The sequence below is a fragment of the Porites lutea genome, chromosome 11, assembly GCF_958299795.1.
Source record: "Porites lutea chromosome 11, jaPorLute2.1, whole genome shotgun sequence".
Classification (NCBI taxonomy): Eukaryota; Metazoa; Cnidaria; class Anthozoa; order Scleractinia; family Poritidae; genus Porites; species Porites lutea.
In genome coordinates this window covers 27,024,740-27,096,828 of record NC_133211.1, presented here as the reverse complement: position 1 = coordinate 27,096,828, position 72,089 = coordinate 27,024,740, and the positions used below count along the sequence as shown (strand labels likewise).

At 39.0% G+C, this 72,089-nt stretch overlaps 2 protein-coding genes across 3 annotated transcripts; one reads left to right on the top strand and one right to left on the bottom strand.

The window, feature by feature from the left end:
- Positions 1–38,365: 38,365 nt before the first annotated feature.
- LOC140952069 (Golgi SNAP receptor complex member 1-like) lies at positions 38,366–45,506 on the bottom strand. Of its 2 annotated transcripts, XM_073401483.1 has the most exons (9): positions 45,423–45,506; positions 45,202–45,307; positions 45,036–45,123; positions 42,864–43,001; positions 42,162–42,223; positions 41,729–41,794; positions 40,531–40,560; positions 39,424–39,506; positions 38,366–39,133 (listed from the first exon to the last, which is right to left on the bottom strand). In XM_073401483.1, exons 1-9 carry the CDS (start codon positions 45,475–45,477, stop codon positions 39,009–39,011), a joined length of 753 nt encoding a protein of 250 aa, XP_073257584.1. In that variant the 5' UTR covers positions 45,478–45,506; the 3' UTR covers positions 38,366–39,008. The 2 variants fall into 2 exon arrangements, with proteins under 2 accessions (XP_073257584.1, XP_073257585.1); XM_073401484.1 differs by lacking the exon at positions 45,202–45,307 and having other exon boundaries at positions 45,423–45,489.
- A 194-nt stretch (positions 45,507–45,700) lies between these two features.
- Positions 45,701–69,528, top strand: LOC140953389 (unconventional myosin-XIX-like). The gene is made up of 25 exons (XM_073402873.1): positions 45,701–45,706; positions 46,042–46,171; positions 46,927–46,980; positions 47,524–47,624; positions 48,384–48,497; positions 48,883–48,935; positions 49,723–49,866; positions 50,719–50,821; positions 51,215–51,272; positions 52,756–52,826; positions 52,944–53,040; positions 53,261–53,429; positions 53,886–53,959; positions 54,140–54,261; positions 56,816–56,926; positions 57,892–58,071; positions 58,806–58,916; positions 60,086–60,157; positions 60,610–60,717; positions 61,431–61,501; positions 61,605–61,920; positions 62,845–62,974; positions 63,142–63,686; positions 64,424–64,504; positions 69,415–69,528. The coding sequence occupies exons 1-25, from the start codon at positions 45,701–45,703 to the stop codon at positions 69,445–69,447; spliced, it is 3,054 nt and encodes a 1,017-aa protein (XP_073258974.1). The 3' UTR covers positions 69,448–69,528.
- Positions 69,529–72,089: the final 2,561 nt, after the last annotated feature.

Below are 72,089 nucleotides of genomic sequence, written 5' to 3'. Positions count from 1 at the left end.
TTTTGCAGAATACCAGTTGTATTAGAAAACCGCAGGTCATCTCGGGGGGGGGGGGGGGGGGGGCAGTGCGCACCCCCTGCACCCTCCCCCTAGATCCGCCCCTGATTTAGTTAAATTACGTTGTCTTAGGATACCGGCTTTACACACACTGCGCTTTTTCAGTCCGATAGGGTTTCGGCTATTTAAAGTGGGCACTGAATTTTTACACCCCTTTCAATACACTTCGCTGCTACATACAGGTAATATAGAGGTCAGCAAAAGACCAACTACTTTTTTGTAATACTGCAACTTTGATTTCACTTAAACCATCGGGCGCACAAGGTAAGGGAGTGGGTGCAGTCCCCGGAAGGCTTTTTGAATCAACAAACAAGACAATTCATCACTTATCCACACTTGGCGTCGGAACGGGAGCTCGTGCGCAATACCAGAACCACAAAAAGCTGGGGAACTGAATGACTTTTGAAAAAGTCATGCAATCCGCAAATGCAATGACTAAATTCAAGATTTTGTGGAGAACGTTAACGCGAGAGATAATTTTCTTTTCTCTATCAGAACTTTAACCTCCTCCTCTGCAATGCTAAATGCAGGTATAGCTCGGATACTCAGTGCAAATTTAACTAGACAATGTAGTTTTAATATAATCATGTGGATTTTTCTTTAGTGACCTTTTCGTTTGTATCGCCCTTAACTAGGTTTAAATGGCTAGACTTCCTTGTTATGACCTGTGGACAAAAAAAAAATTTGCAAATCTTCTTACAAACCTAATTTTCCTTCATTTTATTGATAATTTAATGTTAAATTTGGTGATTTGCTTTCACCCGCGACCCTCACCCGCACCCGTGTCCTTTACCCGCACTCACACCTGCGACCTCTACCCGCGACATTTAGACATACTCTACGCTTAGGCTACCCGTGTACATATAACGCGGTCATATCTCCTCTACTAAGTATCTTTATATCGAGTAAAAATTTGAAGCATATAGTTGATTAATTACTTTTGCTATTGTATAAAATATTACTGTAACTGCCTTAATGATACGTAATTGAAACATAACTACAAAACTTTTTAAAGCCGATTTTACCTGATGCATTCACCGTGCAGTTTGTCTTTCCATCTCCTATGTATCCATGGTTACAAGAACAATTAAACGAATCCAATGTATTTACACAGGGAAGCCAGACTAGAAAGGCAAACATGGAGTCCATCGTCACATTCATCGATATCTTTATTAAAGAAAAGATTTTTCACAGTTTGACGGATCTGAATCTCATTGTCAGTTTTCGTGATCGTGCATACAGAACGCTTCAAGAGAAGCTAAAATCAAACTCAACAGAGGAAAAACTATTAAACCCTATAACTTAAAGACATACGGTTTCAGGGCTTTTTCAGTCATTGCCCCTATACTCTGGAACGATTTGCCTGTTGACATTAGATCGATCGATGATGTAAATAAGTTTAAATCTAAATTGAAGACCTTCCTTTTTAAACGAGTTTACGAACTATCTTAGGTTTTTTATTTTGTATTTTTGTGACTATGTATATATGTATATATGTAATGATTTTAGGATTTTTATTTTTTATTCAGACCTTTTTGAAGTAATGTAAAGCGCTTAGAACTGAAAAGTATAAGCGCTATATAAATATTTTATTATTATTATTATTATTATTATTATTAAAAACTACATTAAATAATTCAACAAAGAAAACCTAAATCAAAAATTAATTGCGCCGATTTTTTTTTTTTTTTTTTCGATTCTCCGTAAGCTTAACTTTCCTTTTCATGATCGGGCCGACAAACGGTTCCTTGTAAATCATCAGCCTTTACATTTATACACCTCGATATCTGACAGTAACTTTTACAAATTTTCCTCCGGGGACAGAGCTAGGACAACAAATAATTTATTATTCAACATTTTCCCCTACCAATGACCACAATTCTGCAGTCCGCGCGGTACGTATTGTGCGGTGCATTCACGGCGAAATGTGCGCTAGACTTACAAGTTAAAAACGTTGCAACACCTAAAAACGTTTTTCAAAAAGGGGAACTTTGGCTAGTAAGTTAAGAGCCTGTCGATAGAATAAACAACAACTCTTTTATGTACACATTCAAATTTCGGCGAGGATGAAGATATCCCGGCGGGTGTAGCTAAAGCGTAAACAGACGCATACAACTTCCTTCAAGCAAAATTCCAAGCCAGAAAACCTAGCCTGCGAAAAATGCTGTTTCTCCCCGCCCTTCGCCGCTGGGGACTTTTCGCGCGAAACGTTCTCAGCGGCGAAGAGCGAGGGGAAACGGCTGTTTCCGCAGGCTACAGAAAGCCAGAAAGCACAACGCAAAATTCTTGACCGACATTAAAAACATAAATAAAATTCTATGACTGAACTTGTACAAAACAAAAGTTTTTTTATCAAGAAGGCAGGTATTTCCTTTGGTTTTGTTTCTTTTTTGGCCAGTTTCTCGTCTGGAAATATAGCGAATACTAGATGAACGTACCTCGAAGCAGAGCTTTGGCTCAAAGCTTTCTTTTTTGTGAGTTCAGAATGACCTGCATTTGTTATATTTCGTACTTTGCGCTTGCGCAGTTTCTTCGGACTAGCTTAGTGTTGCGCTTCACTGCTCGAATTTGCCTTCTAAATACGTGAAACCACGGTGCATTACAGCTCTCCGGTTGGCTTGACTAGCTTAATCACTCTGAATAGATAGAGCGTTACGTCCAGTGATCGCAAAAGTCAGGGTTCCATTCACAGTTAAGCCTGAATTTTTTCGCGGTCTTTTCAGTGTCAACAGCTTTGGTTGTTTATTCAACTGCGAGGATCATGTTCACTTTTACGTCCCCAGTTTCTGATGCACAACTAGACTTTGAGAAATGTCCTCTGTCTGATATCATATGGCGCAGTCTATAAAGCTTATTGTTGTTGTTTTTTTGTTTGTTTGTTTCGGAGGCGGTTTTTATTGGGAAACGCCGAGGTGCAGTTAGCGAAGTAATGAGAACATAATACAGCGGTTTGTGGAATAGGCAGCTGCCGGCCTATATAATACACTTTTTTCTAACAGGATGTCATGACAATAGAACATACGCTCACCAAATATAAAATGTACTGATTTCAATGGAAAAATTTATTTCCTCTTTCGGCGTTAGTATCATGCAATAGGAAAAGAGTGGGCTATGACATCAACGTTTTGCTTTCAGTTCATTGTTTGAACCGTGTCACATGAAAAGTTACAACGCTTTCAAAAAAATTTACGCTTTAAACACACCTACACACTTTAATCAACATCATATATACAACAAGCGTTTGTATGACCAGCCCCACCCGACATAAGCTTTTCTAATCGAGTCAGGTGGGAATAAAACTACTATAAAAGCGAAATTACAATTCTATTAAACGATTTATCTAAAACTATTATAAATATAAGTACACAAATAATGGCTATAAACACTCAAAAGGTAATAGCTTAAAACCAGCGGCCATCTTGCCAGTTCACCACTGTTTACAACTGAATTTGAATATTTCTTCCCGATGCATTTCAGAAATTATGCATGATAACCAGGATAACTCACTGATTGAAATAAACAAAAATTTTACGAAAACAGAACTAGAACCATGACAATGATTTTCTGGAAAGCGGAAACAAAATGCATGTCTTCACTCGATCATAGTTTTTTAGTGATTTTAGCAGAAAAAAGAGGCTAAAAAGAGAAAATGATGCCTCTCACAAATAGGGAGTCACAGGCACCCCAGGATCCCCCTAAATACCGTGCCACAGGAAGGCTAACATTCTCACAGACCTTACAGCTCCAAAAGGAGGTCTAAAATCTACCCTGGCTTTAAAGATACAAATACTAACTCAGTTTCTACTCAATAATTACAATAATTCATCACGGCGGTTTAGGCCATGAGGTTCAAGAGTCATGGCCTTATCTATCAAATGCGACTCCCTGGCCTTACGAACTCTTGAACTCTTGAACTCTTGAACTCTTGAACTCTTGAACTCTTGAACTCTTGAACCTCATGGCCTAAACCGCCGTGATGAATTATTGTAATCCATATCCTTAGTATTTTTCCTTTCCAGTTTTTATGTTGTACGTCATTTCCGCCTCTCCCTTTTATTGCGACATTCTCCATCTATATAATATTGTGATTGCTACATAAGTTCAGTAACATCTGTAAACCTGAAGAAGGCTGGTATGGCCAGCCGAAATATTGTTATAAAAAAACAATACAGGTTGTTTTAAATCAGCTTTGCTGCAGTCTTCGGACTTCTCGTTCTGGGTCGGTATTGCCTCGAATTGCACTTTGTATTGTATTGGGGGACAAATTTAGACCGTACCCCAGTTTTCTGTGTAACCTTGTAATGAAAGAAGCAATAGTGTCCCGAAAACAGTCGCATACTACGATTTAGTGACTGTTTGGTCGATATATGTACAGCAGGTCAGATTAGGTATATGCAGATCTTCTTCACTTTAGTCACTGCCGCAGTAGCGGAGATAACCTCCATGATATTGTGTGCTGTGAAGATAGTATACAATGTATTCACGGCAATTCCTCACTTGGATTTGGGTTTGCCACTCACAACATCCTGTAAGGTAACTAAAATAGACTTGTCTTGTGACAATACCATCAGTCACTTCAGGATGCGTACCATTTAACCAGCCGGGTGCAGCGGTGTTACATTGGTTTTTAGGTGGACATTTAGTAGTCATCATACTACCTGCGTCACCTTGGAAACGAAACCATCCTGGACCGAGATTCGTGTCATGTTTAGCAGGTTCAACCAGATGAAATGATGGTTTCCTGTCAGCATCGGTCAGAGATGTGAAGTTATAACAGTCTAAAAAGAATAATGAGTTTATTGATAAGAAACCTGAAGTCGTAATAAAAGTTAGCCATAAATATTTTTCTAACCACAATTTGCCATGCAGGGATTGTCAATATACATGTGTTGTTGACCAATTTCTTTTTTTGCGTTTTTGTGAACCGAGACAAATTCGAGGTCAATAACAACGCAAAAGAGAACGAGATTAATATCCAGGCAACTTGACCGAACAAGTTTGGTCAGTGAGAGAATTTTTTCTTGCGGGACGAACGCAGGAAATCCCGAGCAGGCAAGTTAGGCTCATCTTGCCCGCTCGGGGAGCCGATCAGAACGCAGAATTCGCTTCATCTTTCCCGCTTGTGGATTTAGCCATATAATATTGCTTGTTAGAATTTTGTGCCTTGTCTTGGTCTTGTTTCGTGGCTGATGGACCCAGTATTTCAGCCTTTTTTATGCCCATCCCGGAGAGCTGTAAAGTAAAGTATATCCAGAAGTCTATGAAGTCTATCGTTGATTAATTACTTTTGCTATTGTACAAAATATTAATGTAACTGCCTTAATGATACGTACTTTTCACATAACTAAAAAACTTTTTAAAGCCGATTTTACCTGGTGCCTTTGTACAGCGTGTTTTTCCATCTCCTATGTATCCATGGTTACAAGAACAATTAAACGAACCCAATGTATTTACACAGGAAGCCACACTAGGAAGGCAATCATGGACTCCATCTTGACATTCATCGATATCTGTAAGAAAATGATTTTTCACAGTTTGATCCTGTCAGATGCAAGACTAAAGGAAATCAACATGCCTGAAACCCATCTTCATGACCTCTCAATGTAAAGACGCAGCTGGCAAAAATATTTTAAAATGACAAATTCAAGAATCCACAACATCATAATTTAACCACTTGAAAGTAAAAAAACTGAACAAATGGCATTTTCACACGAGGTAAAAGTCGTGCAGGCCTACCGGCCGATCCATTCAAGGGGCACTGCAGTGACTATAAATTAACTCCAGGATTAGGGGAATAACATGTGAAAACTCAGAAGGTCAACAACCAGAAACCTATATCCATCTCCCAGTTCTGTTATCAGTTCTAGTATAGTGCTTATTAGGTGGACAAGTGGACAAAACCATAAAAATAACGCTTGATACTGTCCAAAATATAGAACATGTAGCCTTATACTCTGCACGCGGAAGGCGGTCATTTTGCAACAGACGATTGCTTCACAAAAATCCGGCGGCCCGTCTCCACATTAAACATGAAGAAGCTAGAATATCTCGACAATTTTTTTAAGACCGGAAAACATTTTTCACGAGAGATATTCCAAAGTGAAGATGGTAACAAAAAGCAGAATTCCCCAAAAATTGACACGTACATCAAAAGAAAAATCTCGCTTTCTCTAACATTTCAAATCCATTTTTCATCACCCTATGCAGAGGGTCTCAATGGGGTGGTGGCTTTTACGGTTATCGGCTAAAATTTTGGCTCTTTTACGGCTATCGGTTAAAAGTTAATAATTAATTTCTTTTGTTTCAAACAGTTAAATATTAATCAACGTGTATTTTTTGTATCTTTAAAGCAGATGAAATAAGCTATTCTTTTGAAAAATTTTAACATTTGATAGATCATACTTTTTATAAAGTATTCCACTTCTAATATTATTTTACGCATAGAAATGTCAATAGTCAATTTGAAAATATACTTTGTCAAAAAGCAAAAGCAGACACACGAACGCCCAACTCAAGGCAGGGGATCGACATTCATTTATAACAGAAATGACCGTTTTCACACTAGAGACAGATTATTCGTGTGAGAAGGGTTATTCGAGTCAGATAGGTAATACGTCTTAATTTGAAAATGAAATGATTTTAATTTTGAATGAACAATCCGCCTGACTTTATCCGTAAATCAGGGCAGTTGATAGCCAATCAGATTTAAGAATTTTGCTATAGTTATGATTACAACAGAAATGGCCGTTTTCACACTAGAGACGGAGGATTATTCGTGTGAGACGGGTTATCCTTTTGATGATTCGCGTCAGATAGGTAAATACGTCTTAATTTGAAAATGGAATAGTTTTAATTTTGAATGAACAATCCGCCTGACTTTAGGGAAAGTTCATTTAATATGACAAGGGGGGCGATGAAGATATTGAGGGGGGGCTCCGAAAATTTTTAGACACCCGAACGGGGGGCTCTGAAAAAATTGTTGCGCTAGGACGGGGGGCTCCGAAAATTTGTATACTTCAAAACCAACACATGACATCATCATACAGATCGGATGGTTTTCAACTCAACAATTTAATGACCTGTGCAACTCAGCGATATCACGTGGTTTACAGATATAACAAATGTAGTCTCAGTAATTATTACACTCTTGTTCATCCTAAAAATGCTTTAGAAAATTGTATCACAACTGTATCTCAAGTTTGTCATAGTATAAACCATTGAAGACAATAACGGTAAATATATTTAATACAGTCTAGCGATCTTTTTTCAGGGGAGCAAAGGAATTGAAGGAGGAGGGGTGGGGGGGGGGGGGGGGGGCTCTGAAATTTTTTCGACTACCAAGGAGGGGGCTCCTAAAAAATTGAACCGCTAGCCTGGGGGGCTGCTAAAATTTCAAGCTTCGAGTTTCAATATCTTCATCCCCCCCCCCTCCCCCCTTGTCATATTAAATGAACTTTCCCTTATCCTTCAATTTCGACGGACAGTTTGAAGACGGGATTATCCGTTTCAGGTAGCCTGTGTACAGCCACCCCCTCCCCTCAGAAAAAAAATCGGAGAAGGGGTGTCTGTCGGGAAGGCGGAAGGGGGTGACTGTACACAGGCTAGTCTCAGACGGATAATCCGTTTCTAGCTCTAGTGTGAAACGGCCAATAACAATATTCCAGTGTCCAGTGTTTTTAATGATAGCGAAGGACTGTACGGAACCACTGGGGGTCAGCCGTTGCCTTGTCCGTAGGCCTCATTATTTCGGGCGGCTAATGCGTTTCGGGTCACCTGGTCCGAGCGAGTTCGCCACCGAAATGCCTTGACCGAGACTGCGTGGGAAGACGCCGTACAGGGACTAGGCATGGCATGGCAATGTCTACCGCAGAGTCAGAGAAAAACAGGGAAATGTTGTTTATCGGCAACGTGTTTTACAAACAGTGAGATCTCTGCGTGATGTTTCACCAGTGTTTGTAGGGCAAGACCTTCTGAAAATCGCAAATATTAATCCCTAGCAAGAAGCCACACTTTCGCTATGGAAAAAAAATTAGTTCCCCGAGAGAACGGCGGAAATGGAAATGGGTGTTGGTCAACACCTAAAAGGCGCTTTACCTAACGTGCGTACGGAGTCACAATAGCCGGGAAATAAAAAACGTAACCATAAGTGAGTTTAGTACCTTCCTTAAAAGTAGCAAATCTAGGGAACAATTTCTTTTACGGTTAACTCTTTTTTACCCTATTTACGGCTAACGGTTAAAATTTTTCAATTTTTACGGCTATCGACTTAACTTTTGGCCGGTTTACACCTATCGGTTAACCCCATTGAGGCCCTCTGTACACGGGCTAGTCTCAGACGGACAATCCATTTCTAGCTCTAGTGTGAAAACGGCCAACAACAAAATGCCTGTGTCCAGTGTTTTTAATGATAGCGAAGGACTGTACAGAACGACTGTCTCCGTTGCCTTGTCTGTAGGCCTCATTATTCTGCGCGGCAAATGCGTTTCGGGTCACGTGTCCGAGCGAGTTTTTTTTCTCAGATACGCCACCGAAATACCCTGAGCGAGATTGCGTGGGAAGACGACATACAGGGACTAGGCATGGTAATGTCTACCGTAGCTTCAGAGAAAAACAACTTGGAATTGTTGTTTACCGGCAACGTGTTTTACAAACAGTGGCATCTCTGCGTGTTGTTTCACTAGTACTTCGAGGGCACGACCCCCTGAAAATCTCATATATTAATCCCCAGCAAGAAGCCAGATTTTCGCTGTGGAAAAAATTAGTTCACCGAGAGAGCGGTGGAAATGGAGCCTAGGTCTAGGTCAACACCTAAAAGGCGCTTGGTCTAACGTACGTACGGAGTTCAAGTACCCGGGAAATAAAAAACGCAACCATAAGTGAGTTTAGCACCTTCCTTAAAATTAACAAATCTAGGGAACAATTTATTTTGCGGTTAACTCTTTTTTACCCTATTTACGGCTAACGGTTAAAATTTTTCAATTTTTACGGCTATAGACTAAATTTTTGGCCGTTTTACGCCTATCGGTTAACCCCATTGAGACCCTCTATGCAAAAGCCTTCTAGGTTGTTGTGTTACAAAAAGAGGAGCAAAGACTGCTGGAAAACGCGAAACACAGCAGATTTCCACGCCAATTCGAATCCACTCGAGGATATTTCTAACCCGCCGTGCTGTGACGTCAGACTATTGTTTCGCACATTTCCAAAAGCTCTGGACGATTTAGGCAAGCCTAAAGGCAAAGCTTCCGTTTAAATAATCATGAATATCGAATAAAGTTCGATCACAATAGTAGGCTTGGAAAATAATTCTTGCCCAAACTACATTTACACCTCTTTTGCGAATTGTTGGTTAGGCCCTAAAAAGCTGCTTTTGAAATTCACGATACCCTTCAGGGTCCTTCAGAGGCAGGCATTTTACAGGTTACGATTTCTAGGGTCGATGTCTAGCCCCCGAAATGACCCCGACCCCGAAGTGATCCCCAACCCTGAAACGATCCCCAATTCGACCCCGAAATGATACCGACTTCGAAATGATCCCCATTTCTCTTCACACCGACTCCGAAATGATCCCCAATTAATTCCTGGAATGGCGGGAATGGTATTCCGCTACGGAATTATTACAAGTCCGTTGTAGCGTTTACGTTCTTGAATCGCATTTAACATTACATTACAGTTTGTGCGATGTTTAAGCGCTTTTCATTTTAAAATTTTAAAAAGTGTTAAACCACCATTTTAAAAATTCATTATATAAGGCATGCAGTTTTAGCATCGTCTTTACAATTTAACATCCTTGCAGTTTTCTCTATAACCTGGACTATAATGACCGAATTATATAAAAAAAATGTAATGTTTCTTGATGTTATCAGTTGCACTGGTATTGCTAAAAATACACTAGACTTTGTAAATAAATAATATTTTCGTTAAATCCAGTTCAAAGTGTAATCCCAAATTAATGTCATTAAAGAATGCGGGCAAGTGAAGATTATTAGTGAAACTTTAATTAATATTGTGCCTTTTGCTCAATCCTATCTAGGATACCATTCCATTCAAAGAATTAATTGGGGATCATTTCGGGGTCGACGTGAGGAGAAATGGAGACCATTTCGGTGTCGATTTGGGGATCATTTCGGAGGCTCTACAACGATCTTTCTATCTAAAGAGAAAACCTAAGTGAAAAATTAATTGCGCCGAATTTTTTTTTTTCGATTCTCCATAAGACTTCCGTAAGCTTAAGTTTGCTTTCCATAATCGGGCCGCCGAACCGTTACGTGTAAATCATCAGCCTTTACACATATACACCGCGATATCTGACAGTAACCTTTACAAATTTCCCCCTGGAGACAGAGCTAGGACAGCAAATGATTTATTATTTTTACATATTTCCCTACCAATGACCATAACTCTGCAGTCTGCGCGGTACGTATTGTGCAGTGCATTCACGACGGAATGTGCGCCGTAGACTAAAAACGTTTTCCAAAAAGGGAAACTTTGGCTAGCAAAGTTAAGAGTCTGTCGGTAGAATAAACGTCAACTCTTTTACTGTACAGATTTAAATTTCGGCGATGATGAAGATATCCCACCGGGTGTAACTAAAGCGTAAACAGACGCATACAACTTCATTCAAGCGAAATTCCAAGCCAGAAAGACAGAAAGCACAACAAAACTACAGTTTTTTAGTCAAGAGGGCAGATATTTTCTTTGTTTTTGTTCCTTGTTTGGCCAGTTTTGCGTTTGGAAACATGGTGGATACTAGATGAAAGTACCTTGAAGCAGAACTTCGCTCAAAGCCTTTTTTTTTGTGAGTTCACAATGGCCTGGTTTGTTTTAAGCATGTGTTATATCTTGTAGTTTGCTCTTGCGCAGTTGGTTCGGACTAGCTTAGTGTTGCGTTTTACTGCTCGAATTCGCCTCCTAAATACGTGAAACCACGGTGCATTACAGCTCTCCGGTTGGCTTGATTAGCTCAATCACTCTCAATGGATAGAGCATTACGTCCAGTCATCGCAAAAGTCTGCAGGGTTCGATTCCCAGTAAAGCCTAAATTTTTTCAGGGTCTTTTGTCAACAGCTTCGGTTGTTTATTCAACTGCGACGATCACGTTCGCTTTTATGTCTCTGTTACCACAGGGAGCCCACACAATCTGTTTGTGTAGCCGATTGTTATTTTATATATCGCTTTTACATATCGCTATAGGTGAGGCAAACGGTAAATCCAGAACATTTACTATAAAATAACAATCGGCTACACAAACAGATTGTGCGGGCTCCCTGTGCTGTTACTGACTCACAACTAGACTTTCAGAAATGTCCTCCGTCTTATATCATCATATATGGCGCAGCCTATAAAGCTTATTGTTGTTGTTTGTTTGTTTGTTTGGGTAGAAGTTTTTTTTGAGAAAAGCCGAGGTGCAGTTAACGAATTAATGAGCACATAATACGACGGTTTGCGGGACAGGCAGCTCCCGGCCTATATAAAGGCCGATACACACGAGGGGTTTTGCTCCCGGAGCATGCTCCAGGCTCATTTTGCACGTGTCATTACACACGAGGGAGCGTTTTCAAGTTCACTCAATTTGCCCCGGGAGTTTGCTCCCAAATATTCAACCGCTTAAATATCGTGGAGCATTTTGCGGGGTGGAAATTCTGCTCCCGAGGATGACTGTATACCCATGAAATCGTTGGTACAAAAGGAGGAGCTTTTCTCCCGGAGCGTGCCTCTGGAGCATGATCCGGGAGCAAAATCCCTCGTGTGTATAGGCCTTTTAATAGTTTCCTAACAGGAGGTCACCAAATATACTGATGTCCTGATTTTAATACAAAAAATTCCTCCTCTTTCGGCGTTAGAATCATGCAATAGGAAAAGTGTGGGCCGTGACATCAACGTTTTGCTTTCACTTCATTGTTTGAACTGAATCACATGAAAAGGTACAACGCTTTCAACAAAAATTTACGCTTTAAACACACCTACATACTTTATTAAACAACATATATACAGCAAGTGTTTGTATGACAAGCCTCACCCGACATAAGCTTTTCTAATCGAGTCAGGTGGGAGTAAAACTACCATAAAAGCGAGATTACAATTGCATCAAACGATTTATCTAAAACGATTATAAATATAAGTACACAAATAACAACTATACGGCATATGAAACACTTTTGAAGTGAAGAGAAAATACTCTCACGAACACTCAAAGGGAAATAGCTCAAAACCAGCGGCCATCTTGCCAGATCACCACTGTTTACAACTGAATTTGAATATTTCTTCTCGATGCATTTCAGAAATTATGCATGATAACTCACTGTGAGTGAAATAAACAAAGAATTTTACGAAAACAGAACTAGAACCATGACAACGATTTTCTGGAAAGTGAAAAAAAATGCATGTCTTCACTCGATCATAGTTTTTTAGTGATTATAGCAGAAAAAAGAGGCTAAAAAGAGATAAGGATACCTCTCACAAATAGGGAGTCACAGGCACCCCAGGATCCCTTTAAATACCGTGCCACAGGAATGCTAACATTCTCACAGACCTTACAGCTGCAAAAGGAGGTCTAAAATCCACCCTAGCTTTAAAGATACAAATACTAACTCAGTTTTTACTCAGTTACATTATCAGAATTTGTAAAAGAAATCAGGAAATAATTTCACGCGCGTGAAAGGCTGGGTCGGTATTGCCTCGAATTGCACTTTGAGATTGTATTGGGGGACAAATTTAGACCGTACCCCAGTTTTCTGTGTAACCTTTTAATGAAAGAAGCGATAGCGTCCTGAAAACAGTCGCATACTACGGTGTAGTGACTGTTTGGTTGATATATGTACAGCAGGTCAGATCAGGTATATGCAGATCTTCTTCACTTTAGTCAGTGCCGCAGTAGCGGAGAGAGCCTCCAGGATTTGGTGTACTGCGAAGATAGTATACAATGTATTCACTGCAATTCCTCACTTGGATTTGGGTTTGCCACTCACAACATCCTGCAATGTAACTAAAACAGACTTGTCTTGTGACAATACCATCGGCTACGTCAGGATGCGTACCATTTAACCAGCCGGTTGCATGGGTGTTACACTTCCTTATAGACGGACATGAAGTAGTCATCATATTACCTGCGTCGCCTTGGAAACGAAACCATCCTGGACCGAGATTCGTGTCTTTTTTAGCAGGTTCGACCACATGAAATGATGGTTTCCTGTCGGCATCGGTCAGAGATGTGAAGTTATAACATTCTAATAAATAAGTAATAAATTAAAATAATAAATTTATTGATTAGAAACCTGTACTCGTCATAAAAGTTAGCCCTAAATATTCTTCCACCCACAATTTGCGAATTTGTAGGGATTGTCAATACATATGCGTTATTGACCAAGTTCTTTATTGCACTTTTGTGAACTGAGACGAATTCGAAGTCAATAATAACGCAAAAGAGAACGAGATTAATATCCAGCCATCTTGACTGAACAAGCTTGGTCAATATAGATGATTGCTCTTGCGGGACGAACGCGGGAAATCCCGAGCAGGCAAGTTAGGCTCATCTTGCCCGCTCGGGTAGCCAATCAGAACGCAGAATTCGCTTCATCTTTCCCGCTTGCGGATTCAGCCATATAATATTGCTTGTTAGAATTTTGTGCCTTGTCTTGGTCTTGTTTCGTGGCTGATGGACCCAGTATTTCAGCCTTTTTTATGCCCATCCCGGAGAGCTGTAAAGTAAAGTATATCCAGAAGTCTATGAAGTCTATCGTTGATTAATTACTTTTGCTATTGTACAAAATATTAATGTAACTGCCTTAATGATACGTACTTTTCACATAACTAAAAAACTTTTTAAAGCCGATTTTACCTGGTGCCTTTGTACAGCGTGTTTTTCCATCTCCTATGTATCCATGGTTACAAGAACAATTAAACGAACCCAATGTATTTACACAGGAAGCCACACTAGGAAGGCAATCATGGACTCTACCTTGACATTCATCGATATCTGTAAGAAAATGATTTTTCACAGTTTGATCTGAATCTCATTGTCAGTTTCGTGATCTTGCATAGGGTTTGCATACAGAACGCTTCAAGAGAAGCTAAAATCAAACTCAACAGAGGAAAACACGAAATTAAATGATACAATTCTTTAAAGTGTATGTCACCATACAAAAAATTATTCATCTGTATCATAATCTAGTCATCTACTGTAGAAGGAAACTTTGGGAAACTGCTCACACCAGTCCCTCGCTCCTGGATCACGCTTCACAGAGGGAGCACACTGACAAAGGAACAGTGCATTTATCAATGAGTCAATGAGTCATTTTCATTCTACGCGTAAGTTAAAACCTTGCATAAAAGATTGTCCCTGTTAATAAAGCTTTATTTTATTTCATAATGTTTTATTTCCTGGTAAACCGCCATGGTGAAATCCTAGTAAACAGAGCTTGCCCAAAGCAACACTCCCAACAACATCAATAAGACTCGATTCGCAAAGGCGCTTGAAACATAAATGACATAATACCACTACTAACACCATTTGTCGTCATTCTTTATTCATCCATCAATTATTTATTGACGCAACACCAAGAAGAAGGAGTCGGGGTTCGATTCCCTGGCGATTTTGACGGGCTGGCTCCGTTTGTCGTATATCAAATCTAACACTAGCTAACAGTTTTTCCTGATTAACACCTCAGCCGGTCTGTTTCTACCAGCATTATCATCGTTCTTCTGCTGCAGTTGTAAGTAAGTCTATTGAATTATTCAAATTAGTATTAATACGGCTCACATTTACCCTTCTCGCAGTTTTCTTCAGTGTAGCCAGATGCGCAAACACATCCGTACCTTTGGTCGGTGTATTTAAAATTGCACTTTCCGTTGTTAAGACAAGGATGGGTGTCGCAGATATTCTGAGTGAAAAAAATATAAGCAAACTATACTCCTTTTCCTAACATTCACATGCACAGTTTTCTTAGATGATAAATGTTTTTACATCCAGTATTTATTACAGCACATTTTGTTTGTTAGGACTTGCTGTTTGTTGGTTTTACCGAGACAGGTGATATTGGCTTAAAATGGCTTATGTTTGTTCAAGCTTAAGGTGGCTCGATAGGGTTTTTCAGGGTCAATACCTCCCAAGTTTGCGTATAGACTACGTTGCTATTAACGAAGATTTGAAAAAATTATCAGCACAGCTGTATTAGATAAATTTGTTATGATTAGGGTTTCTATGACGTCGAAGTTGTCATAGCAACGAAATGACATTATTAGCTATTATACTTGCAGCCGTATTTTTCGGCACTGTGGCCTTTTTTACCAAAACTGTTCACGAGATCCTTTTCCTCCAATATAGCTACCTCGAAGTTCGTGAAGTTTGAGCAAAATCCATGAAAGCGTTTCCGAAATATTTTGAGATAAAATTTTCATGGCTAGACAGTGGCTCGATATATGATGCATTACAGGTATTAAATTCGTTTTACAAAAACATTTACCTACTTTGTCAAAATTGTGCCAAAAGATATGTTTTCAGTTTTGTTTTAATTAAAACTAGTTAAAGATGGTGTCTTGAGCAAATTTAGTGGTAGTGAGTTCCACAGTTAATTAAGGGGGCGCACACTGAAAAAGCATGTCGCAGGTTTACAGCATTGTAAGACTTTTTGTCTTTCCCAGCTTTTCTTAGACCAATGTGCGTTATTAAAAAGACTGTAAGAAAATGGTCCAGAGACATTAAACTAAAGCTGCAGTGAAATCTTATAGCATTGATTGGTTGGCCATGAATAGGGCTAGGATAGAAATGGGATAAAACTTGATTTTTTCTAAGATCTACGGTTACGAAGATGAAGATGAAGTCGAAAAAGTTTGGTTTTTTCATCAGTTCTTTAAACCTCTTAACATTGTAATATAGTATCCTCATCTCAAGTATTAAATATTATGGACATCAACAGTTATGTGTCGCAAAAAGAGATGAAAAACCTAGATTGGTTTTTTCTCCGCGCTATTGAAAATTTCATGTGATATCTTTCTCTCGCTACCCTAAAAGAGAATAATGAAATTCGTTGTTGCTTTTTTCTTTCTTCGTCTTCCAATAACCAAGGCAACTATTAATTTTCAGTTCCCTCTTGCCATCAAAGCAGAGTGGTCGAGCGGCGGTTAGAGCGATGGATTTGTGATCCGGAAGAGCCGAGTTCAATCTTCTCTCTTCTGCTCTTCTCTAACCACTAAGCGGATTTGTTCTCGAGTTCATCTCTCGGATACGCTTGTAAAAAGCTAACTGGTTTACCTGCGGCCAGTTGGGATCCTTAACCTTGTGGACCACAATAAAAACTACTCGTTTACCAGTAATTTTGTTGCCCTAATAAATTCATCTGTTTCATATAATTTAGTAAATGGCTAGGGTTAGTGAGTTTCATAAGCGACAAAATTTTACTATCGACCAATTCCTAAACGCCTCTATAAGAGGAACTTCAAAAAAGATTGTTTTTATTTTAATTTAAGATAAACGGAGTTTCACTCACCGGAATATGAAAGTGATGAAATTCCTTGCTGGTGATGAATTTGTCTGAGTTGTTATTCTTGTCCGATGCGAGTAGTTCACAGAGAAATTTTCCGTTGACGTCAGGGAAGGTAGCCATGTTGTAGGAGAAACATGAGGGGATTTTTAGACAGGTGAAGGCACATTCGCCTTCGTCTTGAATAAGATTCCGTCCAATACTGGTGATGTTCAGGTAGGAAAATTTATTGATCATGAAGTTAACATATAAAAATTCACCAATGGATCCCTCGCCGAAAGCTTTTCAGAGAAAATGGACAAATTGAGATTATTAGAAATATAGAACAAAAATATACCCAACTTAGAACAATGTGAAATAGAACACACAGTTCGTGTACCTTCAGAGTCATTTGGAAGGGTGGCAAATATCCCCATTAAGAACAAGTAGTTTCTCAGTACTACAGGGTAATTGTTCATCTTTTTTCGCCTCTTTTTCAGTCCTGTGCAATTCTCTTGTTGCCTGTGTTTAGATAAATAACTTCTTAACTAGTAAATTACTTAAGTGCGTTTCATGTGTAACCTTAAACTACGGCAACGGGACACAAAGCAATAATTAAACAATTTCCATTAATATCTAACTGACAATTCCGTGTGACAACCTGACTCTCGACAAAAAGCGAGCGGGTAATGCTTAATATTGTGATGAATTCAGCTCAATCATTTTACGTTCGTTTTCGAGAGCATAGCCTTTTATTGTTTTTGATATTTTCCACTGGTTAAAATGACTCTAGTAACTAAATGCTGGAGAAGACTCTGTTAAGTTGTTTATATTTTCTTCCTAACAAAAATAACCTCCTCCACTTATTAAATATTAACGAAATGCAGCTGAGAATGGGTCTGAAACTAGGTGGCCCTCAGTAGACTTAGACTTGTAAATTTTGCAAACTCTCTCAGGCTTTTCAGGGGTAATTACAACTCTACTTTGGGGATTTTTGCCAAACTGGTAGTGGACCAATTTGAATTAAATTACAACCTTTTCTATTAGAATGATGTTTTTCCAGCCCAGGCTGAATATTTTTCCGACGATTTTATGCTAAAAATTAGATATTCTTGTATTGTTTTTAAAGACGTCAAAGAAAATGCCAAAACTCTGCATCAGGCGTCAAATCCTGTCAGATGCAAAGACTACAGGAAATCAACATGCCTGAAACCCATCTTCATGACTTCTCAATGTAAAACCGCAGCTGGCAAAAATATTTTAAAATGACAAATTCAAGAATCTACAACAGCATAATTTAACCGCTTGAAAGTAAAAAATTGAACAAATGGCATTTTCACACGAAGTAAAAGTCGTGCAGGCCTACCGGCCGATCCATTCAAGGGGCACTGCAGTGACTATAAATTAACTCCGGGATTAGGGGAATAACATGTGAAAACTCAAAACGTCAACAACTAGAAACTTATATCGATCTCCCAGTTCTATTATCAGTTCAAGTATAGTGCTTATTCGGTGGACAAGTGGATAAAACCGTAAAAATAACGCTTGATACCGTCCAAAATATAGAACATGTAGCCTCTGCCTTCCTGTTTATACTCTGCACGCGGAAGGCGGTCATTTTGCAACAGACTATTGCTTCACAAAAATGCGGCGGCCCGTCTCCACATTAAACATTAAAAAGCTAGAATATCTCGACAATTTTTTTAAGACCGGAAAACATTTTTCGCGAGAGATATTCCAAAGTGAAGATGATAATAAAAAGCAGAATTCCCCGAAAATTGACACGTACATGAAAAATTTTAACCGTTAGCCGTAAATAGGGTAAAAAAGAGTTAACCGTAAAAGAAAGTGTTCCCTAGATTTGTTGTTTTAAGGAAGGTACTAACTCACTTATGGTTGCGTTTTTTATTTCCCGGTCGGGGGTGGAAGCTGAATAATGAATAATGAATAACGGGGCTTCGACGAAAATGAATAATGAATATTTGGAGTTAGAAAATCTGGAGTTATGAATAACGCTATATAGCCTTGGAATAATGAATAACTCATGGCTGTTAAGTGATCCCGTAAAAACGCATCAACTTTTCTGCCCGTCGTAAACATTGGTATCCGCGCGAAACGCGTGAAATCCTAAACGGCCAATCCGATACCACGTTATTGACAGCTTGCAAAGTTGCATGTCAATCACTTTAGATGTTTGACCTTTGGCTCCCCTTAGTGGTTCTGTGTCTACAGTTTACGCCCAACCGCCGCATTTTAGGTGTGGCTTTAGTTTCCTTAATCTCCATCCTAATTCGATTTTGAACAATGGAAAAAAAGAAGTCAGAGGAGAAGAGAAGTTGTCAACGACGGTTGGTCTATTTGAAGTTTTCTATTTGAGTTTTATTATAAGCTGTGCACCGAAACTACAAACGTCATTCACTCTAAGTCTTGACAAAATGTTTGTAACTCGCGTTCCTGGTCACCTAAAAAGCGACTCTTAGTGGAGTCTATCTTTATGTCGAGGGTCGAGGTTAACAATTTTTTAAAAAATTTTTTTTTCAAAAATGGAAAACAAATGGAAAACAAATAAGAAGAATTTAAAAAACAAATGGCGCGTGGACATCTCCATCCATGGTTCTACTTGATGGGTGGGGAGGGGGGGACAGAACACGTTACTTGATAACTGGTTTCTCAATATGAGTGACTGCCTAAGAACGTCTTCTGCTCTGTTGACGAGCCACTATATAGTAAAAAATGTCATAAAAAAAGTTTAAAAAACTGATTTAACTGATATATTACGCCGATTGCACTGTCGGAGCTATTCAGTACAAACCGTTTTTTAATCAGCATATTAGTATCACATCAAAGATTTTATACTCGATGATATTCAAACAATCAATTTCTTACCGTCTCGTCTTTATTATGATTCTGTCCAGATCGCGATCACCGAAAAGGCGTCATCAAGATTATTTTTCTTTCCAGACACGATAGAATGTAAACATGCGCGAGGGGCGAGCGACGAAGCCGCGAGGAATGAGGGCGGAACCCTATTCTGTCCTCCTTTTTTGTACCTTTTCGCTCGCCGCGCGTGTGTCTGCGGAAAAAAGGCGACCGCTCGCAGTCTACGTCAAGATAAACCGTCGTATACCACTCTTTTCAAAGTCACTATTTTGTGGATATGTTCGTTTTGAGATCACCACCGACGAAACTGGTCCGAGATCGTACAAACTTCCCTGAGACGAAGCTGACAGAATGCTGTTTTTAAGTCCTTCACGTTCTAGTAATTGCATAGACGGTCTATTGATCGAAAAGGATAACATTATTTTGACCTCGTGTAAAAATAAAGGAAAGGCCTGCTAAAGATAAGGTTGGATGTGTACTGAAAACGTTTGATAACCAAAGAATAGAATTGTAAAAACTTCGCTTAAATAAATTCCGTATACTGTTTACTCTCAAGGTTTCTACTTCCTTTGTGATAGAGTCAAAAGTTACTTAGTATCACAGTTGTAACTTCTTTACTTATATACATATAATTCACAGAAAGGGAATTTGAAAAGGAAAACTGACATAAAAACTATAAAATGAATAACGAATATCACTGAAAATTTTAAAATGAATAATGAATAATCTGGAGAAAAAAAAAGCAAAGAATAATGAATAATCGTGTTCCAATAATTCAGCTTCCACCCCCGATTCCCGGCTAGTGTGACTCCGTACGCACGTTACGGCGCAGCGCCTTTTAGGTGTTAACCAAGACCTAGGCTCCATTTCCGGCGCTCTCTTGGAGAACTAATTTTCTCCATAGCGAAAGCGTGGCTTCTTGCTGGGGATTAATATTTGCAACTTTCCGGAGGTCGTGCCCTTGAAACACTAGTGAAACAACACGCAGCGATGTCACTGTTTGTAAACCACGTTGCCGATAAACAACATTTCCCTGTTTCTCTGACGGTACGGTCGACATTGCCATGCCTAGTCCTTGTACGGCGTCTTCCGACGCGATCTCGGTGAGGGCATTTCGGTGGCGAACTCGCTCGGACCACGTGACCCGAAATGCATTAGCCGCGCGGAATATTGCGGCCTACGGACAAGGCAACGGCAGACAGTCGTTCCGTACAGTCCTTCGCTATCATTAAAAACACTGGACACGGGAATTTTGTTATTGGCCGTTTGCACACTAGAGCTAGAAATGGATCATCCGTCTGAGACTAGCCTGTGCGCAGTCGCCCCCTCCCCACAGACACCCCTTCTCCGATTTTTTCTGAGGGGAGAGGGCGGCTGTACACTTGCTATCTGGAACGGATAACCCCGTCTTCAAAAGTCAGGCGGATTGTTCATTCAAAATTAAAACTATCCCATTTTCAAATTAAGGCGTATTACCTATCTGACGCTGATCATCAAACGGATAACCCGTCTCACACGAATAATCGTTCTCTAAAAATACAGGTTAATTAATATTTAACTTTTTCGTTAACCGTAACTGAAAAAAATTATATGATAGCCGAAAAGAGCCAAAATTTTAGCCGATAACCGTAAAGCCACCACCCCATTGAGACCCTCGTACATCAAAAGAAAAATCTCGCTTTCTCTATTCCATTTCAAATCCATTGTTCATCACCCTATGCACAAGCCTTCTAGGTTGTTGGGTTACGAAAAGACGAGGAAAGACTTCTGGAAAAACGCGAAACACAACAGATTTCCACGCCAATTCGAATCTGCTCGAGGATATTTCTAACCCGCCATGCTGTGACGTCAGGTTATTGTTTCGCACATTTCCAAAATTGGAAAAGCTCTGGACGATTTAGGCAAGCCTAAAGGCAAAGCTTCCGTTTAAATAATCATGAATATCGAGTAAAAGTTCGATCAAAATAGTAGGCTTGGAAAATAGTTCTTGCCCAAACTACATTTACACCTCTTTTGTACTGGCTAGCCCCTAAAAGGCTGCTTTTGAAATTCACGATACCCTTCATGCCTGATCAGGGTCCTTCAGAGGCAGGCATTTTACAGGTTACGATTTCTAGGGTCGATGTCTAGCCCCCGTATATGACCCCGACCCCGAAGTGATCCCCAACCCTGAAACCATCCCCCATTCGACCCCGAAGTGATCCCTATTTCTCTTCAAGCCGACCCCGAAATGAACGCCAATTAATTCTTGGAATGGCGGGAATGGTACTCCCCTACGGAATTATTACAAGTTCGTTGTAGAGTTTACGTTCTTGAAACGCATTTAACATTGCTTTACAGTTTGTGCGATTTTGTTAGCGCTTTTGTCATGTAATGGCCTTTATGTCTACTTAGCATTTTCAACATCATTTTAAAATTTTAAAAAGTGTTAAACCACCATTTTAAAAATTCATTATATAAGACATGCAGTTTTAGCATCGTCTTTACAATTTAACATCCATGCAGTTTTCTCTATAACCTGGACTATAATCACCCAATTATAATAAAAAAATGTAATGTTTCTTGATGTTACCAGTTGCACTGGTATTACTAAAAATACACTAGACTTTGTAAATAAATAATATTTTCGTTTAATCCAGTTCAGTTTAATCAAGTGTAATCCCAAATTAATGTCATTAAAGAATGCGGGCAAGTGAAGATTATTAGCGAAACTTTATAATTAATGTTGTGCCTTTTGCTCAATCCTAATCTAGGATACCATTCCATTCAAAGAACTAATTGGGGATCATTTCGGGGTCGACGTGAGGAGAATTGGGGACCATTTCGAGATCGATTTGGGGATCATTTAAGGGTTGGGGATCATTTCGAAGGCTGTACATTGATCTTTCTATCGAAAGGGAAAACCTAAGTCAAAAATTAATTGCGCCGAATTTTTTTTTTCCGATGCTCCATAAGACTTTTTGCGATGACTGGACGTAATGCTCTATCCATTGAGAGTGATTGAGCTAATCAAGCCAACCGGAGAGCTGTAATGCACCGTGGTTTCACGTATTAAGAAGGCGAAGTCGAGCAGTAAAACGCAACACCGAGCTAGTCCGAATTGAACCAACTGCGCAAGAACAAAGTACAAGATACAACAAATGCTTTGAGCCTCTTGACTAAAAAACTGTAGTCAAGAGGGCAGATATTTTCTTTGTTTTTGTTCCTTGTTTGGCCAGTTTTGCGTTTGGAAATATGGTGGATATTAGATGAAAGTACCTTGAAGCAGAACTTCGCTCAAAGCCTTCTTTTTTGTGAGTTCACAATGGCCTGCATTTGTTTTAAGCATTTGTTGTATCTTGTACTTTGCTCTTGCGCAGTTGGTTCAATTCGGACTAGCTTGGTGTTGCGTTTTACTGCTCAACTTCGCCTTCTTAATACGTGAAACCACGGTGCATTACAGCTCTCCGGTTGGCTTGATTAGCTCAATCACTCTCAATGGATAGAGCATTACGTCCAGTCATCGCAAAAGTCTGTAGGGTTCGATTCCCAGTTAAGGTGATTCCCTAGTTTTGCACTGCGCATAACAAGATGGCCGCCTTAAAAAAGAGCATGTGAAGTAACATTATTAAAATGAAGTTGACTGAAGAGAAACGCTATTGGAATTTTTACTTGCTGTTGTTTCTTGCCGAGGTGAGACTCAATGTGTTGGGAATCTGCATAACGTAAGCAGTACGCGTGTTGCTGAGTTCGACCTCCTCTCGGAGAACCTCGATAGTAGATGTTTAACTTGTGCTTACTCACTTTGATTTTCATTTAAACACTTTCTTTATCACATTGTGTCCTAAATGTGATATCTCGACGTAAATTCTGTAAAAACGGATTTTTTAATACTTTCTTCCCCCCTGAGTTCACATACATCCTATTTTGAAACTCGCCCCAGTCCTCTCTCAAAAATCGGAGAAAATACGTTTGGTGCGCACTTTCTGCAGCTCTACCGCAAAAACGAGTACGGTGACCCCCTTTTTTTTATTTCATGATTTTAATAAGGACAGTGCTTCCTTTCGATGAGAAAAAAATTGGCACAAATCTATGTTCAGTTTTTTAGCAATTTTACTAAATTGTACGGATTGAGCCATCACGGGTCGAAAAGCGCGCGTCCAATTTAATTCTACTTTGGAGCGTAAAGTAAAAACAAGGGAATTAAAAGGCATTTTTCTGGTACGTAAGTGGATAAACAATACATTAAAGTCAAATTCTGTGTGATGTCACATGCATCATCGAAAAAATCTCTCCTTTTTGTCTAGTTTTGCGCTGCCAGCGGTTTTTGTAAAAGGGTCCTAAATAACCGTATTTGTCAGCATTGTGACGTCAAAACGAGCACGGTAACCCCCACTTTTTATTACTTTTTTATCATCTTCTTGACCAAGAGACTATAAAGGGGACAGAGAGGGCATCCCTCATATACACCCTATTCCATAGGTAATTCGTCTCGAGTTATTTTTAGAATCGGGATAAAGTTACCTCGCGCGAGGCGTGGATGTTTCGTGGAGGTTTCGCATGACCAAACGCCGTGCAAAACATGTCGGGCGAGAGGCAATGAAAGCGTAAAAAGATCGAGAGCATTCCTGAATATTGAAGCGAAATGAGTCGGCGCTCACATGGGAAAAAGGAATCGCTGGACTCTTTGACAACCCGTGAAATCAGTTTAACTCGAAGTTGTCGTAACCTCAGCGCTTTAATAAAATGAGAAATTTCGCCGGTCTATTGAAACCGGTCGTTTGTACAATTTAGGGAGTTTAAGATCCAACGACGCGGACGACAACTAGAACATCAAAAAAACAATAGGTTTAATTAGCAAAAAAACAACTTTGCACGTGCAACACACTTTTTTGTTCATTTCTTTCCCGTTTTTGCACGACTACGACGTGAAAATGCCTAATTTCGCGTTTTATGGAGGACGTAAATAAGCAACGACGAAATTTTATTTCTCTTTCTGAGCTTGAATGTGGTCCCTTGAAATTCAGCTTTAGGAGGGTCCGCCTACAGATGACAAAGTAGGTGGGTAGGAATAATCGCTATAAAGACTGAAAAAAATAAACATCAAACCAGAAATTGCTCTCTTCAAACTGGAAATTATAAATGATCCTGAGAGAATATTCAGTGTGTTAAGGATTTCCCTGCTCTACTGTTAGCTCTATACAAGAGAGGAAGGGCGATTCTTTTTTAATTTCGGTTTCGCTGACACAGCTTTTGCAGAAATCTCGCTGTAGTCGTTTTCGTCGACAAAAGGAATAGCAAAATCGCTCTCCGCGTCTTCCCCCATTTTGTTCTGCGTCATTTCGTGAAGAACGCGTGGCTCTCAGCGTTGGTCATCCACGCGGAACACATTCGCGCTATGTGAATGGCTGTTGTCTAATCCCCCTTGAGATCTGTGGTGTTAAAAATAACTCGAGACGAATTACCTATGGAATAGGGTGTATATGGGGGATGCCCTCTCTGTCCCCTTTATAGTCTCTTGTCTTGACTTGTTACATCAGTGCACCAAGTTTTAGCTAAAATCTATGTTAGGTTCTTTTACTATGGAATCACCTTAAGCCTAAATTTTTTCAGGGTCTTTTCAGTGTCAACAGCTTCGGTTGTTTATTCAACTGCGGGGATCATGTTCACTTTTATGTCCCTGTTACCACAGGGAGCCCACACAATCTCTTTGTGTAGCCGATTGTTATTTTATAGTAAATGTACTGGATTTACCGTTTGCTTCACCTATAGCGATATGTCGCTAATTATGTATATAATTCAATGATAAATAAACGTTGAATTACCTTACCTGTGGTATATAGTCGTCATTTTGCCTCAAAAGCGGCTTTTTGAGCGATTTTGAAGGAGTTTGAATTCGCCGTTGACTGTTCCGGAGGAGCTTTTCTCCCGGAGCGTGCCTCTGGAGCATGATCCGGGAGCAAAATCCCTCGTGTGTATAGGCCTTTTAATACACTTTTTCCTAACAGGAGGTCACCAAATATACTGATGTCCTGATTTTAATACAAAAAATTCCGCCTCTTTCGGCGTTAGAATCATGCAATAGGAAAAGTGTGGGCCGTGACATCAACGTTTTGCTTTCACTTCATTGTTTGAACTAAATCACATGAAAAGTTACAACGCTTTCAACAAAAATTTACGCTTTAAACACACCTACATACTTTATTAAACAACATATATACAGCAAGTGTTTGTATGACAAGCCTCACCCGACATAAGCTTTTCTAATCGAGTCAGGTGGGAGTAAAACTACCATAAAAGCGAAATTACAATTGCATCAAACGATTTATCTAAAACGATTATAAATATAAGTACACAAATAACAACTATACGGCATATGAAACACTTTTGAAGTGAAGAGAAAATACTCTCACGAACACTCAAAAGGAAATAGCTCAAAACCAGCGGCCATCTTGCCAGATCACCACTGTTTACAACTGAATTTGAATATTTCTTCTCGATGCATTTCAGAAATTATGCGTGATAACTCACTGTGATTGAAATAAACAAAGAATTTTACGAAAACAGAACTAGAACCATGACAATGATTTTCTGGAAAGTGAAAAAAAAATGCATGTCTTCACTCGATCATAGTTTTTTAGTGATTTTAGCAGAAAAAAGAGGCTAAAAAGAGATAAGGATACCTCTCACAAATAGGGAGTCACAGGCACCCCAGGATCCCACTAAATACCGTGCCACAGGAATGCTAACATTCTCACAGACCTTACAGCTGCAAAAGGAGGTCTAAAATCCACCCTAGCTTTAAAGATACAAATACTAACTCAGTTTCTACTCAGTTACATTATCAGAATTTGTAAAAGAAATCAGGAAATAATTTCACGTGCGTGAAAGGCTGGGTCGGTATTGCCTCGAATTGCACTTTGAGATTGTATTGGGGGACAAATTTAGACCGTACCCCAGTTTTCTGTGTAACCTTTTAATGAAAGAAGCGATCGCGCCCTGAAAACAGTCGCATACTACGGTGTAGTGACTGTTTGGTTGATATATGTACAATAGGTCAGATTAGGTATATGCAGATCTTCTTCACTTTAGTCAGTGCCGCAGTAGCGGAGAGAGCCTCCAGGATTTGGTGTACTGTGAAGATAGTATACAATGTATTCACTGCAATTCCTCACTTGGATTTGGGTTTGCCACTCACAACATCCTGCAATGTAACTAAAACAGACTTGTCTTGTGACAATACCATCGGCTACGTCAGGATGCGTACCATTTAACCAGCCGGTTGCATGGGTGTTACACTTCCTTATAGACGGACATGATGTAGTCATCCTATTACCTGCGTCGCCTTGGAAACGAAACCATCCTGGACCGAGATTCGTGTCTTTTTTAGCGGGTTCGACCACATGAAATGATGGTTTCCTGTCGGCATCGGTCAGAGATGTGAAGTTATAACATTCTAATAAATAAATAATAAATTAAAATAATAAATTTATTGATTAGAATTCTGTACTCGTCATAAAAGTTAGCCATAAATATTCTTCTACCCACAATTTGCGAATTTGTAGGGATTGTCAATACATATGCGTTATTGACCAAGTTCTTTATTGCACTTTTGTGAACTGAGACGAATTCGAAGTCAATAATAACGCAAAAGAGAACGAGATTAATATCCAGTCATCTTGACTGAACAAGCTTGGTCAATAAGATGATTGTTCTTGCGGGACGAACGCGGGAAATCCCGAGCAGGCAAGTTAGGCTCATCTTGCCCGCTCGGGTAGCCAATCAGAACGCAGAATTCGCTTCATCTTTCCCGCTTGCGGATTCAGCCATATAATATTGCTTGTTAGAATTTTGTGCCTTGTCTTAGTCTTGTTTCGTGGCTGATGGACCCAGTATTTCAGCCTTTTTTATTCCCATCCCGGAGAGTCCTTAGAGGCTTACCATGGTAGAAACTTTTGAAATTTTCAAAAAAAAACTATTTGTTTGTTCAGATGTCTGTTTAAAAACCAGGGGCACCCAACGAGGATATAGTTCAAAACCACTCAACCGTAGCATTAGTATTTTAGTATTTAAACGGTAGATATACGCATATTTTTATCCCCTAAAAACTTTTCATCTGTTCGGATTTCCTATATAGCTGAAAGTCTAGTGATCCGAAAATTATACGAATCAAAACTTACCTTTTCTAAAATTTGGCCTTTTTTAGGGTAAAAATCCGTTAAAAATGGGTAATTATACCATTTTGTAGATGTTCGAAAATCCTAGGAGAGGCAGGCAAGCAAGAAATTTTACAACAAGTGTTCCGAAAATTCTAGATCTCAAATCGTCTTCCGAACAGATATTTTCCGAAAATTGCCGTCGGGTGCCCCTGAAAAACGGAAAGAATTATTAACCGCCAGGCACAGAAAAACTGAAATATTGACCGTTGACCGTAAATATCCCCACCCCACTGAGACCCTCATATCACGGTTCAACAGCCCTACATTTTACATGTTTTAAGTATGTTAATGAACAATAACAGGAGCCGATTACCCAAAGTCCCAATATGTGATATAACATTGAGACACCCTTTCCCGTTTTCTGACAATAAATCTGAATAGTAAGTTATCACAATAGTGATATATATTGATACTTGAAGAACGCGGCAAATACTAACAGACAACTGTCTCAAACTGAGCCAGGGATAAAGTCATTGCACCTAGTCATCCGAGTCATTGACGAGAGCCTTCAAATCAAAGATAGGAACAAATCCAGAACCCATAACAGATAGAAATTTATGGATCCACATTTTGCCATATTGTTGTGTGCAAACAGTCGGTTATTCTGAAACAATAGCTATCAAGACGCACATAAATTCCAAACAGGTATTAAACACATTATTCGAAAGTGGTCAGATACATTAAGTATTAGTTCGTCACGATCGTCCTTGTAAACACAATTGTGATCATGTTCATACCCAAATGATCAAAATGTTATATGAGAGTTTCTACCAGAAATAAACCTTTCTTCGAATAAATGAACTAAAACGGGTAAAAGTTATAAATAAAGTATAAATATTGTTACATGGGGTTGTTGTGTTTCTTTCTCCGAAGTTACTTTACTTTTGCTATTGTACAAAATATTAATGTAACTGCCTTAATGATACGTACTTTTAACATAACTAAAAAACTTTTTAAAGCCGATTTTACCTGGTGCCTTTGTACAGCGTGTTTTTCCATCTCTTATGTATCCATGGTTACAAGAACAATTAAACGAACCCAATGTATTTACACAGGAAGCCACACTAGGAAGGCAATCATGGACTCTACCTTGACATTCATCGATATCTGTAAGAAAATGATTTTTCACAGTTTGATCTGAATCTCATCGTCAGTTTCGTGATCTTGCATAGGGTTTGCATACAGAACGCTTCAAGAGAAGCTAAAATCAAACTCAATAGAGGAAAACACGAAATTAAATGATACAATTCTTTAAAGTGTATGTCACCATACAAAAAATTATTCATCTGTATCATAATCTAGTCATCTACTGTAGAAGGAAACTTTGGGAAACTGCTCACACCAGTCCCTTGCTCCTGGATCACGCTTCACAGAGGGAGCACATTGACAAAGGAATAGTGCATTTATCAATGAGTCAATGAGTCATTTTCATTCTACGCATAAGTTAAAACCTTGCATAAAAGATTGTCCCTTTTAATAAAGCTTCATTTTATTTCAAAATGTTTTATTTCCTGGTAAACCGCCATGGTGAAATCCTAGTAAACAGTAACACTCCCAACAACATCAATAAGACTCGATTCGCAAAGGCGCTTGAAACATAAATGACATAATACCACTACTAACACCATATGTCGTCATTCTTTATTCATCCATCAATTATTTATTGACGCAACACCAAGAAGAAGGAGTCGGGGTTCGATTCCCTGGCGATTTTGACGGGCTGGCTCCGTTTGTCGTATATCAAATCTAACACTAGCTAACAGTTTTTTCTGATTAACACCTCAGTCTGTTTCTTACAGCATTATCATCGTTCTTCTGCTGCAGTTGTAAGCAATTCTATTGAATTATTGAAAGTAGGCTCACATTTACCTTTCTCGCAGTTTTCTCCAGTGTAGCCAGATGCGCAAACACATCCGTACCTCTTGTCGGTGTATTTAAAATAGCACTTTCCGTTGTTAAGACAAGGATGGGTGTCGCAGATATTCTGAGTGAAAAAAATATAAGCAAACTATACTCCTTTTCCTAACATTCACATGCACAGTTTTCTTAGACGATAAATGTTTTTACATCCAGTATTTAGTACAGTACATTTTGTTTGTTAGGACTTGCTGTTTGTTGGTTTTACCGAGACAGGTGATATTGGCTTAAAATGGCTTATGTTTGTTCAAGCTTAAGGTGGCTCGATAGGGTTTTTCAGGGTCAATACCTCCCAAGTTTGCGTATAGACTACGTTGCTATTAACGAAGATTTGAAAAAATTATCAGCACAGCTGTATTAGATAAATTTGTTATGATCAGGGTTTCTATGACGTCGGAGTTGTCATAGCAACGAAATGACATCATTAGCTATTATACTTGCAGCCGTATTTTTCGGCACTGGGGCCTTTTTTACCAAAACTGTTCACGAGATCCTTTTCCTCTAATATAGCTACCTCGAAGTTCGTGAAGTTTGAGCAAAATCCGTGAAAGCGTTTTCGAAATATTTTGAGATAAAATTTTCATGGCTAGACAGTGGCTCGATATATGATGCATTACAGGTATTAAATTCGTTTTACAAAAACATTCACCTACTTTCTCAAAATTGTGCCAAAAGATATGTTTTCAGTTTTTTTTTTAATTAAAACTGGTTAAAGATGGTGTCTTGAGCAAATTTAGTGGTAGTGAGTTCCACAGTTAATTAAGGGGGCGCATACTGAAAAAGCATGTCGCAGGTTTACAGCATTGTAAGACTTTTTGCCTTTCCCAGTTTTTCTTAGCACCAATGTGCGTTATTAAAAAGACCATAAGAAAATGGTCCAGAAACAATAAACTAAAGCTGCAGTGAAATTTTAAAGCACTGAGTGGTTGGCCATGAATAGGGCTGGGATAGAAATGGGATAAAACTTGATTTTCTCTAAGATCTACGGTTACGAAGATGGAGATGAAGTCGAAAAAGTTTGGTTTTTTTAATCAGTTCTTTAAACCTCTTAACATTGTAATATAGTATTCTCATCTCGAGCGAATATTATGGACATCAACAGTTATGTGTCGCAAAAAGAGATGAAAAACCTAGATTGGTTTGTTCTCCTCGCTATTAAAAATTTCATGTGATATCTTTCTCTCGCTACCCTAAAAGAGAATAATGAAATTCGTTGTTGCTTTTTTCTTCCCTTGTGTTCCAATAACCAAGGCAACTATTAATTTTCAGTTCCCTCTTGCCATCAAAGCAGAGTGGCCGAGTGGCGGTTAGAGCGCTGGAATTGTGATCCGGAGGGGCCCAGTTCAATCTTCTCTCTCTTCTCTGACCGCTAAGCGGATTTGTTCTCGAGTTCATCTCCTTGGATGCGCTTGTAAAAAGCCAACTGGGGTCTCCGGCCAGTTGGGATCCTTAACCTTGCGGACCTCAATAAAAACTACTCGTTTACTAGTGATTGTGTTACCCTTAAAAAGTCAATTTTTTTATATAATTTAGTATATGGCTAGGGTTAGTGAGTTTCATAAGCGACAAAATTTTACTATCGACCAATTCCTAAACGCTTCTATAAGAGGAACTTTAAAAAGATTGTTTTTATTTTAGCGTAAGATAAACGGAGTTTCACTCACCGGAATATGAAAGTGATGAAATTCCTTGCTGGTGATGAATTTTTCTGAGTTGTTATACTTGTCCGATGGCAGTAATTCGCAGAGAAGTTTTCCGTTGACGTCAGGGAAGGTAGCCATGTTGTAGGAGAAACATGAGGGGATGTTTAGACAGGCGAAGGCACATTCGCCTTCGTCTTGAATAAGATTCCGTCCAGTACTGGTGATGTTCAGGTAGGAGAATTCATTCATCATGAAGTTAACATATAAGAATTTACCAATGGATCCCTCGCCGAAAGCTTTTTTAGAGAAAATGGACAAATTGAGACTATAAGAAATATAAGACAAAAATATACCCGACTTAGAACAATGTGAAAAAGAACTCAGAGTTCGTGTACCTTCAGAGTCATTTGGAAGGGTTGAAAATATCCCCATTAAGAACAAGTAGTTTCTCAATACTGCAGGGTAATTGTTCATCTTTTTTCGCCTCTTTTTCTTCCGGTGCAATTCTCTTGTTTGTCTGTGTTTAAATAAATAACTTCTTAACTAGTACATTACTTAAGTGCGTTTTATGTGTAACCTTAAACAATGGCAACGGGACACAAACGGATAAAAAAAAATTCCCAGTAATATCTATCTAACAATTCATTGTGACAAACCTGACTCTCCAAAAATTGACGAGCGGTTACAGTGATGAATTCAGCTCGATCAATTTACGTTTGTTTTCGAGCTGAGAGCATAGCCGTTTATTTTCATATTTTCCATTGGTTAAAATGACTCTAGTAACTAAATGCTGGATAAGACTCTGTTAAGTTGTTTATAGTTTAATTTCTTCTTAACAAAAATAACCTCGTCAGTTCTTTGTCCAATGTATTATTTACTATTTAAGTATTAACGCCGAGAATGCAGCTGAGAATAGATTTGAAATATATAGGTGGCCCTCAGTAGAGTTGTAAATTTTGTAAACTGCCTCAGGGCTTTTAAGGGATAATTTACAACTCTGGTTGGGAGACCTTTGCCAGACGGCTTATGGCGCAGTTTGCAATCATGAAGTGATGAGTAATGAATAACCCTTAATGTGAATGTGAATTTGAGATAGAAAGGCACCACACTGAGGACTACGTCCCGTACTGTTAACTTACGAACATTGAGTGGGTTCTTTAACGACGTGGGTCACATAATTTTTATATGAGCAAGACAGGTGGTAAGATGGGGGATATATTTTATCGTCCTTTTCCTAAAAGACTAGAACGTCGAGCCCTTTGCAGATGTCATAACAAAGGCCGCACTTTCTCCTCAGTATTCAGTAAAGACCCTGAGAGTCGGTTATTTAAACAAAGTCTAACTTAGACCAGCGCGGTTTTAAGGCTCTCAGTAGGCCTCCTCCTCCTCCTTCGGTTGTACAGGGTGTTTATTTTAAGTAGGGGTTGTAGATGAATGGTTTTCTAGTCCGGCTAAGCCCTCTTGACGCTGTGAATAGCAAACGATGTTTAGGTGTGCGTTGGCCAAATCTTAAAGGGCCTAAAAGGCAGTTTGTTAAACAACGTCTAAACCCTGTTTTAATAACCGGCTTTGAGTGTTTAATTGTCCATGCTTCCAATTCATCAACGTTTGTACCACTTGGGCTGCGCCCTGAGGAGTCTGGCAAATTATCAACTTGTTTAGTTATGTACACGTTTTCCAAATTTAAGTGTTTGACACGTAGTCAATCGATTCAATTGGCCACATGGAAATATTTCTGAGTCTGAACTGGACTATAAAACTAAAAAAAATAAGGAGTTATTATCAAAGTATGTATTCGTTTACTAAATTTAGTTAAAATGACACTTATTGTCTGAATCATAAAATGCGGATGAAACAAAGCCTTTACAATTTTCTTGTATGAATAATTGCGAGGCAAATGACTAGACTAACCAGGCCTTACCCCGACCTACGTTTGGTCAATCACCTGAGATACTATCTATGATTAAACTTTGTACTGAAAAATCCCAAAACGTTTGCTAGAGTGCTACGAAAATTGCGAAAATAACAAAATTTTGCAGGGCCTTTAACATGCAAATCAGAGGCCAAGGAAGGCCCCCGAAGAAACAGCCAAAATTACGAAAATTGCGAAAGTAACGACAAAAAGATCGAAGGCATATTCTCCCATGTTTCTCCGTCTTTGCAATCAAAATTTACACGGCGTACTTCACTTATAGAACGTTGCATACCAGCAATGTTGCTTCGAGGATGTGTTCTTCAGTGGCGGATCCTGGGGATTCAGACCTTCAGATAAGGGGAAGGGGGGGAGGGGTCGTCTCCTAAAAATTTTTTGGGGCCCTTCGGTCTAAAAATAGGGAGGCCCCGGGCCCCCTGGGCCCCTCCCCTGGATCCGCCACTGTTATTATGTACAGAGTATTCGCATAAAGATCTGACGAAAAAACACGAAATTTGTGAATTTTACAGTTTTCGTTAAAATTGTAAAATCCGCAGCGCCGCTTTGAAAAGGATAAAAATTTGGTTGAATTGTCCTAAAGCCATGACCAAAAATCGTGAATATTGTAAGTTTTGCAGTTTTCGCAAGGCCATCACGAAAAATCGTTCATTTTGTAAATTTCGTTGCAGAGTTCAGTCCTGCCGACATAAGAGAATTACCTTGAATAATTGGGGAATTTAAAATTGGCGGGGCTTTACTTCTTTAAGGCATTTAGTGCTGTTTGTAAAGAGTAGGCTACGTAGTCCGCGATGTGGGGATCTTTCTCGAATTCGCACTGGATTCACTTTAGGGGCATTCATAATTCATTACTTCACGATTGTAAACTGCGCCTGAGGAGTGTGGCAGAAGTCCCACTAACAGATAGTGCAAATTATCTGTGATTAGTCCCGGAGGGCAGGGAGGGGCTGAGGAAAACGCGGAGAACAACGCGAAACGTCCCCAGCGGCGAAGAGCAAGGAGAAACGAATGTTTTCGCAGGCTAGGGCAGGGGAGGCTTGCGGGGTGGATAATAGGATATTTACAATAAAGAATTTACAACTCTCATCATCATCTTCATCAAATGAGATAACATTAAGCTTGTGGGGTCGTGTTATGCACAAGATAGTTAAAATTATATATGGTATGAAACTACAATTCTCCTTAAAAGCAATATTGCATGAGGAATTATGCAAGGTAATTTGACACTGCCAACTGTTTTAACTGTAGGTCATTAATGTTAAATGAAAGGGACAAATGGACGAAGTTGTTTTCGTCAAGAAGTAGCGTTTGAAAGAATTGTGAAACATTTAGTTAATAGGGTAATTTTAATCGCTTGAAAATATGAAAAAATAATGTTACTCTCTACAACGAACGTATATTAAGTGAGCATCAGAATTTCTCACGGTACGCTCTTGCTTCTCTCCTTTTGTGGTTACTCATAAACATTGCGATGGCCTGTTCGTCATTGCGATCTGCAACAAATCTATACATAGTCGGAAGCACAGCTTTTTAGCAGTTTCTCTAGTTCAGCAAATTTTAAGGTACCCATGTTAAATTTCCTAATTATGATATTCAATTTGAGCAAACGTAAGGACGGGGCAATGCCAAGTTGGTCTGCTCATTTGCATCTCATGATCAATTATTCATACAAAAAAATTGTGGAAGTTTTCGTTCCATCCACATTTAATCTTCAGGAAAAAGTGTCATAAACGAATATATACCTCATCAATCACTTTTGCAGCGCGATTTTGATAATAATAATAATAATAATAATAATAATAATAATAATAATAATAATAATAACGTCTTTCATAATAATAATAATAATAATAATAACGTCTTTATTAAAAAGCATCCGATAAAATAACATATCTGATGCTACTGTAAAAATATATATTGATAGAAAAAAAAATTACAATGATTAAGACGAATAAAAAAGATTAAATTGATTAAAAATACATTTGGGGTATTTACACAGCTAGATTATATTTAAAAATTAATCTATTAAAAAAGCTATCTTTGAAACGTTCAGTGTTAATGCTGGGCCTGACAATGGATTTCCTTCGAAGGTTTGCAATACAGTCTTTGTACCTTGGGAGCAAGCTTTTTAATGGATGGTCATCGCGTTTGAGGTTATAAAAAAGGCGTCTGTCGCTTTTCTCCAAAAGTTCATATATGTTGTAATTGACCGACGTATAACGCCTCTTATAGCATCTTTTTAAAAACCTTTGTATAACAGTAAGTTCGGAAACACTTGCAGCATAAACTGAAAGACCGTATAATAACTTAGGGATCACAATTGAATTAAAGAGGTGGTCTATTTCATCTTGTGTATATCCTTCTTTACGTAGGCTTCTGATGACAAATAAACACTTGTTGGCTTCATGGAGCTTGGCCTTGACATGCAAGCCAAACTTACAATTACCTTGAATTGTGACGCCTAATAAAGAAATGTTATTATATTGTTTGATATTGTGAGACATTGGGTAGACTGTTGAATTGCCTCTCTTACGCATAATTAGCTCCTTACATTTACTAGTGTTACAATGCATGTCATTTGCAACAGTCCAATCCATAAACTTGGACAAGGCAATGTCAGATATATCCGGGGAATCTTTAGTAATCGTGACTAAGACGGTTGAATCGTCTGCATATTTAAACAAGGATATATCTTTGTACCCATCTATCTCTAGGTCATTCAAAAATATGTTGAAAAGATATGGGCCACTGACACTTCCCTGTGTTGTTCCCTTGTTAACAATTTTCCAGTGGCATGCAAATTATTAAAAATCACCCTTTGTTTTCTACCTTCGAGAAAGTTGGCATACCAGTTAACAATGAATGAATCAAGTGGACTATGTTTCAGCTTTTCAACTAGAAGATTGTGTTTAACGTTATCAAAGGCTTTAGAGAAATCCATCGTGAACATTCTCACCGCTAAGGTGTCCCGTTTATCCAATGCCGCAAGAAATGTATGTTGCATTTTCAACAGAGCGTTAACACAACTTCCACCTGAACGGTACGCAAATTGAGAATTATTCAGATATTCCTCCAGGCACCTCTTGTTAAAAATGTTATACACTGTTCTTTCAAACGTTCCGGCAATAACTGGAGTAACATTGATTCCTCTAAAGTCCGCATATTCGACTGGTGTCTCGACTTTTGGGAGTGGATTGATGTTAGCCTCCTTCCAACGACTTGGCCAGATCTGCGAGCAAGAGATAAGTTCCATAAATTCTCAATCACTGGGGTAAATATCTCAGCATAATCTTTCCATATCCAGAAAGGAATCCCATCAGGTCCGGTGGCAGTACGCTTTATTCGCGATAAGGCAAGAAACACTTGAAATGTAGATAGTTGTGGAGCAGGGGTGTTCACATCAATCTCGGCAGGAACTGGTTTAGAATATTCCCTATCAAAGCAAATGTCGCCGAAATAATCATTTAAACCAATGATGAAATCTTTATCTGGATCGGAGCTGCACTTGTCTCTACGCATGGACAGTCGATCAACTTTCCTCCACCAGGCTCGCGATCCAAGTTTCCCAGACGCTAAAGCTCGGCGATTTTCAGCTATTAGTCGTCCTATCTTCTCCGTCAGTTCAGTTAGGTCTCTCCCGCCGCCTTTTCGAGATCTTGTTTTTTTCTTCTTCAGGAGCGATTTCACTAAGGGACTCATCCACGGAGGGTCTCTAGAAGACATTCGAATCGATTTTCTTGGAAAACATTCGTTCATTAATTTCTCTAAAGTAGAGTGAAGCGAGTTCACCGCGGTATCGAGGTCAAAGTTATCATTAACGTGATTCCAGTCTTGTTCGAGGAGCTTACGGTGAAACATGATTTTGCGATGCTCTCGGTAATCACGCATTGTGCAACTAATTCTCAAGGGCTTTAGTTTCACACCTGCTAGTAAAATTACACCTTCATGGTCTATTTTCATTTGGGCCACAATAGGATAACACCTAGAAAAGAGAGCTTCATTGTTAGTCAAGCAATTGTCCAAAACAGAATTGCCTCGAGTTGGAAAGTCAACCAGCGCTTTTAAACCAGATAAATTCGAAAGCTTTTCCAAGTCAAGCCGGTTGAGGTCTCCTCCACATAGCACTAGTCCACTCGGATGACACTCGAGAAACTGATCTACAATGTCCGTGATATATTCAATTAAGTCGTCTTCCTGGTATTTAGATCTTGGTGGATGATAAATACCACACATCAACATAAACATAAACATCAGGGATATCAGTAGCCTCCCCGCAGACGTCCTTTGGGGTTCGTTTGTCACGCATTGGGGGAGAAATGAATGCGTGACAAGCGAACCCCAAAGGACGTCTGCGGGGAGGCTAGAATATCAGGAATTTAATAGTGGTTTTGCAACATTGCTGCAAAACGAGTTGAATAGCGATGTTGCTCGTTTTACCATCCACGTTCCAACCTATCTCGAAACAGAAAAAAGGTTGCAAGGTTTTCGAGGGTGGTAAAACGGGTAACATCGCTATTCAACTCGTTTTGCAGCAATGTTATCGTTATTGCTCTGGGGACGGTTGCTCGAAGCCTGGTTAGCGCTAACCGTTGGTTAAGAGGTTTCCATGGTATTTAACGCTGGTTAGCACTAACCATGCTTCGAGCAACCCGGGCCAGGGCAACAATTCATCACAACTGATATATTCTGATGCTCAATTAATTATATTATACTCTCTGCAACGAACATATATTAAAAGTTAATTGTAAAAGTTAATAAACCCCTGCTAGAAAAGAAACTACAACGCACAGTACATATCCTGACGATCTTGAGAAAAAATAGGGGACTGCGAACAGTCAGGGTAATGTCTCCCGCACTCCTTAAACCGTTGCCTCTTATTACTTGAAGAGAGGTGGTCACTAATGGAGATTCGACTGTAGTTAAGCAGTGGACAGGGAGAATGCGTATATTATGGTGTCATCGGCTTACACATGTGGTATACTGAAGACACCCAGGGTGATCATTATTGATGATTAAACACAACAATGGGCCAAAAATTGACGCCTGCGGAACTCCACAACTGATCAACTGGAGTTTAGATACACAGGTCCCTTCTACTCACTGTTGACCATTTGATAGGTACGTGAAAACCAGTCACGCATTGAACCCTTCAGACAGTAGAGCTGAAGCTTTTTCAATTAAATCACAATGTAGAACAGTATGAAGGGCTTTTCGCGAGATCAAGAAGCACAATCAAATTAGTCGCGCCTTTGTCAATGTTAAAATACCAGCTATGTGCAAGAGCCATAGATCTTTCTACTTTATTTACATATTTATACCTCCAATACAATAGCATTTAGTTTTCATTTTATTCCGTGAGACTACCATAGATTAAATTTATAATTCAAAACTTGTCCATTTATCCATTGGTGATCTAGACTCTAAAAATGAAAATGCTGCTCAAAATTTGTGGAGAAGTTGAACAACAGCAGATTGACAGAAAATAGCTAGTCAAAGGCCCGCCGATTCGAAATCTAGACAGCATGGGATGTTCCTTTACATATTTTTCTCTGGGGGAAAAATCGCCACAGCCAAAAGGTACAATTATGAAATAGTAGCATTTGCGAGAAACGTTTTGTGTCGTGAAATCACAATTCTACTTATTAAAATATTTTGTTTGCATAATAATAAATAAGCAAGCGCCACAGTACGTATGACACACTCGATGCAAAGTCACTCGGTGTATTTCTATCTCCACATTTCTGCCAGAAGAAACAATCGCCCTGTTGTTCAAATCGCCGTCACTGAGGTCAGGTGTAAATTCAGACCGAGCACAACCTCCATACAGCAGATCTGTTTATTGTCAGTATAGTTATTGGTCAACAACATGGCGTCTTCAACTATCCCAACAAGGAATCAGTGGTTTAGGATTTACTTGAAACCGCTGTTTCTATCCAAGAGCATATATGAGCATCAGTATCAAGCAGATAGAAATCACACTGGCTAAGATGATTGAGTCCCGACGCTTTCTGACGTTTATGCGTTGAATCAAACTATTAAGTGCCGAGAAACGATCTATAAAGTGCATTAAGGAACCATGAAAATAATAAAAATATAGCAATTTAATTCCATAAATTTTACACAACACGCCACAAAATCAATTTGGATTTAGCACTGCCCCCAAGGAACACATGAGTATGCTGATCATAAAATTACTGAGCACTATAGACGGATTTTTGCTAATGTAAGCATTCCTATTGTCTCAATCTGCTAATTAAAGATGACCTGCTCATTTCTCACAAAGCATATCCAGTAGAGGAGTTTCTAGCTTCAGATTTACACACGCTGATTATCAAAAAGGATACTAGTCACTGAACCAAGTCGACTGCTCACACCATACAGGACACCTCGCTGACTTTGAAGATTTTCTTTAGTGGCCAGTGCAACTCTACAGTTGAAAAAGAAAAGATGTAACTCTTACACCTCCAAGTGGTCAAATTTAAGAAATTTTCCAGATTTGGCTCTTAGAATGTTGATGATTATGTACCATTGGCGCTTGCCTATCCTATTTTTCTCGCCGATAAAGCTCTAAAGCGTGCAGTTATGTATGCACATTGTTATAGGGAGCTTTTGAGCGTTGCACATTATTCGGAAGTGAGCCATTTTTCCTTCTCATAATATGCTTTAGCACTACCACATTTGTCTTAGAGAGTTTAAGCTTCATCAGGTTTGAGTTGAGAATTTCTCAAAATAGAAAATGACCAGATAAAAACGGCTCAAAACAATTCTTATTGATGAAAAAATGCGTGAAACTACTAATTTGGGTGTAGAAATAATAAACAGTAAACGGCAGATAAAGAGGAAACTTGGTCACGTGGTACAAAAATTCGTGTTTGACGTAAACGTGATGCTTAACCTCTTTATTACTACGTTTCTTTACTCTTAAAGAAACGATTTGCGCGAACGTTTGGGCGAGACAACTGCCCAACAATGCAAAAAGTCTACCCACTTCCTTTTGACATAGGTCACTCGAAAATGACTTTGCTCAAGCTCACTAAAAAAGCATGATTAAAAAACAAAAATTTTGTTCAAGCTCTTACCGATCAACGGCATCATCCAATTTTATTTTTGAAAAAAGGCCTCATTTGTACAATACATATTTTTTATTTTACTTTTCATTTGGAGAATTAACAATATTTCAAGTTTTAAAAGGAAAGCCGCTGCCCACTTTCTTGGAAACACTTCTTAAATCAATCGACTAAATCGAATTACATTTTCCGTAACTGTATAACCCATGTAAACATTTATTGTATATATTTTTATCTTTGTTTATTTCGGCAGAATAGCCCCGCATAGAGGAGTCGTAATAACGTGTATGTATGTATGTGTGTAATACATGATGTAGCAGAGTTCTAATCTGACTGCTTACAAATCCACATAAATAACACCACTGAACATCAATGCAAACTTACCCAATTACATCATCTGCCAGCCGATCAGAGCTAAATGGGATAGAAATGAGTTAGAAGGACAGGCCATGAAAATTTTTATAGAGTGCTATAACTTTCAGTTTGACAGAGGCAATCTTTTATCAATGTTGTGGTTCAATTTTACCTTTGGGTTAAATTCTATTACCCCCTGTTTTGGGGTATGGTAATGTTTGAAAATTAGTATGAAACAATGGAAAATAATACAGTAGAACCCAGTTAAATAATACAGACACCAAGAAGACAAGCCACAGTGTCAGTAATGTATTATCCAAATGCCATGGACACATGTCTTAATTTCTTATCTGTAACTTAAACAAGTTCATCTTAAAAAACCCTCCAGTCATTAAATCATTAGTTTTATCATATTCTCAGACTAAAACTACATTTCAAGCATTTGTCTTGAAATACAACAATAGTATCCATGACTTTGTACTAAGGCTTTTAGTTTGCCAGCCAGGTGGACTGAATTTCATACAGAACGTTTGAAAGGTCAATCACTATTTCTGCTATGTTTTAACTGGTAAGATATTCCGTCACAGAACGTGGGTAGATAATCAGTGCCCGTAAAGCGAGGTTGACAATATATGAGAGTATGTGACTCACTACAGAAAAAGTGTCTGTGGTCCATATTAACTGGTGTCCGTAAAATCAAACCACAGCATTAACATGACCACCTTTAGGGGTGAGTCGCTCTTTTAGCCTGGTTTCCATGTACATGAAATCCCCAGCTAATCACCCAAATCGTCTCAATCATTCCAGTCATCACTAACAAAATAATTGGAACAAGTGAAGCGATGGATACTACATATATCCAGACAATTATGATTATGAAACCAATTCTTTCTAGTTAATCTCCACCAGGACTGAAGTATTTCAGTCTGGTGATTAGCGAGATGATCCTACATCTTATTCTCTTACACTCTGCTGCAACTGTTACTCCATGTATTCTTTAGTTCTACTTATAATAAAGTTCAGATATAACGTGTACTCTGATTGGTTGAAAAAGCATGCTTTATGAGAGAATAAGCCACTTAGGAAGCAGCTGAAGCACTAAAGGAGTTGGGAGAAACACTCGACTACATGTATGTCTCCTGTTTCCCCCTACACTTCTTTCTTTCCTGCGAGCTTTACAACAGAACAGAGCACAGTCAAGGCTTCTTTAATGTACAACAAAACTCACTTTCTTATATGTTCATTTTCCTTGAGATAAAGATCTGTTCTTCTGTTCATCCCAGTCTTATATGCACTAAAGTTAGAAAAAGGTGTAAGATGATGTCTGCAAACTCTAACACAGCAGTAATTTATTTTAGTACACAATACTGTGCCTCACAACTAAAATAATTACACCAAAAGTTTTGTTTTTTTCCCTTGGCATTACCCTGCGAGCAGAGGTTTCTCTTGCATGGCTTTTAGTGTTTATGAAGTCCTTTGCATCGCTTGTCAGTCACATGCAAGGTGTATATAACAAACCAACTACGCAACTGACTAGCAACACAAAGAACTTTATAAACACTAAAAGAAATGCAAGACAGAAACCTCTGCTCGCATGGTAATTGGGATTTCCTACTGAATAACATTTCATGAATAACAAGAAGCTTAAAAAACTTGCTTACTTTATATCTCTATGAACAGATCCTAGAAGGTCTTCTCTATCTCTGAATGCTTGGATATTTGCCTAGAATCAAGATAACCATATGTTTTGAAAAGATTTTTGTATAAATTCAGGTTTGTTGCTAAGGTCTGGGGGCGAGGGATTTCCCCCACACCCCCACCTTCTAAAAAATTATCAAATCCTACTAAAATCCTGCTGGTATGTAGAAAAATTATGAAATTAATAACATTTAACTTTTAAAACCTTAGCCTAACACCACGTAAGTTCAGGTCTGAATCCTTGATAGACCACGATTGAGATCAAGATCACAAATTAATCTTCTTCTTAGATCGATTTCCACAAGTCAAAAAATTTTACTTTAGCCACAGCATAAGGTGGCAACACATGTTCAGTTGACCTCATTGCTCAATAATTATAGTGGCAAGAAGTTAAGAGTTTCAATGTAAACATGCTTCCTGTACATTGTACAGACTGTGTAGGCTTACAAAACATGCTTTTTTAATTGGTCCGAGTCCTCCACCATTGTATACTTATTCAAGGAACAACCACACATTTAAAACCTATGTCTTGGAAAACAAAGCAGTACTGTATTTAAGCAGCGCTAGAGTGTGTTCTGTGATGGTTGTGTTAAAATTTCCACTAGTGCTCTGCTTTAAAGTATAAAGTTGAGCATTAGCCAAAATTTTAACAACCAATATGCCACCTTTGTCTTTGAGAACTCATGTGAGTAACCCTGAAGTATGTCCCTGTGTCTTTGAAGCATATGAAGCTGAGTACCATTAGGTTGACCTAAACTGAACCCCGCAGTGTATTCAGCCATTGCATCATTTACTTCTGTCAACTACAAAAAAAGCAAACAAGAAACATTGTACATAACATATTACAAGAGACACACCAAACCATCTTTAGAACTTTTCTATTAATAAATAACTTTTGATGTATGTACAAATTATAAAGATGCATAATTATTTAATTAAGCTTACTTATAAATACAGTGGAACTTCTTCTAAGTGGACACTCCCGGGGCGCAAAAAAATGTCCATAACTAATGCTGGCCTCTTACGAAATGGCCAATTCTATCTCTATTGGCCTAAGTGGCCAATAGAGATGTAAGGGTTAAATGGTCACTTACAGGAGCTTACCCAGCTACAAATAAACATTAAAAATGAAAAAAAAAAATTGTTAGTGTTTGACTATACCGTTGTTCTGACAATGTTGTAAATATTCAGTCACAAGTATAACATTCAAGTGGTGTTTTGAAGTGTAACAAGACATAGATGTGAAAAAAAAACACTCTAAGAATCAGAGGTGAATGAGATTTCATTTTAGGAGTCCGCTTATGGATGCTTAAATACACAGCTACAAATCTAATTCGTACATGTAACTGACAGTGTCCACAGCAGCTAATGGGAATGTAAAAAATACAGAGTTTGTATGAGTTGAAAAGGGGTATGGAGAAGGTGGCTGTAAGTAAAGCTGTCCACTTGCGGGAGGGTCTGTTAAGAGAGCTATCACTGTAAATTTGTGTATACCCAGTTCTCTAAGCCAAGGTGGTGTTGTACTCCTCTAAACCTCCTATTGGAAGATTTTTGTTTCTAAAACCTTTCCTTCCCTGTAAAATTCTGATTTATATTCATACTTCCATTGGAGAACTTGTCCTTTAGGAGAATACCAATATTTCCTTTGACTTGCTAAGTAATGTCTAGGGACAGTCTAGATGTGTTTGTGCAGTGGGAGACATGGACAGAGAGGAAATATTGACAATCTTCTAAAACCTTTTTTTTGGTCTTGGCTACTTTCTTTTCCTATCTAACCATTTACAAAATTGGGACAAGATGGTCCTACAATGAGCGTCCATTTTCATTTTGTCTAGATAGCAGAAAATTCCTTAATTTTGTGTTAAAGTAAAGCCTAGTTTCCATATAAACGCTACAATCCCTACAATCACTGTGATCCTGACAATCGCTGAGAGAAAAAAGCTCAGCGATTATAGGGATCAAATTGAAACACAATCTCCAGCAATTGTAGTGATTGCAGCGAAAACGATAGAACTTTTTCTATCTCAGAGATCATCATCACCATGATCACTGCAAACGCTACGGTCACTTGAAAGTGGTTTCCACATGATCGCTTCAATGAACTTATTTTTTCAGCGATCACAGCTATCGTAACAATCGTAGCCATCATATGGAAACCAGGCCTAAAGGCCATCCATCAATTCATTACACGTTTTAAGTGAAGCATAAAGCATAGCAATGGTTGTGCTACAGGCCAAATTTGATTTCAGTTTGATTTTGATTTAGCCTAGGTTGATTCTCAATTTGTCTCCTAGCTCTAGAAGACAAGGGAAATTGAGAATCAACCTGTGTTAAAAAAATATAACCTGAAATCAAATTTTACCTGTGACAGTTGAATGACAAGGTAAAAAGAGCTGACAGTAATCTTACAGCTATTTCACAGGTATCTTACAAAAAATAAGTGAGCATAGGGAGGATCAAAGGAAAGTACATCATCATAAAACTTAAAAGGGAAAGACAGACCTCTTCACTATCTTCAAAATAGCTGTTAATCTTAAAAGCCATGGTAAGAATGTAACATATTGTGCACCAAACGAAAAAGGACAAGTCTTTTCACGTTCACGTGCGTTGCTCCCAAATGGCAATGCCGGGGAACCGAATTGTGCCTGACAGTGTCAACAATAAGCAACGTCGTCATCTCCGAGCCTAATATATTACTACATCTGAATAAATTGTACATTTTAACTTTTTATATGCAAATGTAAGGTAATGTTATTCTAAATAAATATTAAGCGAGAGATCTGCGAATGGCCAATAAATCGTTTCCTGAAGAAAATAAAATTTCGATCAGTACTGACCTTGGATAAAAGTTGCTCAATTTCTAGTCCCATGGTATCGAAAAGTCGTTCACTTGAAGAACTGTTAAGTAGCGGCGACGTATCGGAACTGCAATTTATTAACATAAACGCTTGGAGAAACAACTAATGAAACACGCAACTCAATTAATAGCAACCTTACAAGCACCTTTCTCTGAAGCCATTATGATGGCTGTAGGACGTCCCCAATTTGCTAAAGGACACCAGTTTTAGATCAATCTCATTTTCAAGTTGTCTTGCTTTCTTCCTCAATTCTAAACATGACAGAAATAAACCAGAAATTGAAGACAGACGCTTATATCGTAGGAATAACTTGACGGATCTCATAGGTAAAGAGGAATATGGAATAAAACAGGAAAAAACACCAACCTTCCCATTTTAACGGAGTCATCGAGGAAGCCATGTTTTCTGCATCATCGCTCATAACTGCAGCTCGTACTGCATTGTGGGAGGTGATACGTAAACACTTTTGCTGTTACCCGCTGGTCGTATTTTCCTTGACACCGCGGTGAAGAATTCTTAGCCAATCAAAACCCAGCATTGTTCACGGTTCGAAATTTGAATGTGAAGAAAAAATCCTGAAATCTATAAATCAGCTGTGTTTACCTCGTCTACTTTGCTATTTACTGACCAGCGATTCGCAAAAAATGGGGGTGAGTATCAACATACATGTAATGAAAACAGTTCCAAACCAAAGATTGTGTAATTACAATACACTTTCCATTAACGCAAAATTGTCGTCGACTAAGTCAAGCTACCAGCTGTTTTAATTCTTATTCGAAACTATGCACGCCTTAAACATGGATTGATCATTGCTTGCAACATTGAGGACCAAGCTTAAATTTTTCCTGTTAAAATTATTAACGATCCTTAACCAATCCATTGTCAACAGCTTCGAGCTATATCGAGGCAAATGTTTATAAATAAGCAGTACACAGTTTATGGTAAATTTCATTTTATGGCTTACAAACTGATTCCATTTGTTTAGGTTTTAGAAAATGTAAGTGCAGGCACACAGTCACAAAGGAAGAAGGAAATTTTATTTGGTGACAAGGGAATTCTTAATCTTGAAAGCTCTGATGATCTGACATCGCTTAGTCCTCTGAATGAAGAAACAGGTTTGATCCTTCTGTCGTCTACATGTATTAAAAAGTAATAATTATACCTTCAAATTGAAGAGCCACTCAATCGACAAGAAGGTTTTGTTTAAAATGAAAAGGGGTTTGGAATCCCAGGATACAAAACTTTTATTAGTTAAGCATACATAAGCTTTAAGTTCGGTTCCAGAACTGGATTCGAAACCTCGTAGGATTGAGCAATGCTTTCTTTGCTAAAAGCCTAATACATTTTGATTATTTCCTCCAGCTATCAGGCTGAGACAAAAATAAGACAATCCAGCTTGTCCAAAGGGCATGATTTTTTTCATTTAGTTCCAGTTTTTTAACCAAAACTCTGAGTAATTAGCCCAAAATTAAGGGAAAACTAAAGAAAAAGGTTATCAAACTTCACTCATTGCATTTAAAAATGAACTTGCTTGCCCAAATGGGGACCAGGTTTTCTACAAGCCATATCTGCTAACAACACTGCACGTGATGTCTAGCCAGGTCAGTGTCTCTAGTTTAGGAGTTTTTCAAGTTCTGTGGATCAGAAAGGGTCTCTATTGCACTTCTTGTACTCTCCACAAGCAATTCTTTGATTTTTACATTAAATTAAATTTTTTGATACAACTCATTGTTTTCTAGTAAGTACCATTTATCACTGTCTACATGTAGCTCAACAAGCAGTTATGTGTCTCCAGTGATTACTATCAATAACTGTTCACACTCTAATGTGATATCTTCTATGATCTGACACGCCCATATCATACTTGCAGTGCTTAATACAGTTGAAGCTCGTTATCAAGTGGGGGCATTCTATTCTTGGGCAGGTACAAAGTGCATTTTTTACTTGACTCCTCAATTTTTCATATCTGCTAGAAAAGTGTCAAATTTATAGTTTTGCACTCTGTTATAATCTAATAAGTTACTGCATCCTATAAGAAAAACTATCATGACAATAACAACTGTACATGAATATCAAAAAAAACTGACTGTAGACAGCCAGAATGATATTGTGTGGTCACTGGTTTTGGTCATATCATTACAAAAGTTTTCAAATAAATCATACTATTAGGGAGAAATAGAGTTTAAGTACTGTTTAAAAATAAGCAGGAAGGTATTTTCAGGTTTAAAAAGGGGTTATTTTGGTCTAAAATATTGGACATAAAGTTTAGCCGTGTCTTTATCAGATATAAAGACACTAGTTAAACATTTATTTCTTTTGTTGTTGTTGTTTTTTTTTTTTAATTATTAATGAGTTTTGGATTGTACACATAGCCATCCCCCTCCTTTTTAATAGTTTTTATACTGCGTGTTAGAACCAAGAAGTAATTAATAAGCATAATGATTGAATCTTTATTTTTGCTGATTAGGTGTACCTCTCATTGCTCTCAATCCATTTAAAGATGTGGAAGAACTTTATGATGAAAAGATCATGATACAATACAAGGGAGTTAGTCCAGCTGAAATAAAGGTTTGAGCAGTCAACTAGATGATCATTGGATAAATGAATTATTAGCGCCAAATTAAAAGTAGCCTTTTTTAAAAGTAATAACATTATCATGACAAGCAAAGTTAGCTGCAAAGACAATGCTCCTCACACTAGCATCGCCTTTGGTGTGCAGCTCTTGCAATTTCCCCCAAATAGATCAGTTCTTGCTCACAGGCTATTTTGAATTCATAATTGAGCAGTTTTCCTTTCATAATCCCACTAGCCTGTGCCAGGTTCTATGCGTTGTACGGTAGGGATGTCAAAACAACACAGTCAAGCAAAAAGAAGAGGCCGGTGATCTGGGGAAGGGGATGGTGGTGGGAAACAAAGAGCCTCTTCTCTCCCCACCCCACCTCACATTTTTTGCATTAGATTTCCTGATTGCTGCAAATTTCTTCCTTTGAGCATGGAACAGGCTGTAGTCCCACCAAAGATTTAATTTGATCAAGAAAATTCTGGGGCATTTTTATCATTTTAAAATTGTTAAATGATGAAAAATGAGGTGGGAATATAAAAATGGTAAAATTGAGCATTTGTGGGTGATTTAAAGTAGGTAAGTTTGAATTGGAAAGTTTATATACAAAGACAGGATAGTCCACCAAGGTCAGTACCCATGTAGAATAACTCCATCTTTCTTTCTTTTTTCACTATCTTTTTTTTCATTTGCCTTCATGACAAATACATCAAGCATCATGAAATGATATTTTTCATTTGTTTTTACTTTTATCCATATCAATTAAGGAGCTTCCGCCTCATATATTTGGTGTTGGACAGAAAGCGTTTTGTGAAATCAAAAGAGATCTGGAAACCAGGAACCAATCCATTGTTGTCAGTGGTGAAAGTGGTGCTGGTAAGGTCAGTTTAGGGATCAGGGAGGGAGGGAAGGTGGAGTTTGTCTCCTTCATCCTTCTTTCATTTATTGTCAAATCGAATGGGAAATAAAACAGCCCACACTACTGTTCGAAAAGAGTCGGGAAAGTTTTCCCGGTGGTGTACTGATCTACCTTTCACGCATCATTCATATCATGGGCTATGGATGGGTTACAGTGAGCTCATATATGGACTGATAGCGGCTGCCAGTGCAGTGGCGCCTTTGATGCTGCCGTCCGAGCTTACTGTTTACATGTTAATATATTATATAATGTAAAGACGGCACGTCTCGTTGTCCTCTAATTCACGACATTCCATTCCGTTCCAACTTGTTCAAGAATATTGATTGTTTTTTTTTTTTTCCGAATAGACGTGGACGACTCGTAGTTTAATGCGTTTCATTACAGACGTGGCAGATACCAGGTATGAAGTCTTCGGCGTTGACTTACAGTAAATTGTTGGAATTTTTTCAATTCTTCTGAAATTTCATACATCAGCATGCACGATTACGATAAATTACTTACATACATTACTGCCAGTTTAATTGCAAGCCTTCTCTAATTTATCGGCTTTTAAAAAGACTCAGCACTTGCGGGGAGTTCCGGCTGGCATCAGCAACGTCATGGTTGCCCTCATTGATCACTGGAATTGGCTGTCCTGTGCCAGAGAAGACAACCTAGAGATCCGTCGAGTACTCCATGTAAATGCGAAAACTGGATGGTTTATTCTGAACAAATAAAAATCCATCTGTTCATCCCAGACAGATTTTGAAGACAATAATCCGTCTCGTGCTACGTTATTTTGGAGTCATTCACCGCACAATTTTTAAAACTGCTATAAGCTAAAAAATCTGGGGGTACTGAATTGCAGACGTCCCTATAACAAGAAGAACCAAGAGCGTAGCACATACGTGGCGTGAACGTGGCGTATGTGCGTACAGCTAAAATCTGGAAAAGAATTTTTTTATTTTCTTTTTCTGAAATCATTCACTCCTTCAAAATCTCAACGGTTGTGCCCCTGTAGCCTGTTATTAAAACTATATATCTGCAATGAAAAAAAAGTTGTTCATCGAATCATTTATTCAGCACTATTTATAACTAAATCTGAAAAGTATTTCAGACAAGTTGGCTGCCAAAGTCCAACTTCGTCGTGATTATAGGTATCTCTAGCTTAAATGTAATATTACGATTAACTGTAATTGTTATGATAGGATCGAGGAAACTACAAACGTTAGCAGGATTGAGCAAAGGATACTTGATTCCAGTCCAGTTTTGGAGGCTTTCGGAAATGCTCAGACTACAAGAAACAAAAACAGCAGTCGGTTTGGAAAATATATTCAACTTCAGTTTGATCGGTGAGTCAGCAAAGCCTGAAGATTAGTATTCTGGGAAGTATGTTCCCCGAATTCCATCGGAAACTCAGAAAAGTCATTGACATATTGTTCTTTCATATCACGCTTCTCACCAAGTTTGGTTCTTTCAGTTGTTTAGGGAAAGTTCATTTAATATGACAAGGGGGGGGGGATGAAGATATTGAAACTCGAAGCTTGAAATTTTAGCAGCCCCCCTCGCTAGCAGTTCAATTTTTTAGGAGCCCCCTCCTTGGTAGTCGAAAAAATTTCAGAGCCCCCCCCCCCCCCCCCCTCCTCCTTCAATTCCTTTGCTCCCCTGAAAAAAGATCGCTAGACTGTATTAAATATATTTACCGTTATTGTCTTCAATGGTTTATACTATGACAAACTTGAGATACAGTTGTGATACAATTTTCTAAAGCATTTTTGGGATGAACAAGAGTGTAATAATTACTGATACTACATTTGTTATATCTGTAAACCACGTGATATAGCTGAGTTGCACAGGTCATTAAATTGTTGAGTTGAAAACCATCCGATCTGTATGATGATGTCATGTGTTGGTTTTGAAATATACAAATTTTTGGAGCCCCCCCTCCTAGCGCAACAATTTTTTCAGAGCCCCCCCTTCGGCTGTCTAAAAATTTTCGGAGCCCCCCCTCAATATCTTCATCCCCCCCCCCTTGTCATATTAAATGAACTTTCCCTTAGCTTTGTTATCAGAAGAATTTTATTTATTAATATTATCATGATTTCTTTTTAACGAGATTTAGTTCTTTTCTTAATGCATAGATCAAATTACTCACTGAAATAACTCGCTGCTAAATTTTTTAAGCATTGTAAATTAACTTCCAGGAGCCACAGAATCATTGGCGCTACAGTAAGCACATATCTGTTGGAGAAGACGAGAGTCGTACATCAGGCCCAAGGAGAAGGAAGATTCCACATATTTGACCAGGTGCAAACTTACTGTATTTTTACAGACAAGAGAAAGCAGGTTTTCTCGCGCCAGCCTTGTGATATATCGTTGCGCCCAAAACCTCTCATACAAAGCGCCCAGCCTGGGTTACTTTCATTTAATTATATAAACACCAATGAAATACCAGTTAAGCTTTCGCGCGAAAACATGTTATCTCCACACGTGAAAAGATCCCCGCTGCTAATGGCTACATAATAAATCGCGCTTTTCATAGCCCTTAAATATTTTTTCAAAACTCGAAGAGAGATTTCCTATCTCCCCGCGGCCATATAATATCCTCTATTTCATTATATGAAATCAGCAAATAAAAATTTGACCTTCAACATTATATATAACTTCCTAAAGCCTTCCTATGAATGAACCTTGTTTCAGATTACTTCAAGTAAACATCAAGAAGCGACCTTGAAAAACAGAGAATCTTCATTTGTTGGTAATTAAATCAGTCTTTCGTTTTCACTTTACATAGTAAATGATTACTGAAATCAAAGTCCTATTTTGATTTTTTTAAGAGCAGCAGAGAGGTCTCAAACGTCGTAACAAATTCCGAACGGGGACCTTAAGATCCGACGGCGACGTCCAGTCTGCCCAGTTCCTAGGCAGAAGGCCTGGGCTGAAGACGCCGTACAGGGACTAGGCAAGGCGACAGCGACAAGAACGTCAAAAAAGCAAAGCAAAACAGCAACATTGCACGTGCGCCACACCTTTTTTGTATTGCACGACTACGACGTGAAAATGCCTAATTTTGCGTTTCATGGAGGACGTAAACAAGCCACGACGAAATTTTCTTTCTCTTCCTAAACTCACCCTCGGTGTAGAAACCTGTGAAACTCACGAGTGAAGTAAAACAATGAATACAAAGAAGCCACTGAGAAGACAACGCAATAGAGCCAAGGAAAATAATAGCCGGAAAGCAAAGGAAAACTTCACAGGTTTGTAGGAATTCAGCCACTGAAGAGTTCGCCTAGATTTGACAAAGTCAGTGAGTTGGAATAATCGTGATGAAGACTGAAAAAAAAAAAACGAATTCACTTTTTAAGCGACGTTTTGTCTGCTGTCGCCGTCCTCTCATCTTAGGGTCCCTAATTTTGAGAACAGAAGGAACTCCTTATCGGTCTTCGGTTTTTGTATTGTTGTGACTGAAAACTCCCTGTTCCTTCTCACCCCGATACGAGCGTGTAATAACCCAGGCGTAGTTAATCGATAGAAATCGATATCGGAAATCAATCGAGTTAATCCGCCGATTGTTATCGATTGATATCGGAATCGAAGTCACAGAAAAAATAATTTATCATTTATTATCTATTAACAACAATCGATAGTCATCCATAACAGGCAATAATCTTGAAGAGTATATGGTTCAGATATTCTGAACAGACCGGCTTCAGCTTAACACATTTGATTTCAGCCTGTTGCTCTTTCATCACCTAATTTGCAGGCGGTAATGATGCACGAAGTCGGTGCCTTTCCTTTTTCGCTTGGAATTTAAAACAGGGGTTCAGTCAATAAGCACCGACGGCCGACGAAACGCGTCGGCTACTTTGCTCATAGAGGTCGGCTACCTTTTGCTAAAAAGAAGAAGCAACTAGTTTGAATATTAAACGTTGAAAACAAAATAATTTAGCATAAAATCTGAATGAAAACGTAATTATGATGTGTTTTCATAAAGGCTCACTGGTTTCATGTGAACGCTATATTCACAAGTTTCTTTATAGGTTTACGCAGAATATGTCCACGTGCAAAAGCAGGTAATTTAGTGTTCATGATTTGTTCACCGCTTGCAGGGATTGATTGTGTGACTGATAAATTTGAAAGCTTCATTTTCTTGAAACCCCTGGAATTGAGTGGCTGGCAATGTTCAATGTAAAAACGCCTGAATTTTCAATTTATCCTTTCGCCCACATCTTATTTTTTAGCCCTCCAGGAGACAAAACAAGCTTTGAAAAACATAGGAATTGACAATCACCTGCAAAGCGAAATATTCAAGGTATAGACTTGAGTTAACTAAGGACTATCATAAAACACTTTATTCTCTTCTTTTCCTGACTTCCTTTCAACTACTGGAAGTTCAAATTATTGTCTTTCAATTCTCCCTGTTTTCTAGGTTTTGAACGGAGTTCTCCATCTTTGTGATTTTGAGTTTTTTGATCCTTGTTCAAATATGACTGAAATTTGTACTGTTACCGACGATCATGATAAAGGTTAGTCTTCGTCTACTCCCTATAGAGTAACCTAGACAAGGAACTACCAAGATATAAAAAGAGAGATGAAGTTTTTTACTGTAACAGTTTTTTCCCTTCGTTTCTAATCTATTTTTCCGTTCCCCTTTACAAAATTCTCTATTGTCCTTCGCACACAGGAGAATCCATTCAGCCCGCGAATACATTTAAGTCCTCAGATTTTCTAAACCTCTTTTTACAGCAATCGCTCGTGTCTGTGAATTACTGGGAACTGAAAGCGAGTGGCTAAAGCGGTGCATATTCTTAAGAAGAATAACAGCGGGCTCCACAAGAGAGGAGTTTATGAAGAAGTGCTCACCATCCGAATGTGCAGAAAGAAGAGATTGTATTGCTAAACTAATATACTCCAGGTAGAGTTTTAAGGGAACAGGAGCTGTAAGCCTCCTTCCATCTATAAACATTAACTAACTGTAGATGCTGGTAAAATGTTTGAACTTGACTGGACAACTATATTCTGTTTTTATAAGCAATGCATGTAGCTGTTTGGCTTGTCAATGTCAACCTAGCCAGTACACTGTGTGTGACAGAAAGGAGCAATTCAATTAACAGCTCCCTCATGATATCGTATTTTTTTTTAAGTGTTTAACCCAAACCAACTTACGCGACTGACAAGCCACGTGAAATGCTAAAAGCCATGCAAGAAAGACACCGCTACTCACAGGGCGAAGTGTTTAGTAGTTTTCTGAAAAAGCCCTTTACGTTCCTGATTATCAAGATGATTTTTAACGATGCAAATCGTTATCCATATTCTAAACGTCCTAATGCATTATCTATCCTAATTTGATGTTTCCTTTGTTCTTTTGTAGATTATTCGACTGGATTGTTGACTTCATAAACTCTTCTATTAAAGCACCTGAAGAGCTAAAACACTCATTCATAGGTAATAACGGAATCATCGTTTCTTTTTCGTTTCTAATACTTATTTCTTGAAAAACAAATGATCAAAAATGTATCATCCAAACAAACCTTGCTCATCGCTAGATGAAATTCCTTCTTATGTCAAAATGATTTTTTTGTCTAGTCTCTCTTCATAATGTTTAAATGCTCAACTATGTTGCAGGTCTTCTTGATATATACGGATTTGAAAACTTCAACTTCAACAGTTTAGAGCAGTTGTGTATAAACTACGCCAACGAAAAGCTCCAGCAACATTTCGTGAATCACTTCATGAAGAGACAGCAGGTTAGTTGTTATCATGTCGCTGAATAAGAAACAAAAGTATTTGTAATAACTAGGTTAGAAATCACCGAGTATGCGAGATGAGGCGCAAGTGCCGCGGGCGCCACATAATTTTCAATCACAAGAAAATCCTCAACACCTGTCAGTATTCTCTGGGGAGTCAAGGAGGTTGCTAACGATATGCTCTATTATTATACATCAGACTCACTATGAAAAAACTGATTGGTCGAGAGCATGCAATCAATTCACAATAGCCTGTGAACCTGACATGATAAATGCAATATCTGCTGCAGATATTGCATTTATCATGTCAAGTTCAACGTCTGCCTGGTTACCAAGCCCCATGGCATGTTCTCCTCAGAAACAGAATGGCTGAACAGAGACTTTCAATTAATGTTTACAAAGATATTCCGTCAAGGATTTTTCTATTTTAATGTATACTTTATTCAGACAAAGGTTTTATTACTGTATTTTAAAATTTTTAAATGATCTTGGTTAAGCTTATCAGTGTCACTTTCATCTTAGTTTTGAAATAAAGCCATTTTTTAACAGATGAATGTCTTCTTTTGCCTATTGTTTACAATAGTTTGATAATTCATGATATCATGCTCAACCTCATCCAATAATTGTTTAGTATATGCGGTCCATTCTTTCAATGACGGGGACGTCAAAAACGCAACAGATCGAGGGTGGATTCATCTAGAGCATATATAGACTATATACGCGTATAGCTGCCGCATTTGCCAACTGGAATTTTTTTTATTGTTTTTAGGCTTAAAAACAATTAAAAATACTAGTAGAAAATTGCGACAGCTATACGCAGATGTTCAAATGAATCCACCCCGAATAACCAAAACTACGTACAACTCCGCTGCACGAGAATCATGCTTTTTGGTACATTTCAACGCTGTCACTGCCAGCTTCAGAGTGAAACTTTCCAACGTGACGTACTATAGAAGACGTCAACACTCGACGACAAATTTTTCTTTCTATTTTATACTCTGATGTGCTCCCTAAAAATTCAGCTCCAGGAAAACTCACCTTGAAATAACCGTCATAAGTTTTCAAAGAACGCGGATACACTTAGTAGAGACCTTATAAGATACACCGTTTCCTTGTACGGCTACGACGGGTAGATTGCCTCTTACCCCGGAGAAACGGGTAGGCTGCCGTTAGGGTAGAACGGTAACGCCATTATCATATCTGGAAAATCCTGGTTGCCTCTCATATAACTACGTGGCAAACATGGTCGCCTACCCGTACCAGTGGACTGAAACGGTGTATCTTAAGGCCACTAATAAATGACGTCTCTGTTACGTAATGTCAGGCGTTCTAGTGGTTCCCTATACAGGGTGTCCCAAAAGTTCATTCCTCTACTTTATAAGTCTGTAACGCATTATGATTGGACTTGATCAGCACATAATTTAAACCAAAGTTGTGACTTTCAATCTAATTTAATATTTCATACTTCTTGTGCCATCTTTTGACTCGAAATTCGATTTGTGTAATTTCGCGCCAAAGGTGCGCTGCCCGAGTGAATTTTTTCCCGCGATATATTTTTTGCAATTTGTAGCCCGAGATGCTCGAACTCACTTGTTTTGTGTGAATATTCTGAAAGATTAAACCCTCTCAACGAAAAAACAATCAGCTACGTGCAAACAGAAGCATGTATTTCTATCTATCTATGGCTTATCTGGTAAGATGGTCATAGAGAAATGAAGGTTTTACAGACAAGAAACGAGGGGTAAGACCGAACGTCCTGAATAAAACCGCTATAATAGTTTTAAAGAAGGCCATGTACAAAGCAGGAAACTCAACGAGGTAGCTCTTACAACAGGTAGCAAGTTAAGTCTGGAGCAGGTTCATGAAAAGCAAAGTTTGGAGACCCCTGAGATAGCAAAAAAAAAAAACTTTACTCCCGGACAGGGCCGTCCGCCAAGCAACGTTCAGCTCGTCTCAAATTTGTAAAGAAGAACATCTATAGAGTGTGATAAAAAAACAAAGGGGGATGCCGGTAACTGAACTTCTGAACACAAGTACTCGATAGAGTGAGAAACATATTTTAGAAATTTCATTTAAAAATAAAGTTTTGATCAAAAGTTATAGAACATGAAATTAGAGGAACGAACTTTTGGGACACCCTGTAGTTCCCAGTGCCCCTACTTTTTTAGTTTTTGACGCCATTTAGGTAGAAGCTACTGCCAAAGAAGTTTGGCAGCCGCCTGTAACTGTATCTATCTAGTGACATTGTACGGCTTGTAGCAAGCAAACGTATTGGTGACCTCATGGTCTAACTGTCAGTAAAGCCTTTTAAGTTGAATCATACCTTTTATCTCGGTACGTAATATTTACGGTATCTTTAGAGGGTACGACATATTGGTAAATGGTCTAGCAATTCTTTTGCTAAAATGAGAATAAGTACGGTCAATTGCGCCAATCATAGAGCACTATAAAATGAGTTCAAACGGCGGGTGGTCTGGCGATGCTGGCGCAGACAGATTTCTAAGTCCTTAATTCGTGTAAAACAGTGTTGATTTGGTACTTATTTCTGCTATAGGAGGAGTATCAGAAGGAAGGCATTGACTGGTCGTTTCAAGATTTTGTTGATAATCGGCTATGTTTGGATCTCATTGAGGGAAGAACCAGTGTCTTTTCATTAATGAACGAGGTAAAAAAGTTGTGTCGATGCTGAAATAGAGAAACCGCCCCTCCCCGCTCGCGCTTCATTTCAATTGAGAAAGCAAGACTAGAAAAATTAAATGAAGAGACCACCAAAGGTAGCTCAAACATGCTTGTGTGCCTTCTTCAAGCAAACTGGTTACCAGCAGCAGTATAAACAATTCCCTGTTGTCTTGCGCATTATAGATTTGTGTCGCATGCAGCTTGCGACATTTCGTCGTTTTGTGTTGTTGGCGACCCTTTTGGCTGCAAAATATGTTTTGAACTGAAGGACCTAGGAGGAGTTGAACCGGCCTCTTGGCTGGGCGTTGAGCAGACACTTGTAGCTTTGAACGGACATTTGGCAGGACCTCCCTACTCATTTAAAAAACTCAAGTGTGTCTGTATTTCCAAAGAAAATGATACGGTCTCTACTGTCAGAACAACAAATGAAATACTTTTTCGTCTTGTTGATGAAGCAACATAGTTCATGTAAGAAGAAGTTCTTCCTTCTTTGTTTTGTATTTCCTTTGATTTTACCTGCTATATAGAACCTAAATTGTTGTGCGAGCTAACAAGAAAACCAACTGGTTCATTTAGCTTCCTAACTTGCACATTATTCTCGTTACATTTAATATAATATCTTGTAATGTAATTAAATTTCTTAGATAGGAATATTAGCCATGTACATTAACAAAGCATGATAAAGATTATTATTATTATTATTATCATTATTATTATTATTATTATTATTATTATTACTATTATTATTATTATTATTATTATTAACTTCCATTCGTGGAAGGGGCCTTGAGAAACGATCCTAACTCTACTGTCAGTGGTTGAAGCCTATATGAGGAAACAATGTTACAGCGAGAAAATAAGGCTGGAATTTCATGGAATGAACGATCTTCAAGTTACAGAGCGCGTGTCGCCTTACCATCACAGGAATACCAAATATGACTTTATTCTCAGGAGTGCCGCTTAAAGAGAGAGTTGGACACGAAATCGTTTAGAACACGCCTGGAAGCTTCATTGGCTCAGTTCAGGCATTTTACCTGCCCGCGGTTTAGGAGTGAAAATGAGGAGTTTACGATTCATCATTTTGCCGACAGCGTTTCTTATCAAGTCGAAGGACTTGTTAAGAAAAATAAGGTACGTACTTATTCCTTAATTAAGCAAATAAACTCGTGAAGGAATTCATTAGGTAAAATAAAGCTAAGTGTTTATAATCAGAACTGTTACTTTGTTTGCGCGAGGAAAACTGTTCATTCTTATATTTACTACAACAGTTTTTCATGGAACGACAACGTTTTCTTGAATTACTCGCAAAATCCGACGACATGAGGTTTTGAAAGAACTTTCCGATCGAACGCCGTTGCCGGGCAACCAAACATTAAGAAAGATGACAGGAGTTTGTTTAGCTTTGTTTATTCTCTTAAGGCCGCTGTAGACTTACTATGGCTGGGATTTCTTTTCCATTTGTCAGTTTTGTTGTAAATTGCCCAGAATTAGGCAACACACCTAGAACCGCTATGCCGCCCGTTGAAAAACTGGGCATTATTGTAAGTACATGTAGAAAATAGCCTTCTGGGAGATGAATTACTAAATGCAGACAAACTTCTAAACAACAACCGCTTTGGGTCAAAAGTCAAAACGCTTTTGTGGAGAGTTTCAAAAGAGAGTGGACGGACCTGTTGTGGTCAAGTCCTCACCTTGGTTTAGTTTTTTTCCTTTGCTAATGTATGATAGCGAGTTTGAAATTACAGAGCAAAAAAATTAAATCAACTGACTATAAAATTGAACCGCAACATTTATCCACCTTGACATATAAGATTGTAACCCATCGCACTCTCAAATTCTCATTTCTTTCCGTTGACGCCGCAAAGGATTTTATTCCTCCTGAGATTGTTGAGCTTCTACAAAAAAGCACGAACACGTTGATCCAGGAACTTTTTCGAATCCAAGAGAACCAGGACAAAGGAGATGGAAAATTTGAGGTAAGTTTCTTGTATTAAAGGAAAGCACTTGCTGAGATCCTTTAAACACATGAGTCAGTCGATCTTTCATGTAACGCTAAAGGTATAAGATGAACTCTACAGCTTATCATATGCACGTTACACTTTAACAGGGATCTGTCCACGCTTTTAGCTGTCATTTTAAAAAGCTAAAACTTTTCTCACATCAAAAGAAATTTGGGGAGCAAGGGATGGCACAGTGGTGGGAGTACTTGCCTCCCACCAATGTGGCCCAGGTTCAAATCCTGGCGTCGACGCCATATGTGGGTTGAGTTTGTTGTTGGTTCTCTCCTTTGCTCGAGAGGTTTTTCTCCGGGTTCTCCGGTTTTCCCCTCTCTCTAAAAACCAACACTTTCAAATTCCAATTCGATCTGGAACGCACCGACATGTTTCACCGAGTTCTTATGAACTCCTAAGTACTCCGTGGGTAAACAAATAACAATTTTCAAAATAATGGTCCAGTTTTGTTATTTAAGACTATATTTAGGCACATTGAAACTGTTTCCTGTCGACTGTTGATACGGATAGCAAGGATGGAAATGGATTGAGACTAAAAAAAGGGTTGGGCAAACCTTTTCAAGTTTTAATGCAAAATGTGCAAAATTCACAAAGGATATATTATGGTTAGTGTCCCTGATGGAATTTGTTTAATATCTTCTTCATAACCAGCTCTACAGGAACATTTTGTCAATGGGTAAAGGCACTAAGTAATGACTTTAGCACAGAATTGACCTAAAACAGCAGTATCCATGAGACAAAGCCCCTTTAAATTGTTGACAAACTTTTTAAGCATGTACGCAGGAGTTCACCCCCTCACCAATAGATTGAAATCTTCGATCTCTCGCTTGGCGAAAAGCTGAGCTTTTTTAAAAGAATATAAGAAAGATAAACTCGGACCAATGTTTAAAAAAAAATCCATGAGAATTATCATACTTTACGATTTAAAAGGGAAAGCAATGGAACTGAGAAACTGTGAACATCTTCGGGAACTTTCAGACTCGCATATGCCGGGTCCTTTACAAAAAATCCTAGTGCCTCTCACTCTTCGGGAAAATCTCCCGCCATTGACACGCAAGAAGTTGGCAGGTATATATTTGAGGAAACTTACATGTAAGATGTAACTCAACGGTCAGTCTTTCACTTTATTACAGGACGGAGTAATGACAACTAAGGAGAGTTCCAGACATCGCCAGTCGACAGTTACTGTTGTTCGCAAATTCAAGGTATACTGACGGCCGCTCAGTAAAGTTTCCAAGTGTGCCCACCTCCCCGGGCATCCGTCGGGCATTTTCCCACTGTGGGGCATTTGTCATCGGATCTACCCAGGGGTAGGGATGGGGATTAGGCCATTCCGAGTTGCCCAAAGCTTCTGTTTCAAAGAGAGGCTAGGTGCAATGATATTCAATCCTCATGCCAATAAATCTCATTTTCACGAGAAACGTTTTGCACTTAGCTTCGAAAGGGAGATATTTTGGAAAAGGCCTATTTGTTATTGTTTTCTTCAAACCCAAATACTTTGAGTATTATGCAGGACCAGCTTGTCCCACCGTGACAGATATCCGGGAGGGGGCCGGGGTTCAACAGTTGATACTGAGGGACCGTTGTGTTCTGGCCTAGTATGATGTACTGATAAGCTACCGTATTTATGACTTGTTGAATGTTCTTTTATGTTTAGGTCTCACTGGACAGTCTTATGTCCACGTTGAGGTCTACAAATGTTCACTACATTCGCTGCATCAAGCCAAACGCTGACTGCCTGCCTCAGGTGTTTGATAGGAAACAGGTAGGGTTTTCCAGTTACTAGTACTACAGGTATTAGCCCCTGTTTGCCTGTTATTCTTACGCAGTTAGATAAAACCGAACTGACTCTAAAGCGTAGGTTAAATAGCCTGCGACCCAGACGGAACTAAACTTCCGGTTAAGTCCTTCTGCAAAACAGTGCCGAAATCCTTTTTCAGTTGGGGCCCCCCACCAGTGCACCAGGGTTTGAGTGCGCGCTATGATTGGCCTGGTAAAAGGCCATTGTCGATTTGCTAATCAGGTTGAACGAAAATTCGAAATGCTCCGGTAATTCGTTGAGGCCGTTGTAGGCCCAAAACAAGGATACCGGCGCTGCTTGGCAGAACTTACCAACCGGGCTGAGATTACTTTTGCGAAGCAGGCCCTGACTCGTCCCCAGTTGTCTCTCTTTGTATTTCCTTAGTGGCGCGAGAGGTGTGATGGGAAGGAGGAAAGCGAGGGAGAGAGAGAGAGAGGGGGGGTCTTCCTTCCTTTTCCCTTCCCATCAGCCCCTGCTTCCACAGCGCGCGTTACGCGAAGACGACTGGGGAAAGTCAGACGTAGACGCTGGCCAAGGTTGAACCGTAGACACATTTATCTCGGGGTTTCATTGTATCATGTTTCATAATGGTAGGCTAAGTAAGAACGAGTTGACGAGAGCTAGTTTAGCTCTGTTTGACTGCAACTACTGTTTACACTTATATTCATCTAAAAAAGGTTATGGCTCAACTGAATGCTTGCGGTGTGGTAGAGACAATTAAAATCAGCGCGGCTACTTATCCAATCAGGTGAGTCAATTACTTGACTAGGTGTTTTAATTGCGAAAAACTAACTTTGAAACTCCAAGCGGGATGTCTCAAGTTAACCTAAGTTTAATGTTTGTACTTCAAGGATCTCGCACCATGAATTTCTTAAAAGATACAGCCCCCTTTTGAAACTTTCCAACCCTACGACACGCAGCCATTTGTCACACCCGCTCAGCTCTCCGAAGAAAGCCGACGCTTCTCCTCGATGTCCGACGGTGGAACGTCTAAAGCGTCGATCTCGTAGGCGTCACCGAAGTAGCTACGACCACACGAGGCATATTTGCCGATCAATTCTAGAAATTGCTGAGACTGACATTGATGAAAGCAAAGAAAATACCCAAGGAAAATTTCTCAAGGGTGTGAAACTCGGGAGATCGAAGGTTTTTATGCAAGAAGATACGGTACGTTTTGGGGGTGTCCAACCCCATATTACCTTTTATTAAAGTAGAATCTACAATGATTATGTTAAATTTGCATTATTCATCACTCAGGTAGAGGGAATAACGGTGATATTTCATTTTTCGACTACAGTCAACTCTCTATTAGTGAAGGACACTAATTTGGGATTGACACTTTAGTATCCTAGCCCTTAGAGAGTCGACAAAGAGACATGGTTTCCACAGGTCAGGAAAAAGTCGGAGGATTTCACTCCGAGTCAGGGAAAATACGAGCCTTTGAAGGAAGTCAGGGAGAAGTGAAATTTTAAGAGTACACAGTCATTCTTTTCCCTCTACCTTTACTGTTATCTTACATTTAAAATTCTTTTGTAAATTTTACAGGCATGAATCGTGTTGCATTGGTAGAATATTGTTCATGAAGTTGAACAACATCCCTTTTGCACGTTATGATAAGGCCATTCCTATATCAGTTCATGTACACTACATGTGACTTGCTGTAAGCATAAATAAGGGAGTATAGGGGATGGCTTTGAGGGAAGGGTTGAGTCTATTTTCAGGACTAATTGGTGAAATTGCGTTAATTCAGATAAGGAAATTTTACATTTGTCAGGAAAAAGTCAGGGAATAGTCAGCGTTATGGGCCAACTCTAAGCGTTCCTCTTATAGAGGTGTCCGTTGAGAGAAAGTCAACTGTGTTTCATGAAAATCACATTTCAACTAGAGAAAAATGTACATAGATTAGCTTAGATTATTCTCTCTTGACAATTTCAAGCAAACAGCTAGTTTACTTTTTTTGTGTAAATCCGACCGTTTGGATGATCAACTAGTAATTGCTTCTTTTTGCTTGTTCTTAACTATTAACTGACTTTTTGTTGTTGTTGTTGTTGTTGTTTTGTTATCATTACCACTATTTTTCCCTGTTTTTAGATGGAAAGGCTGGAAGCAGTTCGAAACAGGTGCCTGATCAAATCAGTGGTAATTATCCAGAAATGTTGGAGACGCCATCAAAAGGGCTTGACGAGAAGGAGGGAAAACGCAGCCGTGAAAATTCAATCTGGTAAAAGTTACCATTTACCCTTGAAGTTGGTTAAATAATGAAAATGTCAGTGTCTGCATAAATTTATATCAGTTACATAAATACGCCTCTTTACATTTAACGTTAGTGTTCTCATTAGTCGTTTCTCTCTTCTACAAGCAGTCTGACAAAAATTATTTCCTTTTCAGTGTGGCGAGGGTGGAAGGCAATCAAAAACTTCAAGAAGACTTTAAAAGCCATAAAAGTTATTCAAAACCACGCGAGAAAATGTTTGATGTTAAAACGACTCAGTGAGCATAAGCGCCTTTTAACAGAGGACAACTATAACCAGGAGAAAGACTTTATCAACGAAACCATCCTCGAGAGAAACTCTGTCTTGACAGAAAATACTGGTATACTCTTAAGACAATTGTCAGTTTCGCCATTATTCTCAAGTGGCGAAGTCACAAAGCGGCATGCCCTTCCAAGTTTAGTTTCGCCTACTTCAGGATCTTGGTTTAACCCGTTTAAGACGAATTGCGACGAGTTTAGTCAAAACAGCTTCTTCTGGCTCAACAACAAGGAATTGTCATGCAATTTGACCAGAAACACGATAAGCCCTCTCGCTATGTTGATCTCTAACTTCAGTCAAGGAAAAATACCACCACAAGTTTGTACCGTGGAGAAACAGCTTTCTTCAAAGCAGATGGTCAATACATCATCAGCTATAATATCACGTCGAGACATTGAAAAGGTAATGCCTTTGCTAATTTCGTTTTCATCCTGTTTCAAGATATTCTGCCGTCTATATGCTGTTTTCTTTTCGTACAAGTTAACCTACGTTAAGATGCCCCTGTTCATCCGGAGAAAAAACGTTCCACCTTCTTCAAAAAAAGGTTATTGTAAAGGCCCCCTTATTTTACGTCTGTCAGCTCAAGATAGTCACTGATTATCTGACTAACAAGCCTAAAGCCAAATGAGCACTAATTTTCCCCCTTCCCCCCGCCCCCCTTCTCTTCATCACTGCTCCGTTTCACAGGTATTTGAACGCCACTTAAAGCTACACGGGAGCAGTCGAAACAAGGATTTGAGGTTGCACCAGGATATCAAACTCTGGTCCTCTCTCGCACCCGACTGTACCCAGTCCTTGCTCTCTGGGAGATGTGAAAGCAAGCAGCCAATCAGTTAGACTGTATATCATTTAATCATTTTTTTCTTCGATGAACGAGCGAACTGACGCGAGTGTCAGCGGAGCCGTACGGGACAGCACCTAGCTAGCGACCTTTGAATTCTCTACCAGCCCATGATTATACTTTATCTTTTCTTATCTCACACCCCTGTCCCACTCCTCGTAGCAAAGGCGAGCAAGCTCACTTGTTCAGGGTAGCGCGAGGGTATCTCCCTGTGCCAGAGCTGGAGAACACTCCTCTGACAGGCAACGTTAAGTACATTCTAAGAAATGGTTATATCATTATCATTCATATTTTTCAGGTTCCTGTTACGTTTCACTGCAGAGGTACCCCTCTTCCGCATGCCAGCACCAGACCTCTGAAAGGAGCTTTGACTAACACGGTAAATAATAAACTAACATGTACCCCGATAAATACAAGACTTAAATTGTCCAAAACAGACACCTTGACCGCGAGTTGATCCGACTGGGAAAGCCAAATTGTTTATATAGAAAAAAGTTATCCCGGCTAGGAGGATGAGCCTACCAGGGTGATATGGCTAGGCGGGTCACCCTTCTACCTTTAGCCAAGCCAACCTCTTGTTCCTCATATAAACGGTTCGTCAATTTTTAAAGGAAATGTAGAAAAATTTGACTTGCCCCCTAGGGTAGCTCGAGAGGGCGAGTGACCCTTCCACCCGGGACATTTTTTGTCTCAATATAAAAGGGACCTCATATTGCACCATTCAGGAAAATCAATGAATTTCGAGGCAACGAAAGCGCATTGTCTCAGGCTAAGCTCAATAATCAGTTTTTTTTCTAACCCTAGGTAAAATAAAATTGTAGTATATAAATAGCTTTCTACCCACCGACTGAGCTACCAAGTTGAATGCCCTCCGCCTCTTAATCTCATACACCAAGCATGAAAATTTTCTCTTTTTTTAAGAATATGTTTTAAACTACTGATGTACTTTAAGATTATGTATGTGTGAGAGCAAAGTGCCCAACCTCTGCTGCCAAGTGGCGTCGTGACTCGGGACGTGGCCGACTAAATTGAATGTAGAGAGTTGGTACGAGGTTCCTTTATTGTTGAAATCACTTTCAGTTGGCCGAAACACTAAAAAGCAGTGTCATTGGGAGTGAAAGGCAAACCCAAGGTTATTAATTCCTGAAAAAAGTAGAGAACAAGGGACCAAATCCAAGGCGAAATGGCGGTCATAAAACGCCTGATACCCGGGCGCGACAACCAACAGCACTAGCCATAATGGTAACTGTAATAGTCTGGCTCCCTCTTCTGTCCATTAAGTCAAGCAGACAACATTGTTACCTTGATGAAAATTAAGGCTGATTTGAAATGCATGCCTGACAACCAACACAGCCGGTTTATATTATTATTATTATTATTATTATTATTATTATTATTATTATTATTATTATTATTATTATTATTATTATTATTATCACAGTCTTTGCTGGTGTTCTTTTTGTGCATCAACCGGGCGCAAACCATGCACCTAGAGCGTCAGTCACTCAAGTCAATCATTCTGTTCATACACTGAGCACCTTTCTGAGGATTCGCGCAGATCCCAGCATGCAGATCTTTTGAATCTCTGTCATAGTAGCTCTCTCTGATACTTTCTTGATGTTTTCTACCATACCCTTCTTCACTGTACCAAGCGCGCCAACAACCACAGGGATCACTACGGTTTTCATATGCCACATTCTCTGTATTTCTAGTTCTAGGTCTTTGTACTTGCTTTTTTTTCACTTTCCTTCAGTGCGATGTTTCTATCTGATGGAACAGTCATAGCAATCAGTTTGCAGGTGGAATTCACTGAATCTTTAACGATGATGTCTGGTCTGTTCGCTGTTATAGTTCTATCAGTATTGACTGGTATGTCCCACATGATGGTGATGTTGTTATCTTTATTGTGCATCACAGTCTCTGGCTCGTGTTCGTACCATTTGTCTGTAATCTCTATATCATGATCTTTACAGATGCTCTAATGGAGATATGCTGCAGCATTATTGTGCCTGGAGATGTACTCTGTTTTGGCTAATACCTCACATCCAGATACAATGTGGTCCACTGTCTCTTCATGTTGCGAACACATTCTGCATTTGCTCTCCACTTGCTGGCCACATATTACTTTCTGGTAGTTTCTGGTGTTTATTGCCTGGTCTTGAGGTGCTACAAGTAGTCCCTCTGTTTCTCCTTTCAAATTACTTGACAACCATTTGTTGGTGGTGACTGTGTCAACAGGGGTCTTTTTTGCATGAGCATGCGCGACCGCTGACTTGTCAAAGAGCACGCGACCAGTGACAGCGACCGTGCTGCATAGTCATAGGAACCAAATTGTTCACTTTGAAAGCTTGCTTGAGATTGAAATAGTAGCAGGAACTTAGGAAAGACCTTCGTTGTACAAAATAAGTAAAGATCTGTTGATTTAAAGTGGAGACTGTTGGGCTGAACGAGGTGAAAGAGCAAGTTTCTCAAGGGTGTCTGACACGAACATGGCTGCTTGTTGTTGTTTGGCGCTCGACTCGTGTCTTGATTCCCCTTTAAGAACCGCAAAGATTGGCATAGAATGCATTGCTGATGCGTAGCTAATGAGCAAAATGTTCTTTATTTAGTGTTTGTCTATACATCGGATGTTAATCAGTTTCTCGATGCCGTAGAGGATTTCTGTCAATTATTTGTTAATAGCTGATTTAGCCATATTTCGGGAGTGGATTAATAACGATCAGCGGGCGACTACCACGCCGTTTTCAGTTGGAATAGAAAGTTTTTGCCTTAAGTATTTTAGCGATACAAAGTTTGTTTATAGGAAAATTGTAGAACTTCTTCTTTTTGCGTGGACTAACATTGTAACGCATCTTTTACAGGAATTTGCTTTTAGCCAGAACTTAAATGTTCTAATGATTTTTAACTTTTGGTCGGCATCACATGTTTACTGTACTTCTTGGGAAACCTAACCGTTTGTTTCATCAAAATCGGTCACAAGATTGGACTTTAACTTCGGTCCTATTGAATGCAGTTTTGACTGTGTCTCATTGATATTCATTTTTTTTATTGTTCGAGACATACAGAGTGACTACCACCAACATCTCACCAGGTGACTAATCTACGTCTCGTGTGCTCTTAATTTTGTAGCTTTAAAGTGCTGGGAAAATTGTAGAACATATATTAATTCACTGCTGAACTGAACATCGGCTTTCGCGCACTTCGAACCCACTCGCTGAAATTTGCTATTTTTTTTTTTTTTTAATATTTCTCTTCCTTTCCGATTTCAAAACAAAGAAAATTGAAAGTGTTTACTTGCATCAACAAACGTTTCTGCACTTTGTTTAGACTTTGATGAGACCAGCGCAATCCTCCAGGCACTACATATACGCGCGCGGTTGTCCAAGTCAAGCGGGGAGATGAAATTTGATAGTAGCTCGTGTATGTTAAAGCCTGTCTACTTCGCTTTTGTAAAGACCATGTTAGAGTTTTTTTTTGCAAACTACACATTTTGTTAAATCACGAGCACATTCGCCAAGACCAACGAGCAAAATAATCGCTATGATAGCTTTGAGACGCGCCATTTTGATGAAGGCAAACCCTGTGGTGAGCCTCCATGCACATCGCTTGTTCAGCAGTCGCGCATGCTCATGCAAAAAAGACCCCTGTTGACTGTGTCTACATGAGGCTTCTCTAGGATCTTTGGAACTGGCCATGCAATGCTTTGTTATTATTATTATCATTATTATTATTAGGATTATCATTATTATTAGAATTAGTAGGGGCTTTGAAATCGATAAGGAACTAGCGCGATTTTAGTATTAATACTTTTAATATTTATCACATTTAGTATTAGTATTTTTTAATTCTTCTTTTAATATTCTTATTCTCTTCCATTTACTAGTTTGTTCTGCATTTTATATAGCTTTCCTCTTATCGACTTTGTAACATTCATCTGGTACCCGATATATTTGCAATTTTCGATATTCAAGCGTGTGGCATGGTATTGTAACATTTGAAAAAAAAAATTATTATTACTAGGGTATCTAAAAGATAGTAATGCTGCGGCTTATTCTGTTGATACTGGCATTAGTTAGGCAGAGGGACTTAAAAGAATCGAAAATGACATTGAATGTCCTATTTACATGTTGGGAAGTACAAGAATAATTACTATCAGTCTATAGAAAGAACTCGTGGGAACGTTGTTTAGAAAATGATCTAGTGGTTATCAACTCTGGTTTTCCCACAGTAAATTGTAGGAAATGATGGAAATTCAGATTGTTTATCCATATATTTAATATACGGTGTACTATCTTTTCTCTGGAAACACAATACTTTTCTGGCTGTTTACTGCACGTTATTAAGTAACAGTTATTTAGCTATATATTTATAGAAAACAACAACACAAAAAACGGAAAAAAAAAGAAAGAAGGGAAAAAAATTTCGGTAGGACTCGAACCCAGCACCATCGGCTCGACGTAACTACACCTAACCACTACACCACAGACACTACTTACGTAATATTGGGAAAAGTCTTTAATTTAATGCCTTTTGCATGAAACTTCCGCCGGCAAGATGATCGCCAGCCGCATTAATCGAGCTATTAACAGTAAACAAACAATGTAAACGCATATTCCATGGCAATGAATGAATGAAAGGACATAATTATGCTTTTCAAAACGCCGATACACGTCCCTGCAACGTCGGACACAAAACATATGTTTTGTTATCTCGATTTCCGCTGTTATTTTGAAGCGAATGGTCAAAATCACATCCATTTTCGGCTCATACAGGTTCTTAAGAATAGCATGGCATGACATTTTCTCACTTTCACATCACCTTCTAGCAAGCTGGAATTTGTATATCCCCCGTGTTGCGGAGTCGAAGAGCAAATGCTCATCTTCTCGTCAGGTTTAACACCTGGACGAGTCGAAGGCTCTTGAATTGAAATCCAATCCCCAAGTTAACCATCGTACTCATATGAAAGACTCCTGCGTGTCTTAAATTTGGTAAGACCTCTAATCGTACTGTAGAAAATTTGCTACAAAGAAAACTCTGAGTCTGGGCAGCGAACGATGCGAACTTCCCCGTGTTTTTATTTGAGTTGTTCGTGGCGCAATGCACTCTGGTTAAATGCAATGCATTGTGGTAAAAAGTGTGGTTAAATGCAATGCATTGTGGTAAAAAGTGATGAATTCGAGAATTCGTCGCCCCTTATATATTTCCCTTAAATCCTGATTATGTTGCTGCTCGCTCCCTACGGTCGCTCCGCAGCAATTATACCGTAATTGTTATCATTTTCTTTTGCAGGGGCTAGCTGGTATCAGTGACATGTTAGATTGAGTGTGGCTCCAAGACAGTGTGTGGGTTACCAAATTCGTAAAACTGAATATGAAATGAAAGAGGAAAATTTCCAACCGTAAGATGTAAGTGTCGTCTCAAACTGGAAAAGACAGATCAGCAAAAAATAACCGAAATTAAAGAAATATAGCGTGCATAAGTCGAAAGGACTGTTTCAAGTCTTAAAAGTAACAAAGATTTTGATAAAAGCGGAAAAGCTTCACTTAGATCAACTTGCCATTTCGTTTCTTGGGTTCTTACGCCGGTTATCTTAATAATCATAATTCTGATCTCTTAAATGAAATGCATCGATGCAGGAACCTCCTCCTCTTGTACACCTATTTGCCAAAAATGTTTAAGCCTATAACAAATATACCATTAGGTGCGCTTTCATTAGCCGTTTTACCCATGGAAAATGACTATTGCCTACGGGGAACCCACTTTACATGTGCGAAGATTTTCCTATGGGGAATTTGCTTCGGGAAAATTTCCATGGATACTTCAAAAGGTACAAAAGAATTACCCATGACAGCTCGCGAGGTAAGGTCTAAGAACCCAAAGCGGCGCAACCAATCACGAAACAGTGAAATGTACTGAGCAGTAGAAATCACTTGTTGTCTAGGTCCTATGGTTTATCGCCTTGTCCCCAAATCCTACCCGAAACTGGACTTAAGTTATAGGTACGGTTGCACACACCATGGTAAAAGGCATTTCCCACGTTAACGAGGCCGTAGTAAATTTTAACGTGGGTTTAGTCTACCTTGTTAACATACGGTCACATGTGAATTACTTCCCAAGGTTATTTAGTCGCCTTTACGGCTTCATTCATTTTTTGCAGTTTCTTGTGGGTGTCAAATGAAGAAAAACTGATTGGCTCTCTTGCCTTGGGTATCGAAAAACCCTAGCTATTTACCAGGTTAAATGTCTTGGGCTGTTTCTTTCTTCTTTCTGACGTAACCATGGATATTTCCCATGGTAAATTTATCCCCGGAAAGGTCCGGTCACATGCTCCACGCCAATTCCCCGCGGTAAAAGGTTCATTTGGTAAAAGTGTCCCGTGTAACCGCACCTTATGTTCACACTATGCGGGATAGCTTTGCTTTGAATATTATTTTTACGTGTAATAGTAGCCTACAAGCAATCTCTCCAGGACGCTCCGGTTGCGGGGCTGGAAATAGAAGGAGAGCTTGCGACTACGTCTCTGGAATTTAAATATATCTGCATCGAAAAACTCGATGCGAAATGATGATTGGCGGAGATGACACTGGTAATGACGTCATTGCCCTTGGCACATGTTTTTCAATGTTTGTTTACATTCGCGCTGATTGGCAGAAATCTGACAGCTCAGTCGACGGTGAGCCACAGGAAATTCGAGGTGGAATTCAAATTCCAGAGACGTAGTTGCAAGCTCTCCTTCCTTTTTCCGCCCCGCCGCCAGAGCGCCCCGGAGAGCTTGCTAGCAGGCTATTTTAATAGATAGCATCTTGAGACACTCGGTTGTCCTCGTTAAATCAGTAGTCAGTCTAGAATTCTTTCCTCTACTTAGCCTGAATTTCATCCGATTGCTTCGAGTCGTTATTACTCCCTCAGTAACTCCCCCAGTTGAGTGGAGAAAACGACTCGAAGCAATCGGATAAATTTCAGGCTATCCTCTACTAGTCATTGGTACCAATTTTAAAATTTGTACGCCAATGCTTTCACTTGGGAGCGACAATTTGCCTTTTTTAAGCTCGAATGAGGTCGACGTCCTCGTTATGGTCTTCGTTAAATTAAGGAGCTAAGTCGCCAGCCTTAAGGGTAATTTATTTGGAGGTTTCATTATAAGGGTAAAAATGGTCGAAAACGTTTCACTATTTATGTTAGTGTTCATTGTTTACATGGGAGTTTCCCCCGAAACGGGTTTCAAGTGTTTTCTTCCTCTTGAGCAATTTATCGCGGGGTAACACCGCAAACATGAAAATGATCCAAATCGACAGGGAGCTTAACCCAAGCTTGTTTCCCCAAGAGGGAAATTTGGAGAAAAGATTTGGAGTAACCACACCTATGTATGTACTCTAACATGTAGTTGCATTCAGATAAAACCTTGGGCGTTTTTTTTCACAAATTTAAGTCATTTATTAGCCTGCGTGGCAGGCGCAAAAAGGGGAGGGGGAGGGGGGAGGGAAAAGGGAAGGGAGCGCCTGCTCTAAGAGCCTATGTTTTTGCATAACGCCTACCAATTTTCTAGTAATCCGATTACGCTTACTGTCAATCAAGAGTCGCTACACTCGCCATTGCAGAAAAACATTACACTCACGGACTAAAGAAATTCGCTTAGTTATTCAGATCCAGAAGGCACTTTGGAGAAAACTGGAACCCTTATTCAGCCGTAATAAAAAAAGCTTTACGCTTCAAAAGAGGTCAAAGAAATTGCGCTTGCATCAGAGGGCAAATCCTGCCGACCAGAAAACAATAACTACAGTCAATCGATATGTATGTCATGACCTCTCAGTGTGAAACATGCGCCTAAAATAACATTTGCTCAGTATAAATGCAGAACCTCCCAGAGCATAATCTACCCAGCAGATAAAAACAACTTTATTGAAATAAGCAGCATTTTGGCATGAGGTAAAACCACCCTCTTTTATTGCTAAGTTACATCGGCG

Excerpts from the sequence above, each read along its gene's own strand:
- LOC140952069 (XM_073401483.1), bottom strand. The coding sequence starts at position 45,477 with ATGAGCGATGATGCAGAAAACATGGCTTCCTCGATGACTCCGTTAAAA. Across the intron at positions 42,224-42,863 it reads ATGAGTTCTCAAAGACAAAG|GCAAATATCCAAGCATTCAG; the intron begins GTGGCATATTGG and ends TCTTGATTCTAG. Across the intron at positions 40,561-41,728 it reads GAAAATGAACATATAAGAAA|CTCTGATCGGCTGGCAGATG; the intron begins GTGAGTTTTGTT and ends TATCCCATTTAG.
- LOC140953389 (XM_073402873.1), top strand. Across the intron at positions 56,927-57,891 it reads TCTTTTCATTAATGAACGAG|GAGTGCCGCTTAAAGAGAGA; the intron begins GTAAAAAAGTTG and ends CTTTATTCTCAG. Across the intron at positions 58,917-60,085 it reads AAGGAGATGGAAAATTTGAG|GACGGAGTAATGACAACTAA; the intron begins GTAAGTTTCTTG and ends ACTTTATTACAG.